Raw genomic sequence first — 72,089 nt, forward strand, 5'->3', positions numbered from 1 at the left:
ACTCCTACTTGTCTTCCTCGTGATGAAGAGTAGGCAAAATCTGATATGTAGTGGGGGAAAAAAGAAGAACGTGTTCATCAGACGCTGGATTCAAACTGGGTTCATGATCGATTGCATCAAAAGATATTGCCACGCGCTTTATGACCTACGTCACTAATGCTGCTGTCTGTTGCTCTCTTTAGTTCTGTTGTCTCTGTCAATCAAACGGTGATGGGCGGGAATCGTTTAACTAGCTTATTCCAACGAGGTGTGCTATTTGCACTTAGCCTAAATAGACACTCCAGGCATTTTTCCCCACTCGCAGGGGCCCCAAGTGCGCATGGGCCCCTGGGCCTGTGCCCATAATGCCCGTTGGTTAATCCGGCCCTGGTGCTGGTAGCTAATCAGATCAGATTGCTCAGCCAATTAGACACTCAGCCAATCATATTCATTGTTCAAGTATTTAGAAGTTTATTTTACATTATGTTCTTGGATATATATCTAAGAACTTTTTTTAAATAACTGTGTGAATATGTTCCATATATTGTATGAAACATAGATCACACATACATTTAGACACATGCAGTTCCGGTTCTCTAGTCACAAAGTCAATGTTTTTTTTTTTTTTTGGGGTTAAATCGCTTCAATTAGGTTTGTGGCTAACACAAACTCAAGATACTTTCATGTTTTAATCTATGGCATAAACCCATCAGTTACATCCCATTTTAAAATATGTTATGCTTTTTTAAAATGACACTATCAAGTTGCTAAATGGGACAACAGGCGATGTCAGAGACATCATTTGTCATTAAGTGACAATGACAAGATGACAATGATTTGTCTTAATGTCTTCATCTAGGGTGCGTTTCCCAAACAATGACGTAACTCGCGGCTGAACTATCATAGTACGATGCATCAGTTGGGAAAAGAACAATGTAGTGATGAGTGTTTCCCCAAAACCCGTAGTTTCTCTGTTGCAGATCCATCGTTTGAACCACCTTTGTTATTATGTAAAATGCCCATAATGATGCTCTAAACGGGGTGGAGTAACAACTTCTTTAGAGAAAAACCCCATAATTTCTTGGTGCAAATTATATTGTTTTACACAAACACGCATTTAAAAATAACATAAAACACATCAATTACATCCCATTTTAAATCTGTTACGCTTTTTTTAAAATGACCCTATCAAGTTGCTAAATGGGACTACAGGCGATGTCAGAGACATTATTTGTCATCGAGCGGAACTGGTCTGGAACGCAGCTCATTTGGATTTGTCTGTTATTTAAGTATTTTCATAAATAGTATTTTATAGTTTGTAGTATTTTTCTAAATGGGAAGTCATATTGTGTGTACTGTTTATTTTAATAAAACGATTTTACACTGCTTACAGTAATGCAAATGTGTGAATAAATTTGTAAAAATACATAAATATTAACTGGGCTGAACGGTTGTGCAGTGGGTAGAATGTTTGCACAGCAAGAAGGTCGCTGGTTCAAGCCTCAGCTGGGTCAGTTGGCATTTCTGTGTAGAGTTTGCATGTTCTCACTGTGTTTGCGTTGGTTTCCTCTGGGTGCTTCGGTTTCCCCCACAAATCCAAAGACATGCGGTACAGGTGAATTGGGTAAGCTAAATTGTCCGTAGTGTATGTGTGTGTATGGATGTTTCCCAGGGATGGGTTGCTGCTGAAAGGGTATCCACTGCGTAAGTTGGTGGTTTATTCTGCTGTGGCAACCCCAGATTAATAAAGGGACTAAGCTGAAAAGAAAATGAATTAATTAATAAATATTACCTGTCATTTCAACATGATCAATCGATTTTTCATCATTTTTTTCTTCATTTGAACTATATTTATTAATTTTTGTTTTGGCTTAGTCCCTTTATTAATAGGAGTCGCCACAGTGGAATGAACCGCCAAGTTATCCAGCATATGTTTTATGCAGCAGATGCCCTTCCAGCCACAACCCAACTCTGGGAAACACCCATTCACACTCACTTTCACATGCATACACTTCAGCCAATTTAGCTTACTCCATTCTCCTGTACCGCATATCTTTAGACTGTGGTAGAAATCAGAGCACCTAGAGGAAACCCCACTAAACACAGCATTTTGACACAAATTTGCACACAACAGCATGCAATCTCTTTTGCGCTTTTAAAAACTTGAATGATTTGAGTGTACATCAATGAATGATGCGCATGCCGTGCTGCAAAAGTTACATTACAGTACATGCTATTAGTAATTTTCACATTAAACTAAGCTTTGCAGAGCAACAAATGTGTATAAGGGATATGATATATGATGCAATAATTGTTTTATCTCGATGAATGTTTTTTTCATAATAATTTAAATCAAAACTGAATTTTGATTAATTGCACAGCCCTAGAATGCTGTGATATTTGTGACATTCTATTATCCAAAAATAATGCAAAAAGCAGACAGCACCACAGACAAACCCAGCTGAAGTGACATTGCCATCACATTTCCATGGGACTGCAAAATACAAAATTATTTTAAAAAAGCATCAATACAACTGTGTTTTGCATTAGACATACACGAATTAAATCAGTGGTCAGTAACACACATGTTCATTATAAGTCTATAATTTGCTCTTTGAAGTGAGACATGTTATGTGAATAACGACCGTAAGAAACATAACGCTACGGTTACTAAAGTAACCCTTCGTTCCCCGAGGGGGGGAACGGAAATGCTATGTGGAAACTTCCACTATGGGGATTTCGTCAGAATCCAATCATCTGAAAGAGTATAAAAACGGGCCAATGAAATGCCAATGAGTTGGCAGCGTCAGCGTGCACAGCTGGCGTCAATGACAATCAGTCATGCTATAAAGACGCAGCCAGTGCCATGCTCGACATCCTTTTCTAGCTGAAGAGACTTTCACGCTCAACAGCTAAGGGACAATCGTTGTGGCGAAGGAACATAGCATTTCCGTTCCCCCCCTCGGGGAACGAAGGGTTACTTTAGTAACCGTAGCGTTCCCCTTCGGATGGGGAACTCCAATGCTATGTGGAAACTTCCACTATGGGGAAATCTATGGAAAACGCCACAACGAAAGAACCTTACTGCGCCCCTGGCGAAGGGTGTGCCACGCAGTAGAGCAAGCGCACCTACAACGCCCCGAGACACAGTCTTCCAACGTGTCCCCTGGCCCTCACTTACCTGTTCAGAAACGGTTATATTTTTCGGGGAGTCGCAATAACCCAGTAAAAAGGTTTTGATACGACAGTACGTTGGGAAAGCGTTCAGTCCCGATAGGGAGGACGCTGCGGAGCTCACCTGCTACCCAGAGGGGAGACCTGGTGACAATCTATGGACCAGCCCAGAGATGGGGGGGGTCCTAGCATAAGGATGGTTAGCGGGGAGGGAAGACACGAGCCTGCCCTAGAAGGGGGGACTATACCGTGGCTGAGTGAACGTATGGGATCGCCAGCGGGGATCACACATAGCAGGCACCTATACCCAGAACGCGGGCTGACCAGCGGGCATGCCGACAACATAACGGGCCAACACCTGACTCCTCCGCTGAGTCAGGTGCTGGGGGCCTCGGAGGAACTCTGCAGGGTTCGCCAAAGAAATGGGGAACTAAACTGACAAAGCTGAAAAAGCGCACGTATCTCCGGGTTAGGGAGAGTGGCGCAGCAAGCGTGTTTCGACACCTCAACCGAATCGTTTCCTCAATCACCAAGGGTTGCCTAATACCCTTGAGGAAACCGGCTCCACTCGCAGATTGTAACCTTGCAAATGTATTGGGTGTCACCCAACCCGTAGCTCTACAAATGTCTGTCAGAGAGGCGCCGCGTGCTAACGCCCAGGAGGATGCGATGCTCCATAGTGGAGTGCGCTCTCACCCCCGGGGGACACGGCTCACCCTGGCCCAAAGGCGAGGGAGATGGCATCCACTATCCAGTGGGCCAACCTCTGTTTAGATACGGCACTTCCCATCTGCCGACCACTGTAATGGACAAAGAGCTGGTCAGAGGATCTAAGGCTCTGAGTGTGGTCCCCATATATTCGCAAAGCGCGAACAGGACACAACAATGAAAGGGCTGGGTCTGCCTCCTCCGTGGGCAGCGCTTGCAGGCTCACTACCTGATTGTTAAAACGACGTGGTAGGAACCTTGGGCACATAGCCGGGCCGGGGTCTCAGGACAACGTGAGAGTAGGCCGTCCCGAATTCTAGGCACGAGTCACTGACCGAAAATGCCTCCAGGTACCTAACCCTCTTAACCGATGCCAACACGACCAGCAGAGCTGTCTTCAAGGACAGAAATCTCAAGGATACTGAGTCGAGTGGTTCGAAGGGATCCCCACGTAGGCTCGTAGCACCACCGCGAGATCTCAAGAGGGTATGAGAGGGGGGCGGGGGAAAACATCCGCCTCGCACCTCTGAGGAGCTGGATGATGAGGTTATGCCTCCCCACGGTGCCGCCATCCCCGCATCATGATGAGCGGAGATGGTGGCCACGTAAACCCTCAGTGTGGAGCGCGACAGCCTTCGCTCCACCTGTCCTGAAGGAAAGAAAGCACAACACTGATCTGGCAAGATCGGGGGTCTTCTCGGCGAGAAGCGCACCACTCAGTGAATAGACTCCACTCCAGGGCGTAGGCATGCCTCGTAGAGGGTGCACTAGCCTGAGTGATGGTATTAACCACCGCCACCGGTAGGTTACCTAAGTCTTCCTCGTCGCGTCTTATCCACAGAACTAAGCGAGGGTGCCAGATGGTGCCCTGTCCCTGAGAGAGTAGGTCCTCTCTCAAAGGGACTCGCCAGGGGGGGCGTCGCGAGGAGGGAGAGTTCTGATATCCAGGTCCGGTTGGGCCAGGGGCGCAACTAGCAAGACCTGCCCCTCGTCCTCCCTGACCTTGCACAGAAACTGCGCGAGTAGGCTCACTGGGGGGAGTGCATACTTACGCATGACTCGGGGTGGAGTCGCCATTCTCCCGGGGAAGGAGCTGCCGTGAGAGCCCGTTGGCCGCACGGTAGAGCCCATCCGCGGTGTGAATAGCAAGCAGCGACTTCAGCCGCGTATGACTCCAGAGGAGCAGACGGCGAGCGAGCTGAGACATGCAGCGGGAGCGTATACCCCCCATCCGGATGGAATACGCTACCGCGGCCGTGCTGTCCGTCCTGACCAGCACGTGTTGCCCCCTCAGCACCGGTAAAAAGCGGCGCAGAGCGAGAAACACTGCCAACAGCTCTAGGCAGTTGATATGCCAATGCAGCTGGGTTCCCCTCCACAGGTCCGCAGCAGCATGCCCGCTACACACGGCCCCCTCACCCCATACTGGAGGCATCTGCCGAAATGACAGCCTGCCTGGACGCCTGACCTAGGGGCACACTGGCCCGTAGGAAGGAGGGGTCCTTTCCAGGGGGTGCGGGTGCGGTGACACAGCGCAGTGACAGTCACTCGGTGTGTGCCCGCGTGCCATGCGCGTCTGGGGACCCGATCGTGAAGCCAATGCTGTAGTGGTCTCATATGGAGCAATCAGAGCGGCGTGGCCGCGGCTACGGATGCCATATGCCCCAGGAGCCTCTGAAATAATTTCAGGGGGACCACTTTTTTTCCTGTCGAACTCTCTCAGACAGTTCAGCATTACCTCGGCGCACTCTCGTGAGAGGCGCGCCTCCATAGTGATCGAGTCCAGCTCCAACCCGAGAAAGGAGATGCTCTGCACGGGGGCGAGCTTGCTCTTTTCTCGGTTGACCTGAAACCCCAACGGGCGGAGGTGCCGGAGCACCTTGTCTCTGTGCATAATCAATTGCTCCCGAGAGTGGGCTAAAAATCAGCCAGTCATCGAAATAATTGAGCGTGCGGATGCCGGCGAGCCGAAGGGGCGCGAGGGCACCCTCCGCGAGCTTGGTGAAAACTCGCGGAGACAGAGAGAGCCCGAAGGGGAGGACCTTGTATTGCCACGCTCGACCTTCAAACGCAAACCGCAGAAACTGCCGGTGGCGTGGAAGTGTGGAGATATGAAAATACGCGTCCTTCAGATCTATTGCTGCAAACCAATCCTGAGGACGAACGCATCGCGTGATGCGCATCTGCGTAAGCATTTCGGAGCGCAGCCAGTGAAGGCAGCAGTTCAAAATGTGCAGATATAGGATTGACCATAGCCCATCGCTCTTTTTTGGACACGATGAAGTGCGGGCTGTAAAACCCGCGCTCCATCTCGGCTGGAGGGCCGGCTCGATTGCGTCCTTCGCCAGGAGGACAGCAATCTCCTCTCGCAAGACAGGGGCGGACGCAGGACTGACCCTGGTCGCCCGTGAACCTGGGACGCCGTTTCGCGAACTGAATCGCATAGCCGAGTCTGGTCGTATGGATGAGCCATTGCGATGGGCTGGCCCGCGCTAACCAGGCAGGCAGAGCCCCCGCAAATGGTCCCACCCGCACGAACGCTGACGTGCCAGCGGCGGGGCAGCGTGGAGTGAGTGGGCTCATCCGGGGAGCGCTGGGGTCCCACAGGAGAGCAGGAGAGGAGATGTTCTCGTCTCGCACTCAAACTCCAGGAGAGGGGCTGGGAGTGGAGAGAAAGGAGACCGTTCTCTCGCGCTCCATGAGCCATTGGCGAAATGCACCGATCCTGCGAGCTGGAAGGCATAGCGTCCCAGACTGGCAGTGTTCGGGCTGTCACATCCGGAGGAGGGGAAAAGTGCTCTTTCACTGAGGATTTTGATGGCGTTTTTTTTTTTTTTTTTTACGCCTTTAAATAACGTACCCCGCCCTCCAGCGGGGAAAGAGCAAATTCCCTCCTCCCCAGATGGCCCGCCTCAGGGACGCTTCGCGGTCCGTTTTACCGAACTTAGCGGCGCCCTGGGCGGGGGACGCTGGTTGCCTGCGCGATGCTCGGCGCAGCCGCGTGGCCGGAGGCGCAGGCGGGGGCGGCGAAGCAAAGCTGCGGGCGGGCGTCCTCGGCGAAAAAGCAGTGGATGTGGATGGCTCGGGGGGGGGGAGCGGTCATACAATCCCGCCGATAGAGACCTCGCCCATCGCCTCCGACTGTTTTATCACCGGCGTGAATTCCTGGGCGAATTCACCGCCAGTGTCGCCGAACAGACCAGCCTGGGATATGGGTGAGTTAAGAAAGCGAACTTTGTCAACGTCACGCACATCACCAGGTTTAGCCTGAGGTGGCATTCCTGGATCACGGATGTGATCATCGTCCTTCCCAGGGCACACACAGCCGACTTTTTTTTTTTTTTTTTTTTTTTTTGTAAGAGCATAGTCGGTTGCGGTGCGGAGCGCATGCTCAGTCCTGGGTCAGAACCATCCTCGCGCAGCCGGGCCAGCGCCTGCGCTTGGTAGCGCTGGTAGGTGGCCATAGCGTGCACGGTGAGGGGGAAGGCGCACGCAGCACACTGCGTGAGCCTACTGTGCCCATCCAGGAAGAAGGGGATGGGGAGGCTTAGAAGGTCTCGCCTTCATCCTCCACATCCACCCCTCTAATCGGTCCGGCCGCGGGGCTGGGGGATAAACCATCTCCAGAGCCACGGCCGAAGCAGCCTGGGGAAGCACAGCCGCAAAGTCTGCTTCTGGATTCGACGCCGCGCTCAAAGTCCCGGAGGGAGCGAGCGGGTTCGAATCCTCGTCAGACCTTGACAGCCCAACCTCCAAGGATGGTGAGGATGGAAGCGCACGCAGATCGGGCTGAAAAAAGTGCCCTCAGGACTGCGTGAGTTCACTGTGCACTTCCGGGAAGAAGGGGATGGGAGGCTTTGAAGGTCTTGCCTCCTTATATCCTCCACATCACACCCATCTAGTCGGTCCGGCCGCGGGGCTGGGGGATAAACCATCACCAGACCCACGGCCGAAGCAGCCCGAGAAAGCACGGCCATCACGTCTGCTTTTTAGATGCTAACGCCGCGCTCTCCACCCCGGAGGGAGGGAGCGAGCGGGCTCGCATCCTCATCAGACAATGACAGCCCATCCTCCGATGCAGCGATGGACATCTGACCCCCGGTGTCATCAGGTGAGAGCGACCATCCAAGGACGGAGCGCTTCTCTTCACCTGAAGCTTGGATGGAGCGCGTGGAGGAGCGAGAGGTCCACGGCCCGGGGGCGGCGGATTTACTCTCACTGAAACCCTCAGATCTGCCCGAGTGCCAACCGCAGTGCGGGGGACAACTGGGGTGGGTGGCTCTTTTGCAAGAGCGAGCCGCGATCTTAACTGCGCAACAGACATGACATCAGTGATGGCATGCACTGCCCGCGAGCACCGCATTAACATGCTGGACCCCCAGACATGAATTGCTGTGCTCGTGCCCATCATCCGGGGATAGGAAACCACCGCATCCAGAAACGCACGGTCGGAGTGACGTCTTGAAAAAGACGCGCTGCACGACCGTGTTGCTCTTTTAGGAAAGCTTTTTTCCTATATACAAACCGCTCTTGGAGGACCGGACCCAAAGGACGCCAGACAAGGGAGAAATACCCAGCTCGACCATCTGCCACTGCGTATACGCGCTCTGGACCGGGAGAAGCTGCTTCTCGATCTCTCTCTGTAGACACAGGTTGGAGATACCCTCAAAGACTCTCTCAGAAGCTTCGTGAAAGGCTCTGAAAGCGAAAGGATGTCGAGCATGGCACTGGCTGCGTCTTTATAGCATGACTGTTTGTCATTGACGCCAGCTGTGCACGCTGACGCTGCCAACTCATTGGCATTTCATTGGCCCGTTTTTATACTCTTTCAGATGATTGGATTCTGACGAAATCCCCATAGTGGAAGTTTCCACATAGCATTGGAGTTCCCCATCCGAAGGGGAACCACAATTCTTGAGGAACAATATGAATAATAAAAATTGAAGTGCTTTGCTCCTGACATGTAAACACTAAGGCCCAATTCCAATTCTATTTTTGTACCCCTACCCCTTCCCCTTGGCCCTTACAACCAAGTGTGAAGGGGAAGGGCTTCAAAATTTATTTTCTATGAAATAATTATGAAATAAATTATTTCATAATGTTTCATCACTAAGACTTTCCACGTTTCAATAATACGTTTGTTCTTTATCTAACTTGCCTTCTTAGTTTATTTAAAATTATTTGTTTGATGCAGGCCAATAATTTTATCCTCATGAAAAGCAGTCACACCATTTCCACAAGCACAAAATTTGATCTTCAACTTTTTGCCAGCTATAAACAAATCATACCAGAAACTGTTAAATCAAATCTTGTGTATATGCCCATTAACACGTGCCAATAATGTTTTCAAATTTGAAACAGAGGCTTAGGCTTCTGTTAAAGTTATCATGAACTCAAAACGTGTTATGCTATATGCAGTGTCATACTATCCATTTTAAATAGAATTCAAAAATATAATTAGTATGTCCCAAACTGTAGTATGCTGAAAAGGGTATGTCAAAGGTTTTTGGATGGTCTATTATTTCTAGAAGAAACGCAAAACTTAGAACCGTTCAAACTCTAACCACTAATATTGCCCACAATACATTGCGTGTTGGGTGTAAATTTGGGTGTGAACAACAAACTCAGGTAAACCGTGTAAACTAACTACCAACATGGCGGATGCTCAAGACCAGCTGTCAATAAGAGGCTTCGGTAAGTTGTTTGAATGACTTAATTAATATTAAGCCAACTGGAAGATATTTTAATCAGGTTTTCCACATAATATTTCATCTGCGACAACAATATAACTTGTATAAAAACATGTTTGGACATTAACTTTTGAATACATAATTTTACAAAGACCAAATTAACCTTCACGCAGAGATTTCAACGCATTGAAAGACTGGCAATTAGCAAATTAACCTGCTGCTTCATCTCCGATAAGGTAGGTAAATCCGCCTTTCCACTACACACGGCAAACGACAAGCGACAGACCAGAAGTCATTCTGATGGAGAGTAGTCCTGGAGCTGCGGTGAATTTCCGAACATCTCCGTATGCGGAAAATTCGGATCCGATTTGAGCTGTGGATACGTTGACATATTTGAACTCCTGCAACTAGACCATATGCGACCGACCGACTGGATGTGATGTATTCCAGTTTTGTCCAAGCAGGTCGGTGCACACGAGATGAGAAATACTCATTTTTTTCTGTTATTTTTTGAATCAGAATAAAGTCTACATAAAAAAAAATCTATTCATAAATGAGTTATAAAAATATATATGTTTTTAAATGTTGTCTCCACATTCCCTCCAAAATTTTTTAGCGGTCTATGCGTTTTAAGTATTCATTCATTCAACCATAGTGAACGCACGGTAGAGATGTGCAGATCAGCTGAAATGTCACCCGAATCCGCAGCTTCATACTAATCATCGACCCGCCACCCGCCCGCACATTGAATTTTATGTGATATATATATCCAGCACTTGATTCAATCTCGTTAACCTTTGCTAAAACTCTCCCATACGGCACTTTTCTTTCATTCCTTTTGTTTTGTTTTTAATTCTCCCTTTTTAAGTTTCTCTCTGCCTCGTTTGCCTCCATTTCTGCTTTAACATATGTGTTTAAAAAGTACAACGCAAAAATCATTAATAATTAAACTCATCCACCCACGACCCACTCGCAAATAATCTTAATGTATTTTTTTTATTTTCCTACTCACCTGATCCGCGGATTAACCACCATCCGCGCATCACTAACGCACGGAGAATAAAGGCTTTTGCACTCAGCTTCTCTCCCATGGTGCACGACAAAGCTGAAAATTCTGTGCGACTGCCACAAGGGGCCGTATTCCAACAGTCGTGTCCAAATGTCTTGTACAAAGGTGTCAACGGTGCTTACGTGTGTAAGGTAGGTGACTTATCAACATAACGGCCAGTTAATTAGAAAGTAGCATGTCCCAAAGCTTGCATACTTTTCTGTTACACACTCAAAAGTTTGCACACTTTCTTTGCCAAAAATATGGCGTATTTTGTGTAATTATGCTTGGCTTCTATTTTAGGTGTGACTTTTTAACTTTCTGTAATGCTGTGTTCACACCAGACACGGAACGCATGAATAAATCACGCTATTAGTGCATAAATAGATGCGTGAACATTTTAAGGTTACTTGCTTCATTCGCATGTCAAATTCGCTCTGTTTGCGCTTCAAATTCACTTCACAATAGACATGAATTCACATCATGGGCAGGGCTTCTGTCTGCCCGGTCACTCTAGCTTTGTTACTAAATGGCTAACATAGATTTTATTGAAAGAATAGCTGTGTTTATGTGCTTTAGGAAGGCTGAAAATCAGCACTGATTTGTTCGGCGCCGTGTCTGAATCCATTAGATTCATTCAAAGGTGCACCATGCTCTGTGAGTTCATCAACTCCTCCAGAAACTATACCTGGATGATGGAGGCTTTCAGCGGTTCTTCAGACTGAGCCAAGTCCAGTTTGATGAGCTGTTGACCAGTGTTGGCTAGAAGATTTCCCCTCAGGACGCCTGGCACTAGGTCATAATCGCTCCCCTACAAGAGCAAGCTCATGATTGGTTTAGGCGGCACGAAGTGTGAAGGCAGCATAAGGGGTCTACAGTTGAAAAACAGCCATTCTTGGACATTTTACAGGAATGTTTATCAATGTGCATTGACTCTGTAAACACTGAAAATACTTTTAGGACGTAGTGTAAGTATGTGAATTGGGATGCAGCATTAGTCTAGTTTTATATGTACAGTTGAATTCAGAAATTTTTCTTTTTTTAATGTTTCCCAAATTATGTTTAACAGAGCAAGGACATTTTTCACAGTATGTCTAATAATATTTTTTCTTCTGGAGAAAATCTTATTTGTTTTATTTTGGCTAGAATAAAAGCAGTTTAAAATTTTTTAAAATCTATTTTAAGGTCAAAATTATTAGCCCCTTCAAGCTATTTTTTTTCGATAGTCTACAGCAGTGTTTCCCAACCCTGTTCCTGAAGGCACACCAACAGTACACATTTTCAACCTCTCCCTTATCAAACACACCTGAATCAACTCAGCAGAACATTAGAAAAGACCCCAAAACCTGACACGAATGGGTCAGATAAGGGAGACATACAAAATATGTACTGTTGGTGTGCCTCCAGGAACAGGGTTGGGAAACACTGGTCTACAGAACAAACCATCGTTATACAATAACTTGCATCATGGCAAAGATAAAATAAATCAGTTATTAGAAATGAGTTATTAAAACTATTATGTTTAGAAATGTGTTGAAAAAAATCTTCTCTCCGTTAAACAGAAATTGGGGGAAAAAATAAACAGGGAGGCTAATAATTTAGGGGGACTAATAATTCTGACTTCAACTGTATATAGGAGTTCTTGTTATAAAAGGTGTATCTGTGCACTTCAATATTTTGTGAATAAATTATAAACCCTTAAAATCTTATCACATTCCATACCCAGCCCCCCTTTTTTCTCGAAATGACTTTTCTTCACTTCTGGACAAATGTAATGTCTTTAAGGGTTTGGCTATCAGGGCGTGTCTTGTTTCTGCCCTGCATTTGTTCAATCATCAATCTTCCTCCATTGTATTTGCAACACCATTTGCAATCCTCCAGTGATTTCCCACTCATTCCCAAAGGACAAAATCATGCTACTTTTTTTCTAAATTCAGGATCCTTTTAATGATATATAAGTAAGATATGGGAAAACATGACATTTAACTTCCAATTAATGCTCACTTTAAACTGTCAACTTGAGATGTGAAACTGTGAAGATAGCCCATTGTTGTTTCTAATTTACTTGGAATCTACTTGTTCTAATAATGTAAATATTGCTCTGTATAATAATAGTTGTGATTATCTATGACCGAATCCAATATGTGTTTGAGTATTATACACCTCAGCATGCACCCAGCGTTATACCTCTAACATTTTAGATAAAAACACAGCAAAAGAGAGAGATTAAACACTGAAAGTGCTGCTTAGCCTACTATGATTCTGATGTTAAAAATACATGCACCTCTGGGAAAATGCTACGTTTCTCAGAGTTAAGTCATTGCTCATATCACAAAAGAAAAATCTGCCTCAGGTGTGGGAATGCAATCATTTTCAAAGCAGGTGCCCACACATATAGCTTTAGCTGTAGTTCTTGCTGCTGACTGGACACTTTTTCAAAACTGGATAGTTTGGGATGAGGACATAAAGAATGCATCAGTTACACTTTATATCTCAAGAAATTAGTTTTTTTCTCCTTAAATTTCCTTACATATCACCCAGGCATACATGTACAGTAACAAAAATGTACACCTTTTATACTTTCTTACACCACATATATATTTTTTTTACTGTAGTTGCTATTTTTAATGTCTACAGGTATCCATTTTTGTTGAAAAATAACGTATTTGGATCTAGTAATGATGTCATCAGGCTATTAAAGCAATAACACTTTTTTTGTCTTTGTTTCAACTAAATTTTTTTTTAAATGTCTCTGAATACAAAACCACTATAATTTAAAGAAAAAACAGCGACTACAAATTGACACAAACAGACAAAAAAAAAAAAAAAATCGAAAACTAGTCATTTAAAATGATTGATTGCATCTATAAAAATCAATATGATATATAAAACAATTTACACTCACTGGCCACTTTATTAGGTACACCTTACTAGTACTGGGTTGGACCCCCTTTTGTCTCCAGAACTGCCTTAATACTTTATGGCATAGATTCAACAAGGCACTGGAAATATTCCATTTTGGTCCATGTTAACATGATCGCATCATGCAGTTGCTGTAGATTTGTCGGCTGCACATCCATGATGCGAATCTCCCCTTCTACCACATCCCAGAGGTGCTCTTTTAGATTGAGTTCTGGTGACTGTGGAGGCCATTTGAATACAGTTGACTTATTGTCATGTTCAAGAAACCAGTCTGAGATGATTCGGGCTTTATGACATGACACGTTACCCTGCTGGAAGTAGCCATCAGAAGATGGATACACTGTGGTCATAAAGGGATGGACATGGTCAACATCAATACTCAAGTAGGCTCTGGCATTGACACGATGCTCAAGTGATACTAATGGGCCCAAAGTGTGCCAATAAAATAAGCCCCGCACCATTACACCACCAGCAGCCTGTATCATTAATACAAGGAAGGATGGATCCATGCTTTCATGTTGACACCAAATTCTGACCCTACCATCCGAATGTCGCAGCGGAAATTGAGACTTATCAGACCAGGTAACGTTTTTCCAATCTTCTATTGTCCAATTTTGGTAAGCCTGTGCAAATTGAAGCTTCAGTTTCCTGTTCTTAGCTGACAGGAGTGGCACCCGGTGTGGTCTTCTGCTCCTGTAGCCCATCTGCCTCAAGGTTGGACGTGTTATGTATTCAGAGATGCTCTTCTGCAAACATCGGTTGTAATGAGTGGTTATTTGAGTTACTGTTGCCTTTCTATCAGCTTTAACTGATAGAACAGCTCGTCTGGCCATTCTCTTCTGACTTCTAGCACCAACAAGGCATTTGTTCCCACAGAACTGCCGCTCACTGGATATTTACTTTTTTCCAGACCATTCTCTGTGAACCCTAGAGATAGTTGTGCTTGAAAATCCCAGTAAATCAGTTTCTAAAATAGCCCGTCTGGCACCAACAAACATGCCACATTTAAACACAATTAAATCACCTTTCCTCCTCATTTTGATTCTCGAATTGAACAGCAGCAGGTTGTCTGCATGCCTAATAAAGTGGCCGGAGAGTGTATAATAAGTTAATTAAAATATATATATTTGCTTTGCAATGTGAGTGGACAGAGCTAAAGATTCCATTTGGTGCACTTTGCTTACTAAAATTCTCATTGATAGACTTGTCTCTGAAGCATCATGGGTAATGTAATTGTAATTCATAAAAAAAATGTATACCACTATTTAGACAGTAACACTGCATATGCTGACTTGTTCATTTTTTTTCTGCTAATATAGAAAAGTTTATCCCAGATTAAGTTGGGAATTGTTTAAATGTGCATATACTCGCATATTTTGAGAATTTACTGTAGGGTTTCTTCATTCAGATAAATGGTACTTAGTCTTGAGGCTCAATGGGCATTGCGAAAAGTTATTGCAAACATGCTCAACGAGTAACCAGGTTTTCCATTAATTCCAGTGTGGAGTGTGCAAACACTGACACGTAAATAGTAAGTCCCAGTGGTATTAACATATTATCACTCTTGGACAACCAACGTATTGTTTTATATAATGTAATGGATAATTCAAAGATTTGTATTTAACTTTTCATGGCACATTTTGGTGCCATTTATATATTGTGATGGCCGACTTTTGCTTTACAATATTTTGAAATAGACTGACTTTGTTGCTGAGGCATGTCACTTCCTCTCTGCACACTGTCAAATAGCTGTTTGAGCCCTACTGCTGTGATGTTGTCAGTGAATTCGATGATGTTACTGTGGAGCCTGGAGACTGAAGATGTTGTGGGCCAGAGGAGCACTGAGGACACGTCTCTCAGCGGTGCGCTGGAGCTCAGGGTGTCAGAGCGTGAAGCCTGGTCACGGATTTTAACTATATTCTGTCAGTCAGGAATCACAGCCCCAGCTGCACAGGGTCAGTGCTCAGTCTCAGTAAGGAGAGTTTGCAAATTAGGATCTCAATGATAGTCTCGAGTTTCCAGCGACAAGTAATTTGTTCCTCCAGACTGAGTGAAAATGCTGTGCAGTACAGCACAACCACACCAGTCGGAAAATGTGTCCCATCAGTACATCTACTTAAATGCATGTAATGTTATATTTAAATAATTAGGGCTGGATGATATGACCAAACTCATATAAATATATAAGCCATTTGATATCATGTTAATGATACTTATCATGGTATAATTCCGTTTTTGTAAATTAATACAATTAGTAGTTTATCAGTATTATATAATTTCTCATGATGCTGTTATTCATGTTTTTGACTGAATCCCCACAATTTCATGTAAAATTATGCTTATATAAATCATTTGAAAATGTATTACTTTAAATATTGTAGTTTTGTGATACCACAACAGACTTGGGGCCCTATCATACACCCGGCGCAATAAATGTTTCCACAATGTGTTGCTAGTTACAGATTAACGCAACCCTAATTTTTACAGTTTCCACCACTTGTTTAAAAAGCAAATCCGTTTGCGCCACTTTGTGGACTCATGGGTGTTCTGGTCTAGAAAAGAGGTGCGTTAAGGCGCATTGTTGGCACGTTGTTATTTTGAGGAACTAGAATAGACTGTTCAAAAGACTAGCTGAGAGCTCAGCGCAGAGTGTGTTAGTGCACCTCGCTTACACATTGCTTAAAGAGCCCATATTATACATGAAATAGGGTCATATTTAGGTTGTAAGGGTCTCCAACAACAGTCTAATATGCATGCAAGGTCAAAAAACACTTTGATGGTCTTATAATCTGCATTTATTTTTACCTAATTATCCCAGCGACTCCCATTTGAATCGTTCAGCGATTCATTTGTTCCCAAACCCCTCCTCAGCGCGAAACTAATCTGCGCTGATTGGACCGATGACAGCCTGCTGCGATTGGTCGACACGGACAAGGCTTCAGCGTGAGACAGAGTGAAATGCTCAGCTGCTAATCTACAATATAAAAGTAGTCACAGTGCATACACGCTTCATAGTGGATTTTGGCTGCCAGTGGGTGAATGTAAACACAGACGATGGACTAGAAAATATTGACGACTAACTATTTTATTGAGCTAAAAGTCCAAGAACTGGCGAGGAGATCTCCTAGCCTCCTAGTCACAGTCTTCTTGCTCTTTTCACACACACACAGGGCCGGCGCGTCCATAGAGGAGCGGCTGAATTGAGAGGGCGCGGCACGGTTATATCCGCGAATACCCGTGCGTTACACACACGAGGAGACACAGACACACACACAGGGCCGGCGCCTCCATAGAGGAGCGGCTGAATTGAGAGGGCGCGGCGCGGCGCTCAGTTGTATCCGCGAATACCCGTGCGTTACACACACGAGGAGACACAGACACACACACACACACAGACACATTACTCCTACCCGAGGACACAACACACACGCCTAGAGCGCTAGTTCAGCTTGCTGGGTGCAATTTAGACACCTCACCTCGAACCTGAGCTGAAATATTTTGAAACTTGACCGTTGCATGTGTGTAAACAGCTGACGATCCGTAATCAAAGCGGCACGCGTCGCGTTTTCAACGTGGCTTTACGCGCGATATGAGAATATAAAGAGTTAACCTGATACAGCACACGCGGTTACAAGTAACAAAACACAACTAAATACATAATTTGCAAGATAGAGTAAACGAGGTAATAATTTTAATCGCACGTACTTACACTTGTGAAATGGGGGTAGAAACTGATTCATGATCCACTGATCCATGTTCAGACAGTCTTCACTGATCCTTCCTTTAACAAACTGAAGAAGTCTTCTTTGAAAGCATATAGTTTTCAGAAGCACTCAGAACTGCTCAAGGCTAGGCTATATTGCTGATGTTTCATCTTCGATTAGACTGTCCATAATATCCATCTGCACAGCGTGACTTCATTCGACCGTTGTCTGTCTGTGTGTGTGTGTGTGAGACTTTTTTTTATGATAGTAGGCGGGGCCGCAGGTTTCAAATCTCCCGGGTTTGCACGCCCAACTACTTGTGTTTCGTAGCTGCGTCATCGCGAAACACCTAATGACTCGTTATCAAGACGACTCGTTTGAAGCACTATGAGTCGACTCTTTTATAGATGAATCAATAGTTTTAAACACTGTACACTTACAGATTTAAGCCTTAGCTGGATATTTCACTTCACTTAGAGCTGTGTGACACACTACATGGAAGGGCATTTTCAAAAACCCATAATATGGGCTCTTTAAAACATGCAGGATGTACAGCAATATGCAAATATCTTTACAAATGTAAAAGACTTATTATTATTATAATTATTATTTTCTACATAAATATAAAAAATATACCTCTATGCCTTCATCTCGGGGGGCTTTTTCCATTTATTCACGTCAATTTGCTTTTGTATAATGTTATTATTATTGTTAGTATTATTTATTATATGCATATTTATATTTGTTTTATTAAAAACAAGCTTAGATTTGTCCACCTGTCAGGTTTTGGACCGTACGGGGCATAGCATGTCTTTGGATATAACTCTGTTTTTGACCACACTTTGTTATTATTGTTCATTTATTTGTTTGCTGGAAATTAGAACTGAATTTAGAAATAGTTTTGAAACAAATTTTTGCACAACACACAAAATTAATTGTGTAGGCTAGTGCATGTCTTCAGTGAAGAGCGTACAACACTGTTTTCTTATCCACGAAAGAGAGAAAGTGAAAGCCCAATGGAGGATGCTCATTATCCTCTTGCTGTTCAACTGTTTTCTTTTTGAAGTGTTCAGTTTTTCCACTTACAAAGTCTTACCCTGTTGTTCTCTATTGGAAGGAATGCGTCAATAGCGTCAATGCGTCATTTTAGTACAGGGTAACACTCCTTTGAAATGAATGTGGGACCAAGGTGCAGTGGAGGACTGTGGCCATCCAGAGCCAGAGATATACACATATATACATATATCTATAATCGAGAGTTTTCCCAGTGGTCAGAATGCAATTTTTTTTTATTACGAAAATTATAATTTTACATCACTTTTGTACATTGATGGATAAGTGATCGCATGTTTATTCCTGACAAAGAGCGTGTGTTTATGTGCATGGAAATGTATTATCCTCCCTCCCTATTAGATTTGATCTAATCCGCGTCCTGAAACACACCCCCTCGCCTGCTTTCACTTCTCATTCTGAGGGAGGGAGCGATTCCTTTGTGAATGAATCTCCGTTATGAACGACTCGTTTACGTTACCACAATAATACAAGGTTCTAGCACCGCAGCGTCTTGTTGTCATATTTCATTTACATTGTTTGCTGATTTTATTCAACAAAACTAACATAAACCTGGTATTTAGTCCAAGTTGATTCTACTTTGCCTCATGGTCAGTGCAGTAAGTGACTGTATTATCATCAATAACGTTACTAGTTTAGCACAAAAGTTTGTAACATACAAAAGTGTAAAAAACAAAATGTTACCTATGAAATGTTCTGCCTTAATGCTTTTTCTTTGTTTGCTCGTTACTACACCCCTACACAGCGCAAAAGTCCAGCATCTTCACATGAAAGCTTATTATCCTGTCTTTAAAATAGCAAAAGTGGATTCGGACACTCTTAATGCTTTTGCGCCCTGCGTTTCAGACTTTGCACCTAGACCATTAAAATAGGTCCTTGTTGTCTATACCAGTGTTTCCCAGCCCCGTTCCTGAAGGCACACCAACAGTACACATTTTTTAATCTCTGTCTAATCCAACACACCTCAATTAACTAAATTAAATTCTTAATTAAAACATAAGAAGAGACTCCAAAACCTGAAGTTAATGGGTCAGATAAGGAAGACATCCAAAATAAACTAACGGCCACCTTTTAGGTACAATTGTTCAACTGTTGTTAACAAAAATTTCTAATCAGCCAATCACATGACTGCAACTCAATGCACTTAGACATGTAGACATGGTCAAGACAATTTGCTGCAGTTCAAACTGAACATCAGAATGGGGATGAAAGGTGATTTAAGTGACTTTGAACATGGCTTGGTTGTTGGTGCTAGATGGGCTGGTCTGAGTATTTCAGAAACGTCCTGGTTACGTACGTAACCCACGTTCCCCGAATAGGGAACGGAGACGTGTGTCTGTATTAAACAGACTTTTGGGAGTGCTTTAGACGACCAATCACTTCTGAAGATACTCTGCACTCTGAGGGCCTGAGGCGAAGGGTCCCGGTGCTGCGAGCTGGAAGGCCGAGCGTCCCAGACTGGCAGTACTCAGGCTCGTGCATCCAGAGAGAGAGGAAACTGCTCTTTTGGAAATTTGGTTGCCGCCAGCCCAGGGGCCGGCAGCGAGGAGTTTAAAGTCATTGTGGACTGATGTAATAATCCTCGGCCCCCCACCGAGGAAAGAGCAGGTCCCCTCTTTTCCGAATGGCCCGTCCCAGGAACGCTTCGCGGTCCGTTTACTGGACTTAGCGGTGCCCTGGGGCGGGGGCGTTGCAGTCCCGCGGGAGGCTCGGCATTGCCGCCTGGCCGGAGCGGGCAGCGAAAGCGGAGCAGATGAAGCCGTGGGTGGACGCCCTCGGCGAAGAGCAACCGCAGCGGAAGGGGCAGCGGGAGGAGCAGTTTTTCGAGCCCGCTGATAGATGACCTCACCCCTCGCCGTGGACTGCTTTTCACCGCAGAGAATTCCTGGGTGAACTCCCCGACAATGTCGCCGAAAAGGCCAGCCTGGGATACGGGAGCGTTAAGAAAGCAACTTTGTCAATGTCTCTCATTTCGCCAAGCTCAGCCAGGTGTGGCATTCCTGGACCATTAATGTGGCCATCGTCTTCCCCAGGGCACGAGCAGCCGATTTAATAGTAATGAGAGCATAATCAGTTGCCGCGCGGAGCTCAAGCAGCAAGCCTGGGGGAGAACCGCCCTCCTGCATCTTGGCCAGCTTCTCGGCTTGGTAGCGTTGATAGGTGGCCATAGCGTACAGAGCGGAGGTGGCCTGGCCCGCAGCAGTGTAGGCTCTGGCCGTGAGAGACTCAGATAACCTGCACGCTTTGGAAGGGAGTGAGGGCGAACCTCTCCGAGTGCAGCAGCTCTGCGGACAGAGCACGCTCCACCCGGGGAATTGCCTCATAACCCCTGGCCGCTCCGTCATCGAGGGAGGTGAGAGCGGGAGCGCATGAGGACCAGGCAGAAAAAGGTGCCCTCCATGCCTGCGTGAGCTCTCTGTGTACCTCCGGGAAGAAGGGGACGGGGGGTCTAGAAGGCTTCGCCTTTTTCACCCCCACGTAACACCCATCTAAGCGGTCCGGCCGCGGTTCTGGGGGACAAGCCATCTCCAGTCCCACGGCCGAAGCAGCCCGGAATAACACGGCTTACATGTCCGACTCCAGATCCGGAACCTCACTGACAACCCCGGAGGGTGGCAGGGGGTCCGGATCTTCATCAGAGCATGTCAGCCCGCCCTCTGATGCAGCGATGGACATCACGTCCCCGGTGTCATCTAATGAGAGTGCGGCCAACCCAGAGGATGGACCAACGCTAACACTCAAAGCAGAAACAGAGCGCACTGACGAGGAGCGAGGGGTCCGCGGGCCCGAAGGCGACGAATTAGCCCCCACTGTAACCCTCAGGCCTGCCCGAGTGCTAACCGCTTGGCGGGGAGCAGCAGGGGTGACTTGCCCTAATAAAGGAGCTCGCCGCGACCTCAGTTGCACAACAGTCAAGCCATCGCAATGCGGGCAAGAACTGTCCGCGAGCACCGCATCAACATGTTGGACCCCCAAGCATGTGACGCAGTACTCGTGCCTGTCATCCGGGGAGAGGAAACCACCGCATCCAGAAATGCACGGTCGAAACGACATCTTTAAAAAGACGCGCTGCACGACCGTGTGCTCTCTTAGGGAATTCTGCTCTTTTAACAAACTGCTCTTTTAGGTCACCAGCGAAACGCCAAGGGGACGGGAAACCCAGCTCGACCGCCGCTAGAACGTCTTCCCTCGCACTGGTGAGAATAATGCTTTCTTCAAGGTTGGAAGTCAGCTCAGCAGAAGGGTTCTTCAGTCTCAGATCGGGTCTGAAGCAACAATTCTGATGAGCTGACTCCAGCAGCCGACTGATATAGCCCTAATTGGCTCATCAGTTTCAGCTGTGGAGCTAAGCTCCGCCAATTCAATTGGCATTTCATAGTCCCGTTTTCTTATCTTCAGAAGTGATTGGTCGTCTAAAGCACTCCCAAAAGTCTGTTTAATACAGACACACGTAGAAGTTCCCATATGAAGGGGAACTGCTGATCTACTGGGATTTTTACGCACAATCATCACTAGGGTTTACAGAGAATGGTTCGAAAAAGAGAAAATATCCAGTGAGCGGCAGTTCTGTGGGCGCCAATGTCTTATTGATGCCAGAGGTCAGAAGAGAATGGCCTGACTGGTTCAAGCTGTTAGAAAGGCAACAGTAACTCAAATAACCACTCGTTACAACTGAGGTATGCAGAAGAGCACCACTGAACGCACAATACGTCGAACCTTGAGGCAGATGGGCTACAGCAGCAGAAGGCCACACTGGTGCCACTCCTGTCAGCTAAGAACAGGAAACTGAGACTACAATTCTCACAGGCTTCCCAAAAATTGGACAATAGAAGATTGGAAACACATTGCCTGGTCTGATGAGTCTTGAGTTTCAGCTGTGATTCTACATTCGGATGGTCGGGTCAGAATTTGGCATCAACAACATAAAAGCATGGATCCATCCTGCCTTGTATTAACGGTTCTTGCTGGTGGTGTAATGGTGTGGGGGATATTTTCTTCGCACACTTTGGGCCTGTTAGTACCAATTGAGCATTGTGTCAATGCCACAGCCTACCTGAGTATTGTTGCAGACCATGTCCATCCCTTTATGACCACAGTGTACCCATCTTCTGATGGCTACTTCCAGCAGGATAACGCACCATGTCATAAAGTGCGAATAATCTCAGACTGGTTTCTTGAACATGACAATGAGTTCACTGTACTTAAATGGCCTCCACAGTCACCAGAGGTGGAACGGGAGATTGGCATCATAGATGTGCAGCTGACAAATCTGCAGCAACTGCGATGCCATCATGTCAATATGGACCAAAATATCTGAGGAATATTTTTAATACCTTGTTCAATCTAAGGATTAAGACAGTTCTGAAGGTAAAAGGGGTCTAACCTGGTACTAGTAAGGTGTGGCCGGTGAGTGTATGTACTGTTGGTGTGCTGTCAGGAACAGGGTTGGGCTGGTCTATACAATAGCCTATCATCATATTATACAATATATAGTCATATTGCACAGCCCTATCAATAGTAGTAACTATAATACTAATGATGATGATGAAAGTAGATGTCATATAGTGACCCCAGCTCTTATGTTTCCACAATGCTCATTCAATGATAGAGAAATGTTTCCAACTATAGGAAATGTATTCATCCTGGCTAAGTCAGGATCCTGTAAATTGCAACACAACCGCATCAGTCAGATCATCCATCCATCCACTTTAATGAATACAGTAGTAATAATGATGATGAAAATAGATATTTTGTAAGGTAATGGTTCCTGCACTTTATTGCTAAAAAACAAATCCACTGCCTCCAAGAATTTGCATTCATACACTTACGTTTACATAGAACATAAGAAAAAGCAGCCTGTTCTTACATTTATGTAGATGGTACTGGTGCATTTTGGGTGACAAAACAGAAGGGCTTCAGTTAACACACTGGAAATCAAGTGGAATAATGGAATCTGCTTGTTTTTAGGTGATTTACATCCACCGTAGGCTGTAATGAAAGTCCTTTAAGATCAGCCAACTGAGCTTTTGTAATGTTGAATGTGCCATTTTGCATATGCTTAATGGCTTTATGTAAATGTTTCATGGTAGATTTAGAACATTTGCAATTTAATGAGTCAAAGTATATGTGAATAAAAGAATAACGATATTGTCAATTAAAAATGACACACACCATGACAAGAATAAATAAATAAATAAAAAGCTTAGAATAATGCTTTATTGCTGCAATGATTGCTCATAAAATCGATCACAATTATAGAAAAACACAAGGTGACTAAAATGCAAACAATATTTTCTCTTTTTGTTTTATGTCTAGTCCAGTATCTAAACATTCTTAAATCTAGAAGCATTTTCTAGAGAAGTAAAAATATTGTGTTTTCTAAACTATTAAGTAACAATTGACAGAGTTAGCACAAAAAAAACTGCCTATCGGGTAGGTAATATAGGTTTGAAATATGATTATTTTAAGGAAAGACTCACTTAATTTGGTTCCTCAATTTCAATTAACTTAATTTATGAAGTAATTTTTTTTTTGTATGAACTGTATGAACTACTTTGTTTGTTACTAACATCTGGTGAAATTTTCAAATGAAAGGCACCTTTATACATTTGTTTTTGAGAAAAATAGTGACATGCTCTACACTCTATACCAGTGATCCCAAACCTTTTTATCAATGCAGACCAGTCAACACTTGACAATTTTACCACGGCCGGCAGGGTGGGGTTAACGTAGATTGCTTGGCGACCATCAACCGTTTTCTCGGAGGATGGCAAGCTTACAAAACATTTCTACAACCCTGATACAAGTTTTATTTATGGTGAAATTAAAATGCACTGCAGTGTTTGGGTGTTTTGTGTTTGTCCGATAATTAGTCTACTGAAATGTATATGTTCCATACAAAGTCTGAAGCTGATTGGTCAGTTGTTGTCACGTGAACTGCGGTGTGCTCATGGCATTTTGAAAAGTTACTGTTTTCAAGACGTGACATGTGAATGGCCCATAAGGCCGCCGTCATTTGCGATCTCCACTAGTTATTCTTTTTCTTGCATAGATATGGTGGATTCACCTGATTTGTTGACCAATGGGTTGTTATCGCGTCCTTTTCCAGTTCGTGGGTCCTTCACAGGGTCTTTAGCCCTCCACAAAGAATCTTTTTACAGATGTCTGTTTCTTACTCATTTTGCTACCTTGTGGGTTAAATTTTGCCACTCAAGTGATCAGGATCAAACCGAGAGAATATGGTCATTTTTTAAAATAAAATATTTTTAAAAATAAAAGGTCGTTCAGATTCGGATAATAAATAAAATGGAAATAATTATTGATTTCTTCTGCAGGCCGGTACCAATTGGTTGGGGACCACTGTTCTATACTATATATATTATGGTTGGACGATGTCGACTAATTTGGCATCGCATGATGTGTAATGTGAAACACGTGATGGATGATGGCATCATTGTCATAGGCGGCAGTGAATTAATTATTTATGAATAATTCACAGTAATTCATAATGGAATAATATTTGTAGTCTACCGTTTCAACTACCGGACCCTCATGGTCTTTATTTTACCCATAACCAAATCATAAATAAATAAAGAAAAGTTAAACACAAATTACCACCTGTCAACCACTTTTTCCGCAGGACTCTGGCATGAATAGGCAGAGTGATCTGTGTTGTTATAATGGCGCTGACAAACTTGGTTGATAAAAAAGGTGCACAACCAACAGGAACCAACCAACAGTATCTGAGGTTTACACTAAAATTACTAAGTACATTCATGAAAGCAAAAGAATTAAGCAGTGTACTGATGCTGTGACACATTACCTGATGGATTTAAAAGACCAAAGAGTTGTTAGATAGAGACAAGATTAATTAAATGTTGCTTACTATCTATAGTGAGACGCGATCCAGTGGTACATTCATGATAAACTGTCTGACATGCACTGCTCTCTAGGGTTTTGTGCCCAGAACACCCGCTGCTGACTGCCTGAAGCTCAGATTTGCGCGTATGTTGCAGCGCATGCCTGTGTGTGTGTGTGTGTGTGTGTGTGTGTGTGTGTGTGTGTGTTTTTGTGTGTGTTGGCCACGTGATGTTCGTTTTCAGCGGTATAGTGTGGAAGGAGGGCTTTTCAGAAATGCTAGGTAAAACGCCAGTGTGGATGTGGATCGTTTTTGTTCTAAAATGCCATTTTAAAACTAAGCTGTATTAGTGTAAACGGGGCCTAAGTGTGTGTTTTTCGTGAGCGGGTTTGCGAAAGGGGGTGGGGCGGAGGATCACCATGCCGGCTCAGCATCGTGATGTCTATTGGCGATGGACAATGGCATCGTCCATCAGCTCAACCCTAATATATATATATATATATTTTTTTTTTATTATTTTTATTTTTTCTTTTTATCTGTTGTATATATTAGAAGCTGGTGTCAAAACTTATCAAACAATTAATGAGTTAAATATTAAAGTGTTAACCTTTTCAGATGAATTGCATAAGTTAACGCTGACATCCCATATATATGCCAGAAATATGCTACATCATTTTGTTTTCCTCCCTTGTTTACTTGCTTTCTACTTCACCCTTTAAACATAGCTTAGATTGGCACTTCAAACCTTAGGCACAGCTTTCACAAGCCAACATAAAAGTCTGTCCCTATGCACTTTACTATCAAGCTAAGACGAGGCTGAAAGTGTGGGCAGCAAAGGTGCCCAGTCATTACAATAAAATCACTCAAAGCCTGGTTACTCAAAAATGTGACTGAAAGCTTTTTCTAAAGGATATTCATCAATGTAAAAATCATTCTAAAATGACAATAGACAACATAGAAAGGGGATATAAAAACCCAGGATAACTCAAAAGACCATCAGAAGACTCTACAAACTGTGAAAGACATTGTCGATGGGAAAACTAAACAAGAAAGGGGTTCAAATGAGGACAACACAAAGGAAACCACTACAGCTGAAATAAAAATACTGAAGCATGTCTTTTTTTTGGTCATGTTTGTCCATGACCCCCTGATGGTCCACAGCGGTTCTGAGAAAATGGTCTTTCTGGCAAAAAATACAAATAAATAAATACTCAGTGTTTTGTCTGGATAAAAAGGATATCCACCATAATGGGAGTAAAGGTTTCAGAAGAAGAAAAAAATACTAGGGGCTGGGACACACCAAGCTGATGCTAAATGACTAGCGCTGCTGAAAACCAACTGTGTTGTTTGCTTGTGACTGGGCCAAAAAGCTGGACGCACCAAATGGACAGCAGCTGACTGAAACAAAAATGCACATTCTATGCCTGCGTGAAAGAGTGTCCTTCCATACCTGCAGTAGTCTGTTTTCTCATTCAGCAAAAGATTAAATGCGGACAGACAAACCATAAATTAAGCAGTGTTTAGTACCATTATCACAGTAATTGTTTACTTGGTTACTTCACTTTGCACACTGATTCGTTGCTGAACAACCAATCAGAGTGCTTTCTTCAACCAAAGCTGATTCTACATGCTTAATTGGGCCAACTTGATCCAACATTAACTTGACAAGAGGTGACATGTGGAACACCAAACCAACTAGCTAGACTGACACTGACCAACGAACCAACAAAGCTCAACGACTGATTGTTGGCTTGGTGTGTCCTGTCCTTCAGAATATTTCTCACCAATTGCTCTTAAAAAAAAAGAAATGCTGAGTAAAGTAATAATAAACAATTGTACTTAAAGGTATAGAACATTTGAGAAAACATTGCAAGGCAGTAAAAGAGTTAAGTGCTATGGCCGAAGGGTGACACGGTGGCTAGCTCTATTTTGGTTTCAAGTGGTTAGCACGATTGCCTCACAGCAATAAGGTTGCTGGTTCATGTCCAGGCTGGACCAGAGGCTTTTATGAGTGGAGTTTGCATGCTCTCCCTGTGTGGGTTTCATCCTGCGTGTTCTGGTTTAGCCCATAGTCCAAAGACGTGGTATAGGATAGTTAGTAGGATAAAAGATACGTGGCTATAGTGTATAAATGGAATTGGGTAGGTGTTTCCCAGCACTGAGGGGGTCGAACTGTCTTTCAGAGTGTTGTTTGTGCTTTAAAGTATCTTGCCATATCTACCATGACAAAGCATGCTGGAAACATATACATAAAAAATGTGTAGCAACAGGTTAGATACTGAGGCATAACTCATGTTTGCCCAAGACCACCTGATGCCCTACAGTTATTCTGAAAGTCTTTTTGGTTAAAAAAATAAAATAAAAAATACACAACTTTGTCTGGTAAAAAAAAGCACGACACAGTTGCACTAATCTCTTTCCAACTATGAAGAGTTGTGGATGGAGAATAATGGTTTAGCATAGCTTCCCTGCTGAAAAATCCAACTCAAACCAGCCTAGACTGGTTGGCTGGTTTTAGCAGGTCGACCAGCCTGGTTTTTGTAGGGGTTTTGGGCATTTCCAGGCTGCTTTCCACTATTTCCAGCCTGGTCTTAGCTGGTCAGGCTGGGTGATGACCAGCCAAAACCAGCTATGTCCAGCTTAAACCAGGCTGGTTTTACCTGGATTTAGCTGGTCATTTTCCAGCCTGACCAGCTAAGACCAGGCTGGAAATGGCTGGAAACCAGCCTGGAAATGGCCAAAACCCCTCTAAAACCAGGCTGGTCAACCAGCTAAAACCAGCCAACCAGTCTACGCTGGTTTAAGCTGGATTTTTCAGCAGGGTTTGCTGCCTCAGGGTCTGCAAATATTTCTATAATTGAAATTGAAACAGCAAATTTTTAACTTGATGAAGACATTTTACTGGAAAATGCCACAATAACAGTTCATTACTTCAAGCTGTAGAAATATTGGTTAAGATAATGCAGTAAAACAAACAAGTATTGATCAACTCAAATGGAATGGTAGAGAAGGATAGTCACAATACATTGCTAATTGTAGGGCTAGGTGATTAATTGAAAATAAATCACAAACATGTTTGTGCAAAGCTGAGATTGACATGCACATCTTGTCAGGTGAAGCACAGTTTGATCTGTAGTGAATCTCTGAAGGCCAGAGAGTGTATAAATACCTACAATGAAATCCAGGGAATAACCATGACTTTTGGTGAACATGTGATTTAAATGCTTTCATTGCTACAGTGGGACTAATCAACTAATGAATATAAAGTAATCTCAGAAAAGTTCTTTTTTATTTTATTTATTTTTATTTCAAACACTCTTATGTGCAGAATTTACTACACAGAGCCGTAGATCACTGAGAAGACAACTGTTGTGATTTATGCCATCATGAAAATAGTATTTGCATTTTAAAGAGCCCCAATTATACATTATAAAGAGTCATATTTTGGTTTTAAGGGTCTCCAACAACAGGTTGATATGCATGCAAGGTCAAAAAACACTTTCATGGTCTTATAGTTTGCATTTATTTTTCCCTAATTATCCCAGTGACCCCATTTGTTCCCAAACCAGTCCTTAGCGCGAAACTAATCTGCACTGATTGGACTGGTGACAGTCTGTTGTGATTGGTCGACAGCGTTCAGCGCGAGGCAGAGTGAAATGCCCAGCACGGCTTATCAACAATATTGAAGTAGTCAGAGTGCATAGTGTATGTGTGAGAATACCTGCCAACACTCCTGTTTTTCCCAGGAGTCTCCCGTATTTCAGACCCATCTCCAGCCACCCACCCATTTTGTTATTTATCCTGGAAAACCCCCATAATTTCAACCCCATCACAGTTTTAAACACTGTGTATTTTCAGATTTAAGCATTAGCTAGATATTTCACTTCACTTAGAGCTGTTACACACTACATGGAAGGTCATTTTTTTAAAACCCATAATAGGGGCTTTTTAAAACCATTTTTTTCTCATTTAACTATGGCTCAGGTTAGTAGATGCTGCTCCATATGAAAGCATAGGCTGAAGGGTTACTAGAACTGGCTTTACTGACAAAAAGTGCATGGAAATTGTCTTCAATTAATCTGCAAGTCCTATCTAATTGTAATATGCTATGGCAACTACTCAGTAAACCAGTCAGTGGTGTGACCACTATTTGACGAATGCAGAGCAATGCATCTTCTTTGCATAGAGTTGATCAAGTTGTTCATTGTGACCTGTTGAATGTTGGTTCACTCTTCAATAGCTGTGCAAAGTTGTTGGATATTGGCAGGAACTGGAACATGCTGTCGTGTAAGCCAATTCAGAGCATTCCAAACATGCTCAATGGCTGACATGTCCAGTGAGATTTCTGGCCATGCAATTTGTTTTCAGACTCCAGGAATTGTTTACAGATCTTTTAACATGGGGCCATGCATTATCACACTGCAACATGAGGTGATCTTTAGGCAATTCATTGATGAATGGCACAACAATGGGCCTCAGGATCTCTTCGTGGTATCTCTGCATTAAAATGCTCTCAGTAACGTGCAGCTTTGTTCACTGCCCATAAAATATTCCTGCCCATAACGTAACGTCTCCTCTACAATGGGCCACTTAATTCACAAAGTTGATATCAGCAACCTGCTCAACCCACACAACACCATACATGCTGTCTGCCATCTGCCTTGTGCTGTGAAAACCTGGATTCATCTGTGAAGAGAACACCTCTGTAAAGTGGCAGACACCATCGCATGTGAGCATTTGCCTAGTCAAGTCAGTTACAATGACGAATTGCTGTCAGGTTGAGACCCTGATGAGGATGACGAGTGTGCTGATGAGCTTCACTGAGACTTTTGCTCAGGGAATTATTTTGTTATCCAAACCTACAGCAGCGATCAGGGTGGCAGGTCCCAGGCAATCTTGGAAGTGATAATGTTGGATGTGGAGGTCCTGGTCTGGTGTGGTAACATGTGGTCTACCTTTGTGAGGCTGGTTAGTAATACTGCCAAATAGTCTGAAATGTTTTTGGATAAGGGTTATGGTAGAGAAAGGAACATTCAGTGTATTGGCAACAGCTCTGGTGGACATCAAAATGTACAACATCTGTGGCTGTCACGGAATGACACGGATAACATATGTGTGTGAGATAGCAGTTTGAGTGTATGGCAAAATGGTAAACCATGCAAACTGGAGATGGTTATTTCAGGAAGATGTAGATTACCAGATGTATCGGAATGGACCGGAGGAGAAATAGGAACCAGAAAGTACACAGTACACAGATGTACGAACTCAGGGATATCATTGAACACCAGGGGATAGACCAGGAGGAACCACACTAGGAGGGAGAAATGCAGACATTGGAGATCATAGGAAATGAGAGAGGAAAGTAAACTTAGTACTAATCGACAATGACCGTGTGGACAGTGTTGTCCTTCAAGTCGCAATGAGGACGGACCTTGAGTGGAGTGAGGTGCTGGGTTTTATGGGGCTGAGGTGATGACTGGGAATGACATGCAGGTGTGCGGCTAATCAGAATACAGGTGACTGTGATCGAAGTGATTGCGATGACTGTGAATGGGGAGAACCTGTCCTGTCTGTTACAGTGGCAAAATTGCACTTTTTAGAGTGGTGTATTAAGCTGCGGTCACACTGGGCTTTGTGTGTGCGAAATTCTGTCGTACGGCGCTGCGAAAAGGGGCGGGATTAAACAAGATGATTAGACATTAAAAAAAGCAAGCAATTGCTCCATGTTTTAAATTTCTGTACTGTAAGGTCATGTTTTGATCCTCGATTGGTCTCACACAGTCAAGTGATGCGATTTCGCAGGTTAGAGTTCACCAAGCTTGAATTTTGCACTGCAGCAAAATGTGAAACTTGACGCATGACCTTGCGTTTCCGGTCTGACGCATTCGCGTGCGTGTGAATGGAAGTCTATGGGAGGAAAAGCCCAGTGTGACCTCAGCTTTATTGTGGCCAGCCTAAGGCACACCTGTGCAATAATCATGCCATCTAATCAGCATCTAAAATATGCCACACCTGTAAGGTTGATGGATTATCTTGACAAAGGAGAAGTGCTCACTAACACAGATTTAGAAAAATAGAATGGTTGAGAGAAAAGGCCTTTTGTGTACATAGAAAATGTTTTATATCTTTAAATTCAGCTCATGAAAATTGAAAGCAAAAACAAGTTTTTTTAATTTATTTTTTTAGTATACGCAATGCATACAAAACATGGGGAACGAGACAAATTTAATATTTACAGCGACAACTCTGAACTCATGCTGGTACTTTTCTTGTCTTTTAAGTTTTATTGTTTTTCTTGTCTGTCTTTTAAGTCTGACGGGCTGTCAGTGAAGTAAAGCGACTTCCCACCCACTGCTGTCAGCTGTCTTTAAAGAAACCCAAAGACTTTACCCCAGTGTCAAAGATAAACATTAGCTTTATACACAGATTTCCCCTGCACACTGCATTCTTTCTGCACACGAGGAGGACATTTCAGTTTCAGAGAACAGCAGTGTCCAAGTTAAGCTGACATGTCACTGGGGCTTTGGACTCATGCTGTTGATGGCCCCTGCTTTTTTTTTTTTTTGATGGGTGGTAAAACATTTTTTGTGTGTTATCGTGAGGTCTTACTAGACAAGCGCTGCTTTTACCTGCACCTGCTGTGTATTGATTTTCATGGTCTCTAAACCATTGTTCTATATCTGCTCTGCTGTGATAAATATAAAATGCTGTATTGTTCAGATATACAGAACATTTATTTTCCAGACAATGAAATCGATATTATAATATTCATTCATTTTCTTTCAGCTTAATCCTTTTATTAATCAGGGGTCATCACAGCAGAATGAACCACCAACTTATCCAGTAAATGTTTTATACAGCGGATGCCCTTCCAGCTACAACCTAGTACTGGGACACATCCATACTCATTCACACACATACACTACAGCCAAATTAGTTTATCCAATTCACCTATACCGCATGTCTTTGGACTGTGGGGGAAACCGGAACACCCAGAGTAAAATATGTAAATATTTTAAATATGTAATCCTAATGTAATGTAAAATCTATGTTAAGTACTACTATACAATACAACACAATACAATTACTATATGGTTAGCATTAGGGGGATGGTTAAATTTAGTTGCATGTACGGCAATTATGCATAATTTTAAGTACATGGAAAGTACTACGAATAGATATTTCATTTGTATCTTAATAGTGTTAAATACTAACTTTTAACATTTAGACTTGGTAGGCAGAGAGAATATGTGATAAAAGTATGGACATCTCCCCTGACTCTGTTTACAGAGAATGTGTGGATGCCACAGAGACAAGTGTGATTTCCCATATTTAAGTGACAACCATCAGTCATGCTAATCTGTGGGATTCAAATAAATGATGAAAAAACACATAAATGCACATAAATATGCGTGTATATATATATATATATATATATATATATATATATATATATATATATATATATATATATATATATATATATATATATATATATATATATTTATTTATTTATTTATTTATTTATTTATTTATTTCCTATGGCAGTGAATGTATCCATCCCCTGGCAAGATCTCCCAGTACTGGCCTCAAGTGACCACTGTGGCAGACTCAATTCCTTCATCGTTGCCACTGGAAATCTCCCCAATATGTGAGGGTACTCAGTGACAATAGTCCCCTCATAGATGACCGCCCTCTTGTGACAGTGTTTTATTATACATAGAAGACCCAGTCTATGAAGTGTGAATATTAGAGAGAGTTGCTGTCTTTTTTTAAAGATTGTTTGAATGACAGAAGGATGTACAAACCGATGATTGGATGAATGTGTATAGATTTGTCTGGGCAAATAAATAAGCAAAATGGAAGAATGAATGATATGTTTTGGGCAGAAAAACACATGGATGGCTGGATGCCCAGACAGATAGGCAGATGATGGATGTGCATATAGATGGATGTATGAATGAATGTATAGAGTTATGGGGAGAAAAAGAGATGTACGGACAGACAGATGAATGGATGGATGGGCAGACAGACATATGGATTGATGGAGTGATAAATGGTTGGATAGATAGATGGATGGATGTGGTTAAATCAATACTTGTGTTGATATGATTTAATTGATCATCAGCTGTGTTGAAATGGCAATACCTACATCTATTGATTATCTATTGATTAACATTTATTGATTATCAGCAGATATCATGTGTCATTGTCCACAGCGTAAAAACATTCTGTTGTTCTTCAACTTGCTTTAACCTTAAAGCCAAAGTCATCTCTTTTTTATCTATCTTTCCAATAAAGGAGTTGGATTGTCTGTCATCAGATTCCATGAAGTGCTTCATCACAGTTAACACTGTCCTTGATCTCTGACCCTGCAGCTATACAGCAACACTTTCTCTCTAACCTTCACAATGCTTTCTGAATAAAAGCCTGGACATGCAGGTCATGTACTGTGTATGTAATGGAGAAAAGCCAATAAGAAATATTTCTAGTTATATTTCAGCATTTTGTCTGAAATAAGTAATAAGGATCTTACTTGAGAATACTGTGTATAGTCAAATATAGTATTCAAGTACTTTTTTTTTGGAAAGGAATATATAGTGCGAGTTATGGATGTATGTATATGTGTGTGTGTGTGTGTGTATGTGTGTATATATATATATATATATATATATATATATATATATATATATATATATATATATATATATATATATATATATATGTGTGTGTGTGTGTGTTTGTATGTGTGTGTTTGTATGTGTGTGTGTATATATATATATATATATATATATATATATATATGTATATGTGTGTGTGTGTGTGTGTGTATATATGTGTGTGTATACATAATTAATTTTCCCTCTGGTTTTTCCCTGGTTTACCACAGCGGAATGAACCACCACTTACTTGACAGAGGTATTTTTAATTTTAGGTTGTTTTGTGTAATGTTTTATGTTTGGTAAAATAATTTGTAATTGCATCTTTAGTAATTTTTTAACTAAATACACTGTCTTGTTCCGATTTAGAGGTTTTTGCAAAAAAAAAATAAATAAAAATTAAAGGTGGATTTAGCTTGGTTTGACGCAAAACAAATCTAATTTGTTAAAAAGCAAAGAAAAGTCTAAAGAGACATTTATGGAAAAAGTTAATTTATTTACTAGATAATAACCTTTTCATTACATACAAAATGAAACTTCTGAGCCTAATTATCTGAGGCTGATAGAAAATGCTCATTTACAAGAAAAGAGGTCTGGTGGATTTAGAGGGTTTTACATCTGAACATATATATTTATTTATTTATTTATATTAATTTCAAAAGTTATTCATTTGTAAAAAAAAAAATTAAGGTCAAAATTATTAGCCCCTTTAAGCTAGATATTTTTTGATAGTCTACAGAACGAACTATCGTTATACAATAACTTGCCTAATTACCCTAACCTGCCTAGTTAACCTAATTAACCTAGTTAAGCTGTATAGAAGTGTCTTGAAAAATATTTAGTCAAATATTATTTACTGTCATCATGGCAAATATAAAATAAATCAGTTAAACAGAAGTTGGGGAACAAAATAAACAGGGAGGCTAATAATTCAAGGGGGGTAATAATTCTGACTTCAACTGTATATACACAGAAGCTGTGTCAAAATGCTGATATATTATATAATATGCATTTGGCTAACCTTTGTATGAATTTTCCTTATTCCACAAGGTTGTTACAATTTTCATTAGCTTTTAAAAACAGGCAAGATAAACAGACCTTCAACCAAAGTCCCTTATCTCATTTCAAGTCCAAATCAAGCACGGTCCAGATCCTGCACTCAGTCACCTGTCAGAGGAAATTACGGGCCTGTCAGGATCCCACCGGGTGGCAGCATGGATCTCACGCTGAGGGCAGCCAACCTTCCCTCGCTGCCACCTCATGCAGGAATGATCTCATGGAGGCCCGCGCTGCAGGATGGCCCACACCGGCTCAGATCAGCTCCATCAAGCTCCAGTGACATTTAAAGTGCTGCGGTGGTGAGCACATGAATGAGAGATTATGATGCTTCTAGACCTATTGCTGAATACCAGATGCACTTTAAAACTAATCTGTTTGGTCCTGTTTATATTTTAAAATTAATATGTTTTAAAGCTTACAAAATGTCTGAAATTACTGAAAACTATATTCTGTCTGATTGTTTTTTTTTTTACATCGATAAAATATGGCTTATGCTAAATGAAATAGTTAAATTCAATCACCTTCATTCATTCATTTTCTTGTCGGCTTAGTCCCTTTATTAATCTGGGGTTGCCACAGCGGAGTGAACCACCAACTTATCCAGCATGTTTTTATGCAGCGGATGCCCTTCCAGCCACAACCCATCTCTGGGAAACATCCACACACACACTCATTCATATTCATACACTACAGAGAATTTAGTCTACCCAATTCACCTGTACCGCATGTCTTTGGACTGTGGGGGAAACAGGAGCACCTGGAGGAAACCCACGCAAACGCAGGGAGAACAAGCAAACTCTACACAGAAACGCCAACTGACCCAGCCGAGGCTCAAACCAGTGACCTTCTTGCTGTGAGGCGACAGCACTACCTACTGCGCCACTGCGTCACCTTAATCACCTTCATGTTACTTCAAACTCTTCCAATATATCAGCAACCCTTTCTGTATAATAGCATCACTTTATAAAGTTATGTTGGCTTGGCAAAGCTAAATATGCTGGGAATATGCTATCAACACTCCAAAAAACATGTTACTCTTAAGCACTGTTTTACATAATGATATTTCATATTCACACAGTTGCCTCTGCTAAAACAGCTAAAATGCCAGTTTATACTAGCAATGCTCACCATGCTAGCCATGTGATAGAAGAGTGGAGCATGTTAATTCATGGTAGCAGGGGTTTAATATGATTGTTTTTTATGTTAAATATTTTTTTTTCTTTAGTTACATAATAATATAAACACTAGTCAACATTTAAAGTGGATCAAAATCTTTAATGAAAGTTGTCCTAATGCTATTGAACAACACCCATTGTTGTTTTAGTTTTAATTAATTTTGAAAAAAAAAAAAAAAAACTAAATACATTTTCTTGATCCACTTCAAATATTGACTACTGTGTATTTTTGTAGGTTTTCTTAAGGCTTTTGTTTGTGCTTTAAATATACTTTAAATAATTGCTTTAAATATACAACACTATTTTGTTATACACTAGCTCGTCACCTTGGAATTAAAAGGCTCTATCTGCGTTCTGAATGATTTTGAGATATTGAGCTTCAAAGTTTTTGCATTCCATATAGCAAAGAGTATGTGTGTAACTGTCACAGTCACCAGCAATCATAACTCCCTAGATCGCTGGTTTGCACATAAGGACTACAAATCTGCTTGTAAATGGACTACATATTCAGTCATGCCACACACACTCACACCTGCTCCAAGTCTCTACTGATTACACTTGCGCCATCTGAGGATTGTCAGACTGATTACACAGACTTCTTAAGCAGCACACACACTCATTTCCCTTGCCGAGTCTTGTTATCTGTAAAGTGACACTACAACGCGGTTCCCTTAGTCTTGTTCCTCCGTGTTTTTGATCTTTGCCTGGTTTCCCTTTCTCCTTGTCTGCCGCCTGTCTACAGACCTCTCGCCTGTTACATTTGACCATGATTCTGGACCGCCTTTATACATCTGTTTGCACCTGTGTTGACCTTTGCTTGCCTGACTTTGATTAAACCTGCATGTGGATCCTAAACCTCAGTTGTCTCTGTTATTCCCAGTGTTACAGTAACATTTAGGGTTTTTTTTTAAATAAAAAGTTCTAAAATATAAACAACTTATAAAAAAACATCCCATAATGTAAATAAGTTGTCATTTAATAAGAATATGTCAACTCACTTTTGACAAAAATGTCAGATAGAACCTTATAATTCTAAGGTGGCGAACTGTATTCCTTGTTATTAATATGGGACAGTATGGAAAACGCAAATAAAAAAATGAAAGTAGTGAGTTACTTTAAATATTGAGTCTGCTACTATATATATACTACATACAGTATATACCATATGTAATGTTGCCATTCCTTTTCACAACACTTAAAAGTCGTTTAGGGACTGAAGACACCAAGTGAAGTGTTTAGGTGTAATTTTGTCCCTTTCTTCCTACAAACAAGTCTTAAGGTTGGCAACAGTACGGGGTCTTCGTTTTCACATTTTGCACTTTAAAATGCGCCACACATTCTCTATTGGAGACAGGTCAGGACTGTAGGCAGGCCATTCAAGTACTTGTATCCTTTTCCTCCGCAGCCGAGGCTTTGTATGCAGAATGTGGTTTTGCATGGTCTTGATGAAATAAATTTAGAAATGTAACACTCTTTTGTGCATGTGTGTTATACATTACCTTTATTCCTTGTTATAAAAGACAAAAAGACAAAAAAAAAAAAAAACTCCACGAATATACATGGATAAAAAATAACTGCTGGTTTTAGACCCAATAAACCAAGTTCATCTATTTCAAGCAAATCTGAGCACTTCTTTACCAATCACTCACAGAACATTTCACTTTGAAGTGTTACAAAATGTCCAGGAACTGACATAAAATCATTTTTCTCTGAAATGGCGCCACAGGCACGCTTTTCCAATCAGCCAGAGTTGCATTGTGATGTTACTTGAACTTTGTGGAGTTCATGGTGAGAGTTCATCCAAGTTTTCATGGCATGTTCTATAGTAATACCTTTGGGTCATACAGTGTTGTCCTCAGCTTCACATAAATTTGTCATTGATTCCTCAGGCCCAGTTGTCTGCTAGGTCTCTTTCTTCGAGTGATGAAGGGCCTCCTGCAGAGTACACTCGAAATAAACTCAAGTGAAGCCAAGCTATAAAATAAGTCTGTTAGAAAATGTGAACCAGTGATCCAAAGTTTCAGTTTGGTTTGCATTAGGCACATTTTAAACTGAATGTAATCTCATTACACATCTTTCATTGGGGATGCATTACACACTTACAGTAAATGAGTTCATTTAATCTCACTATCTTTGGGCTAAAGTCAGACTCTAAAGTCAATAAAGATATTAAACACATTGTGTACAGTGTATCAGAGGCTCTGTTTACATCAGGTAGTAAAATGCATTTTGTCTAATAGATACCTAGTGCATGCTAAGTGTTGGTGTTAAACAGGTCTGAAACTATTTTTGCTTGTCCAATTTTGGCCAGGTAGATATCAAAGTAAACATATTGTATGGGTCAAAATAATCATGTTTTTATATAAAAAAAACTATGACGTAAAGATGAAGGCTTTTTTTTTTTTTTTCACGAAGGCATTTTGTAGATTTACTTCCATAAATATGACAAAACTTTAGTTTTGATTAGCATTACGCCTTACTAAGAACTTATTTTAGACAACTTTAAAAGCAACATCAGAATTATAAAAATGTTGGCTTGGCAAAGCTAAATATGCTGGGAATATGCTATCAACATTCTAAAAACATGTTACTCTTAAGCACTGTTTTACATAATGATATTTCATATTCACACAGTTGCCTCTGCTAAAACAGCTAAAATGCCAGTTTATGCTAGCAATGCTCACCATGCTAGCCATGTGATAGAAGAGTGGAGCATGTTAATTCATGGTAGCAGGGGTTTAATATGATGTTTTTTTATGTTAAATATTTTTTTTCTTTAGTTACATAATAATATAAACACTAGTCAACATTTAAAGTGGATCAAAATCTTTAATGAAAGTTGTCCTAATGCTATTACACATTTATATATATATATATATATATATATATATATATATATATATATATATATATATATATAAATAAATAAAATAAAATAATTAGGTCAAATTTATTAGCCCCTTTGAGGTATTTTTTTTTTTTTGATAGTCTACAGAACAAACCATCATAATACAATAACTTGCCTAATTACCCTAACCTGCCTAGTTAACCTAATTATCCTAGTTAAGTCTTTAAATGTCTTTTATGCAATAATCCAGTTCTGTGCATAAAGTTAATTTGCGTTTTTGGATGGATAATAAGAACATAGCTAATAAGTGCAGTGTGTGGGTGAGAGGGGGCAGTTTTTCAATGTGATCCGGTTATGTTGTGGTTCTGTGACTGCTGGTGTTGTTTGTTGTATGGTTAAAAGATTATGACAGTTAAAGTAACTAGGTTAAAATTAACTTAACTTAAAATTAAATAAAATATCAATCTTTTGGCCGTATTTTTTTTTTTTTGTGTGTTTAGGTGGGTTTTGGACACCATTTGGGCTGGAAAATATCAGCTACATCTGGCAAAACTGAATATCATCCTGATTAGTTTTGTAGTCCAGGGTGTCATTTGTTCATTCTTTTGTCCTCAATTTTGGGTAGTTTTTTTGTTTGGGTATTTGACTAGTTTTTGAGTCAAATACATTTGTGTTTCATGATGATACAAATGTCAGGTCACTTGCATTACATAACTATCCAGTAAGATGATGAATATAACAGTGATTACTTTGGACATTAAAACAAAGACTTTAATTACTTTTAATTGCTTAATTTTTACTTTTCAATGTACTCAACTGTGTACATGTCAAACAAAAGTATAAAGTATGGTATAATTATCAAAAATGTAAAGTATAATGAGCCATATTTACCAAAAATAAAGGAGAATTATTATAGATATGTTGTATATTTTACATGTGTTTCAAATAATCTATTAGTCCTAATTTATGTACGCCGCTAAAAGCATGCTGAGTTACACAACACAACCTGTTGTGTCAGATTAACCCAGCAAGTGTCCTGTCCTATATTTTCCCAGCAGCTGGGCTAAAAACAGCACAGTTGGAGTTGTATGTAGCCCAGTGTATTTATTTTTATGTTATTTATTTATTTAGTTATTTTTTAATGCAGGCTGCTTTCAAAGTACAGACACTTGTGTGGTCAAGTGCATTCAAACAGCCACAAAAGACCTCCTCTCTGACTACTGACCTAATTACAAAACTTTGCAGGACGTTTTGTTAAAGTGCTATGGCCATATGGGATTTAAACTTTTGCATGTACAGTTGAAACCAGTTTACATACACTCTAAAAAAAAAGGAACATAACCATTTAAAAAAAAAAATGTCTGATAGTAAATCATACTAAACGTTTACTATTTTAGGTCCGTTAGGATTACCTAAATGATTTACATTTGCTAAATGCCAGAATTATGAGAGAATTTTTTTTGATAATTTCTAGACAGTCAAAAGTTTACAAACATTTTCTTGGTATTTTTTTAGCCTTGCGTTTAAACTGTATAACTTTAATCAAATGTTTTGGGTATCCTTCTACAAGCTTCTTACAATAGTTTGCAGAAATTTTGGCCCATTCCTCCTGACAGAATTGGTGTACTGTAACTGAGTCAGGCTGTCTTGTTCGCACGAGCTTTTTCAACTCTTCCCACAAATTTTCTATAGGATTGAGGTCAGGGCTTTGTGATGCCCACTCCAAAACATTCACTTTGTTGTCCTTAAAGCACATTTTAACTAATTTGGTAGTATGCTTAGAGCCATGGTCTCTTTGGAAGACCCATTTGTGACCAAGTTTTAATTTCCTGGCTGCTGTCTTGAGATATTGCTTCAGTATTTCTTCATAATGTTCTTTCTTCATGATGCCATTTATGCTGTGAAGTGGACCAGTCCCTCTTGCAGCAAAACAGCCCCACAACATGATGCTGCCGCCTCCATACTTCACGGTTGGGATGGTGTTCCTAGGCTTGTAATTTTGCAAATTGTAATCTGGCTTTTTTGTTGATTCTGGCTTGTTGATTTTCCAACCTGATCTTACAAGAAAGCGAAAGTATTTCACGTTTTGTCAGTTTAGTGGCTAATTTGTACGAATTCGTATGAGTTTAGTTGTACGAAATTGTACGATTTTAAAGAGGAGGTGTGGCACCTAACCCCACCCCTAAACCTAACCGTCATTAGGGGATAAGCAAATCGTACTAAATTGTACGAATTAGATCATACGAATTAGCCACTAAATCAAAAAGTTAAGAATTGCCGTGAGATTGTGTTTTGATTTTCCCATGTTGTCACACAAGGAAGCAGTGTGTTTGAGGTTTTCCTTAAATACTATTCTACAGTTGTGCCTCCATTTATCTCAAATGTTGTCAATTAGCCAATCAGAAACTTCCAAAACCTTGACACCATCATCTGAGCTTTTTCAGAGGCATAATAATCTTATTGTATGTAAACTTGACTTTCAAGAAAAGTTCTAACAGTTTCTCAAAATCTCTCTCTCTCTTTCTCTCTCTCTCTCTCTCTCTCTCTCTCTCTCTCTCTCTCTCTCTCATTAATCTGCTATTATGCATAACAGAAACAAATTGATAATCATAATTTACCTAAAAGAGAAAATGTTTAGTCACATTAACATCTAACATCTTTTTAAAATGGTTAAATGTTTTTTTATATAGTGTATGTAAACTTCTGGTTTCAATTGTACATGTTTTGTTTTTGCTTGAAGGCAAAAACAGGGATGCAATAAGAATAATGAACATGTAAATAATAAAAATAAAATGTTAATAATCCAACAGATGAGTCCAGAACATACAGTATTTACTTTACATGCCTTGCAAAATTAAATCAATCTTGTTTTTTTTCCCCATCTCTCTCTTTCTCTCTCTCTCTCTCTCTCTCTCTCCAAGTGGCCCACCATGTTCATTTCTATTTTCGGGTCTCCATATTGTTTTAACATTCTTACAACATTTTACCAAAATCAATATTGAATACATTCAGCCAAAATCTTATCAAAGATTAAAGCCAATGCTGGCTGATTAGACGGCAAAGCTAAACTTTAAGCTGTTTGTCCTCTCTCTTTTTACCTTTCTCACATATCAGACCTAAAGCACACAACACTCTAAACATTTATGCAATGAAGTAGACAGAACCAGAAGTATAAATGCTCACAGCAGCATATGCTACCTTCAAGATATGTGCCATGTGGTATGGTGATCATTCAAAGAAGTATACAAACCAGCTTAAAGCTGTGTTTGCATGACTGTGAAGTCAGTCTTGCATTTTTTAAAATGAAGTAAATATTACAGGCCAGCCAATGGCGCTTGTTACCTTGTCAGTGAACAATACCTGTAGGGAAATGGTGATTTAGCTTTTTGTGGCCATGTTGTATAAAGAACATGTGCTGTTTCTCAATATGCGTTCTTGGGCATCCTTGGTAGCATTACAACAGAGGATGTGTGGAGGAAATCATAAGTGTTCTTTATCATCAATGATGAATCAAATGCAGATTTGTTGAGTGCAGCAGTCTTTGTCATTGCAGCTAAATAAAGGAAGAGAGAAGTCATAATTTTATATCGGCTGTCCTTTATGGTTCAGAGATATGTTTATCTCAGGAGAAAGTAAACCTTCACTTACAATTTTTAAGAAAGGCATAAACACATGGAAAGGTCTTTACAGTTACATTTAGTTATTTAGCAGATGCTTTTGTCTAAAGCAGCATACAATTGAGGAGGCATTCAGTGATTCAACAAGAAGAGGCAATCCACTTGTTAGTGCTCAGAGAATTAAGTGCTAGAGTAAAGCTGCGGTGGACTTTTCTCCCTATAGACTTCCATTCATACGCACGTGAATGTGTCAGACCGGAAACGCAGGATCATGTTTCGCAGGTCGCTTCGGTGCAAAGTTCAACCTTGGTAAACTCTGACCTGTGAAATCGCATCACTTGACTGCATGAGACCAATTAAGGATCAAAACATGGAGCAATCGCTAGCTTTTTAAATGTCTAATCATCTTGTTTAATCCTGCCCCTTTTGGCAGCGCCGCACAACAGAATTTCGCATTATTAAACTCTAGTGTGACCGTAGGGTAGGAGAAGAGGAGGGATTATTATTAATGAGATAAGGCTGTTTCCACAGGTGGATTGTCAAGCTCACCTGTGTGAAGCACACATCATAAATGCAAGTGTGTTTTTTATATACAGATATGGATTGATTGTAAGAAAGTGTATTGTGCAAATGTGCAAAAACTGGTGCAAGTGTCATTAAAGTGTCAGAGATGAAAAAGTGTGTTTTCTACAGGTGTTTTTGTATTGTGCAAAGTATCTTTGTAAGGCTTTTGGAAATCGTATATATTGAAAATAAAACAAACAAGCAATAAATCAGTGTATACATGTTGTAATGTTTAAATTATTTTCAATTTAAAACACATGAAGGTCACGTAACCATCAGAAAGATTGCAGCATCTTATTTCTCACAGGGTATGTTCTGTGTTCTTGCAGTCTTCCAAGTTCGCTCTTATGATTTACCTTGGCAAGAATGATCTCCACAAGAGCACAAGTCTGTTCCCTGCATTCTTGGTATTGAGAAACAACCATGTTGTCAGCGCTATATATGTGTATTTTAAAAGTTCGCGTTTATGTAGAAAATGGTCATGCATATTTGACGCGCTGTCCGGGTGAAGAGCTCTGAGCTCGGAACTGACACGATCCCACAGAACACCCCTGCAGCAAATGGAGATAGAACTATTGTAATAGTGAGGAAATTGGGTGGCGCAGGGATACTGGATAATTGTCAATAAACTGAGATAAGTCTGTTGGTACACCTGTCCAACTGCTCGTTAACGCAAATGTCTAATCAGCCAATCACATGGCAGCAATTCAGTGCATTTAGGCACATAGACATGGATCTGCTGCAGTTCAAACAGAGCATCAGAATGGGGAAGAAAGATGATTTAAGTGACTTTGAATGTGGCATTGTTGTTGCTGACAGATGGGCTGGTCTAAGTATTTCAGAAACGGCTGATCTAATGGGATTTTCACGCATAACCATCTCTAGGGTTTACAGAGAATGGTCCGAAAAAGAAAAAATATCCAGTGAGCGGCAGTTCTGTGGGCGCAAATGCCTTGTTGATGTCAGAGGTCAGAGGAGAATGGCCAGACTGGTTCAAGCTAACAGAAAGGCAACAGTAACTCAGATAACCTCTCATTACAACACATCACGTCGAACCTTGAGGCTGATGAGCTACAGCTGAAGAAGACCACACCGGATGCCCTTCCTGTCAGCTATGAACAGGAAACTGAGGCTACAAATCATACAGACTCATCAAAAATTGGACAATAGAAGATTGGAAAAACTTTTCTGTTGCAACATTCGGATGGTAGGGTCAGAATTTGGTGTTAACGACATGAAAGCATGGATTCATCCTGCCTTGAATCAACCGTTCATGCTGGTGGTGATGTAATAATGGTGTGGGGGATATTTTCTTGGCATACTTTGGGCCCAGAGTAGCAATTGAGCATCGTGTCAATGCTACAGCCTACCTGAGAATTGTTGCTGACCACCTTTATGACAACAGTGTTCCCATCCTCCGATGACTACTTCCAGCAGGATAACACACCATTTCATAAAGCGAGAATCATCTCAGACTGGTTTCTTGAACATGACAATGAGTTCACTGAACTCAAACAGTCACCAGAACTCAACCCAATAGAGCATCTTTGGGATGTGGTAGAATTGGAGATTCACATCATGGATGTGTGCAATCGACAAATCTGCAGCAACTACAGGATGCTATCATGTCACTATAGAAAAAAATCTCTGAGGAATATTTCCAGTACTTTGTTAAATCTGTGCCATGAAGGATTAAGGCAGTTCGGAAGGCAAAATGGTGTCCTACCCGGTACTAGTGAGGTATACCGAATAAAGTGGCCATTGCGTGTATATACATACAGTAAAACACACACTTAACATGCTGGGTGTTTACACAGAAACTATAACTATTATAGCCCTTTGAAACCAATTTTGAAAATGATGTTCTTAAAGTCCCAAAAAACGCTGTTGTCATGTAAACGAACGAACAGGCAAAATGCATAAAGTTGCCTATTTTTGGATGAAAACATTGTCGTGTAAATGGCCCCTCAGATTGATTCTCATCCTGGAATACTAAGCTGTGCGTTAAACAACAAGAAGAAAGGTGACGACAGGAAAAAAACGAATGAAGCAAGCCCAGACTTTATCTCTCAGCAGGCGCTTTTTCCCCAAGCCGTTGACACCACTCCAAAAGCCCATTATTTCCCTACTGGAACTGTTTGAAACAATGATGAAGAACCATTGCCAGGTTTAGCCAAGAGCAACAGCCACAGCTTCAGGGAAGAGGAACTAAGTTATTTTCTCATGGGCTTCACCCCATCGCCAAGCTTCATCTGGGGGAAAAAAAAAGGGCAATACTTTGTTTTCTCTCCGCTTTCTAAATTGGTTTGGCAGCCATGAGATCGCTATGTGATATCAGAGCCAAAAAAAGACTGGCTGATTCACTTTTTTCCCTTATAACGGTTGGCTATGGGGTCAGTGAAAGGTGTGCCATCAACGTTCCCGAACAGTTTGCATGAACAGACTGTGAAAAGAGTGGATATTTTATCCAGCCTGTGGTACAAAAATATCTCCAAACAGCTCCCGACTCACTTTTGGCCAATGAAAATAGTAATTCCAGTGAATTTACATTTTGAAAATGCATTTTAATTCACTGGCTCGGTGAGTGGAAAGCATCTTTGGAGAATGAAAAGACCGAGGTCACAATCTGGAAACAAAGAGTTGTATTCTAATGCATTTTATATGTGTATTGCAAACTTATGCAACAATGCAATGAAGAGAATATAAGCACCAGACAGCTGTGGAGCTTGATGGTGAAAAGCACTTACTAATGAGTGACCGGTGATGTGAGAGATAGATCTCAAATATGTTATAAAGTCTCAGTTGGATGGAGAAGAGGTTGACACCTGCTGCTGACGGCCACGTTCCAACACACTTAAAGGAATATAATTAAAACTATTCACAAAAGGATCCATGCAATTGCATGCATTAACATTCAACATGCTGTGTTCATTACATGAGCAGCATGGATCCATAATGAAGACACTTTCACAGTTTATTTTAGTAAGGTTTTTTGTTGTTGTTGTTGTTGTTGTTGAAATTAAGCCTCAGAATACTCAAACAAAATACAACTCTCAAGTACACTCAATTGTCACTGCAACAGTAACTCTCAAAAAGTATATATATATATATATATATATATATATATATATATATATATATATATATATATATATATATATATATTTTTTTTTTTTTTTTTTTTTTTTTTTTTTTTTTTTGCACTGTTTTTATGTACTAATATTTATTTACTTCTGATTATTTTGTCTGATGGGGAAATTGCTAGGAATAGTAAACATTAGTAAAATGGACTACTGACCTACAAACTGCTAATTATATAATTTCTATTAATTTTTTATTATTATGTTGCAACATCACACAGCATGATGAACTATTTCTACAGATAAAAATCAATGGACGTTTTGTGAATGAGGCTGTAAGTCTTGGGCCAACTAGGTTCTAATGGCTGTACTGATTTGGGAGGGAACAAAATTATATTTATATTTTATTTTATTAAATATTAAGACTATAGGTGGGCATAGATTAATTTTTAAAATCTAGATTACTCTCACTGTAATCTTGGAATTAATCTAGATTAAAATGGCTCATTTGAATTCTGCCAAAGGCATTCAGAATATGTGTGTTACCCTAATAATAAGTCTTTGAGAATGGGTTTCTCAAACCAAGTGGCGCATTAGACCAGGGGCTCATCTCCTGTTTCCAAAATGCATCACAAACTGCTTGAGAAACTGTTCTACTATGATAATTAGTGATGAAAATAAATTATGGTCAATAAGATGTGCTTGTGTTTACTAACTGTTTATTCAGTTAAACATCAATGTTGAACTGTAGGCCTACATAAGCTCGAAACAGTGTTTTTTGATTACCTTAATTCGACTAAAGTCATAACTAAACTAAACAGAAATGGAATTAATTAAACGGAGTATGCATATATTAGTGGCATTATTGAAGTAAACACAACAATCAAACTATTACCGTCATGTAGGACTTTTCACCTTATTTTCTGACAAGATCCACACACGCGGCTGTCAGTAAAGGACCACCCACACATAGCGAAATGTGGAAGTTTTTTCTTTCCATTCGCTGTGCGTTATAAAATTCCATAACACTCTCACCAGTCCTTACTCCTTATTTGCGTCCAATAACCCAGTTTGTCACAGGGGCATGAATGAAATGTTCATGAGTAAAAGTGAAACTGGCGAACTGCAGTTAAAGTCACCCAAAATTACAGAAAACTCTTACATGAAAGATGTCCATGTAAGTGTAGTCAGTAGAGTCTTCGAAGTAAGTGAAAGATCCAGAAGGGCATCCTGCTGATTTGATTCAGAAGGGCACTTTTTTGTCAAATGGCTCACTGGTCAAGTATACATCCACGCTAAAATATCAAGGTGAAAGTCATCATAGCTTGCGTAGAATAGATCCAGCTCCCAACCCAACTTTGAGAATAGATTAACAGCAATATATATATATATTTATTTTTCGCACGATAAGAGTCCCACATTAATGAAGCATGTTAACGCCAATAACGGCCCACCACTAGTTAAGACAAATTGATGATGGACTATTGAGAGAGTGTGTGTGTAAATATATACTTCCATGCATGCAAAAAGCATGAAAAAATATAAAACTTATAAAAAAACATAGTTTTATATGACAATTAAACAATACTAGCTTGTAAATTACAGTGACAAGCGAGTAGCCCACCATTTATAAATGGTCTAAGGGAACATAGACTATTTAAACAAATATCATAACTGGGATAATATTTACAGCAGTAAAATGTTGCTAAATGTATTGTTACAAATGTATTTATTATTAGTTGTATTACTGTAATGTAATGTAAGCATTTAGCAAATTGATTTGATTGAGATCTCTTAATCGATGAAATATCAATTCTTGATTTTTTTTAACACATTGTATCAATACATTATATTACTATAATATGAGCATTCATAAGGTGACATGGTGGTGCAGTGGGTAGCGCTGTCACCTCACAGCAAGAAGGTCGCTGGTTTGAGCCTCAGTTGGGTCAGTTGGCATTCCTGTTTGAAGCTTGCATGTTCTCCCCATGTTCACGTGGGTTTCCTCTGGGTGCTCCAGTTTCCCCCACAGTCCAAAGACATGTGCTGTAGGTGAATTGGGTAAGCTAAATTGTCCTTAGTATATGTGTGTATGTCTTGGTCCTCCAGGTTGGGGGTTGAGAGTTGGGCTTACAACCCACCTCATAAAAATTAGATGTTACGAAAGATGTTACGGCTCTTTTGATTACAAAAAAAGGCATTTTTCAAAATAAATGGACGCATTTTGAGAATAAGGAAGGTCCTTACCCCAGGTGGAGGAGATAAAGTATCTTGGGGTTTTGTTAACTAGTGAGGGAACGATGGAACGTGAGATTGACAGGTGGGTTGGTGCAGCGGCAGTAATAGGTCGAGGAGCTCTGTCACCTGGGAGGAGCTCGGAGTAGAGCCGCTGCTCTTCCACATCGAGAGAAGTCAGTTGAGGTGGATTGGGCATCTGTTTCGGATGCCTCCTGGACGCCCACCTAGGGAGTAGTTCCAGACATGTCCCACCGGGAGGAGGCCTCAGGGAAGACCCAGGACATGCTGGAGGGACTATGTCTCTCAGCTGGCCTGGGAACGCCTCGGGATCCCCCGGAGGATCTGGAGGAACTGTCTTGGGAGAGGGAAGTCTGGGGTTCTCTCCTAAGACTGCTGCCCCCACGACCCGGCCCTGAAAAGCGATTGAAAATGAATGAATGAATGGTTTTGAGAATAAATGAAGATTAATCAATTTTGAGTAAAAAATTTTGATAATTGCATCTTTAATTGACATATTTCTAACAATAAGCACTAATCTATGTGCATATCAGCAAATTGTTAGTAGACAGCAGATTAGAGCTTTTATTGTTTGCTTCTTATTGTGCTGTAAACTTGTTTTTCCACAGTTTTTTCATGCATGCTTTTTTCCAAAAAGGTCTTAAGTATCACTGGAGAATCCAAAAAAATCAAAACACCCAGGGGCGTGCTGCAGAACACAGATCTTGTGCATAGATCTTGTATTCAAAAACAGGCAATTCTGTGAAGATGAATGCAGAGTGAGAGTGCAAGAGAAACCGAGAACTCCTGAGATGAAATAAACAAATCCGAGCATGTCAAGCAAGGATTCTTGGGGCAACATGACACTGAACAACTCTCCCCATAGTAATAACTTCATTTAGAGAGACTGCTGGGTGAAGATTAATCAATGACAGGGGTTTGTTCAGGAACGGTGGGCTGTAATAAGAGCGTCTGATAAGCACTGGAGGAACTGTGCAGGATCACTTCTGGCTGTGTAGGAGGGACAGCCACGACAGAGATAGATGGGGTGAGAGAGTACATGCTACATTTAGTGAAATATATTAGTCTTCATGGTCTCTGGGTCTTCGTTCTGAACAGCTTTAATGCATGTCACATGTATCTGCCTCTACACATTTGTTACTGCTCTGTGTCGCAGCGACATAGAACGTATTGAGAAAAAGAAAAGTCTTTAATACAGTACATGGAAAAGGCAATTTTTTAGTATTCCTGTTTGTTTCAATGGCTGTTGATGTAAATCAAGAAGTATCCCAGCAAGCATTGTGTGTGTGTGTGTGTGTGTGTGTGTGGTTTAAATGAATCTAATTGACATCCAAACATAGACGCCCTGTCTAAAACAAGGTTAAATTTGGTCTGTCAGTGAAAATCCAATTGACGTCTAACAATAGTAGTCAACAAATAGACAGGAATGAATGAATATATTGTTGTCATTGACAGTCTAAATTCAGCCTTGTTTTAGCCAAGATCGCTATGTTTGAATGTTGATTAGATGTCTTTTAATTTCAAGATTTATTGATGGGATTTAATTGGAAACCATCAAGATTTGTCTAAAATGTCTAAAATAATCCTTTTGGCATTATCAAGCATTTTAATAATTTAATCACAACTGGTCAGTCGAGAAGCATCACTGTTTTTATCAGGTATAAACAATTGTGACCACCTGTCTGTGAGTCTTATTTACACCCTTTCCTCTTACTGTATCACACTACAGTGTACATCTACTTGGTGAAATCAGGTTAGGAAGTTTAACATTGTGCTGTAAAATTGATCTGCTATAACAGACACTATTGCTATGTCATAAATCTAACATCCTCCAGTGGTTGCAATCTAATGGAAAAAAGAAAAAATTAATTAAAATCGGCTGATGTAGCTATATGTTTATGATGGAGTTTCTGGATTATGTAACTTAACTACTAATTTTATATTTTTTATTGAAAAAAATATGGTAATTGTAATAGTTTAACCTTTTCACGTGTGAGTATTACATACCCCAGCTTACCCTCCTGCATGATTTTTTTTGTGACGTTAGTTTATCGTGTGACCCCCAATTATCTACGTATTTATTGTATTTTCTTTCTTTTTTGCACTTTTCTATAAATATTGACAAATGTTCTAATTGTGAAATTTCTGATACTCCCATTCACAATTATGTGATAGACCTTATATTTCGTCTTTTAAACAGCTTAATCATATGATGAGTAATGGGCGCCGTAATTGTTACTAGAATACAACTGATACAACTGCGATCAGAAGTTTACGAGATGTATTTATATTACTAATTAAATTGCGCGTTATTTGTATTTTATTAGTGTCTACCTCAACCTTAAACCCAACCCTCCTGGTACTGTAAAACTATTATTTGATGGACAGTGTCACAAAATTATGCTGTATTGGCATCAGTATCCTCAGCTGTATCCCATATAGACTTCACCCTTTCCTGCAGCGTGATGAAGTCTAGATGGGATACAGCTGAGGATACTTCTCTTTAACTTCCGATTGCAGCTGTATCCCTTCTAGCAACAACCACCCGAGAGATCCGAGCTGCTGGATTTACGTCATGTTTATTCATAATTTTCTTCTGAATACATGAAAGTAAGCAACTGTTTATCTGGGAGAGGAATAGAGAAATTATTCTAGTAACATAAACAATGTGTATCTTATGTGAACAAAGCACATCGTTCAGTTATATTGAAAAATAATTATTATTGCTGTCTCCATATACTATCTACTATATCAACATGTCTGAAATCTAAAATAAATGTTATTACCTTGAAAGCATGGATAAATTGTGTTTTATGACAAGCTCTGCGCACCTCTTCCTGTGCCTCAGTCAGATATGAATTTTAGGAGTTGAATCTTCTAATCACACCAGTGTGATCGTGTGCTTCAGGGACCAGCCTATGCGGATCACACTGGTGTGATTGTATGTGTAACAAGGTTAATAAAGATTTATTTATTTATTATTGATATTACCAAGCAATCACTGACCTAGACCTTTAGAATATTAGGAATATTAAGTTGAGTTTAATTAAATAACAATGAAACATTAGAAAATTGATAATTTAAAAAATATGCTTGGCATTGGTATCATTAATAAATATATTTAACTTAAATATTGATTTAATTTAAAATTTAAACTCACTTTCAATCATAATATGAGGCATAATCTCTAATAAATAAATGCATAAAATATTCTAGCGTAAGTTCACTTTTGGAAAGTTTTCTATGCAAAGTTGCAAAAATGAGACCCCAGAACTGATATGTGAGTTGGTAGAGTGTGATTCAAGGCCGAGACCACAAGAGAGTGATTCAGAACAGTAACCTCAATGAAGCCTGGTTTCACATTAGTGTCCAAGAGAAGACTGATTAGATTGAGTCTGATTCAAGACATAGCACCTAAGATAATAGCCTTTGGGGAGACATTAAGTCTGGTTTCACATTAGTGTCTTATGAATCCACTTATGAGACCTCCAAAATTGCTGGAGCTTCCTAACCAGACAAACCTGTGATTTATTATTTGAAGAGAATAAAACCGATTAAACGAGTAGATTAAAAGATTGAATGGATGAATGAGAAACTACTGAGAAGAATTGTAGGGGGGTGAGAAGTCAAGAAAAGAAACGAGATGGTCAGGGAGATTAAAGAATTAGCAAATAAAATACATTTTCTCCCTGACCTTGAAACGGAATCATTTTGATCAGGTTTTGTTTTGCTCTGCTTGCATTTCTAATAAATAATGCATGGCCACATATAAACACACAGGGTCTGTTCTAAAAACTCTCAATTTTCGAAGGGCTCGAAGCACAAAGACTGTTCCACAAGAATCTTTTTGAGCCAGATTTTAAGGCATAGCATTGAATTTATCTATCACAGCAAAGGCTATCATGAAATGCACAGCAGCAAGCTCAGTGAAAAACATACTAGTCGGCAAACAATGAGAATCAAATATTGCTATAAATAAATGACTAATTAAAAACTTTGTAACAGAGCCACGATGTTGCTTGATCTACCCACATACAGTACATGCAACAGATACAAAGGCAGCATTCTTTATTGTTGCTTTTAGTTATGTTAATACAAAACAAACTAGACAAATAGAAGTGTCAGGCAGCTATAGTGCGTGTTGCTGAAATTGAAAAAGCTCTATTAGAGTTGCATGCAAAAAGAGCACATTTAAGCTTCGCCACTGGCTGGTAAATAGCCATTAGCACCAGGTAACTTAAAGGTAGACAGGGAAGCTTTATAGAGAACAATGACTTTGAAATGCAAAGCAGTCTCAGCCAATCAAACATTTACTCAGTCTGCCTCGGCACAATGGGTGCAGGGTTTCTTGATTTTACTCTCATGTCAGACTTCTGCAAATGTGGCAAACGCAAGAGCTTTCATTTTAACAGCGAATACAAAAAAGAAAGCAGATGAAAGCACAGATCTTTCATCTTTGGCCATAAAAAGGCATCAAAGAGTTTCTGGAGAGCCTGCCGACATGTTTTGTGTTGCAGGCATGAGACATTGTTCCTCTAAGCATCTTTACACTTGATGAAAACTGGCTATTTCATGAAAGCGAACATATAGCTGGAAAATTAGATAACAGCGAGAAGTTGCAGCAGAGACGTGGCCACCGTTTGGTCTCTGCTTTTGCGACATCTTGTCTGACCTTCACATGTTTTCATGTGCACCACAATACACACTAATTTTGTCTTTTTTGATATATATGCAAAACACACACATCGACATTGATTTCACACTTGTGTACAGCTATATGTATGGGGACTTCCCATAGACATAGTATATACCCCTACCTCAACTATACCATATTTCCAAGATACTTAATTCTATGCGATTTATGAGCTGTTTTCCTCATGGGGACCAAAATATGTTCACACAAGGTCATTTTATTGACATTGCTATAATTTTTGGGATATTTGGACCCCACAACGTAACAAATAAAAGGCTTTCTCACACTCATACACGCATGCACAAAGAAAGAAATATATAGCTGGAAAATTTGATAACAGCGAGAAGTTTGCAGCAGAGATGTGTTCACTGTTTGGTGTCTGCTTTTGCGACATCTTGTCTGACTTTCACATATTTTCATGTGTACCACAATACACACCAATTTTGTGTATTTTAATGCACAAATAATATTATAATGCAGATGAATTGCTATACTTTTGATGACATTTGGACCCCACAACGTAATAAATATAAGGCACTCTCACAATCACACACCCGTATGCACAAAAAAAGAAAACGGAGAATTAGTAACTAAACCAGACACAGGTGTGGAACACAATTAGTATCCATAGTAACAATTAACAACACAATCAATATCCATAGTAACAATTAACAATCAAAAACCAGAGAAACAAGAATTAAACAGAAGACTATTAACTCAGAAACAATGAATTTGGTAAATACAAGCCAACTAACATAAACAGACCATGGCTGCATCAGAAATCGCCGCCTACTCAGTAGGGTTGGGAATCAAAATTAGGCATGGGACAATAACTGTTTTCAAGGTATACTGCGGTTTGGAAGAGTCAAGGTTTTAAAACCGCCAACATTTTCTGTTATACCATTCCTAAGGAATGTGTAAGTATTTTTATTTATTTATTATTATTATTTTTTTAGGACAACAGTATCTTCAGCAGAAACAAATCCAAAGATGCCGTTTTAAATTGTGAAGAAATATCTGTTTTTGAAACTTATGGAGACAGAAGAAGTCAAGGATTCATTTGAACTATTTGGCCTGACATGTTTATTGCTTCAAAATATTTTTAATCTTTCACAAAATAAAATATATTGTCTTCAGAGGGGAAAAATTTGTTGTTTTTTACCCAGACATTTAAAAATAACTTATTTTAGAGTAGTAATCGCAATACCAAGATACTGTGAAACCTTGATATTTTTATTCAAGGTTATCATACCATCAGAATCTTATACCGGCCCATGCCTAATCAAATAACGATTCAGATTCTGAAATAATACTTAAATTAACCTTCCTGACGTGTTCAGGTCAAATCTGACCGATTTACAACTTAAATCACTCATAAATATTGTGTTTTACATCTGATTGCCTCAAGGCCTTATGATATTCTCCACACTATGCATTTGAACATGTAAAAGTGATGATCACCCATTCATTGAATTTTTAGTGTTTTAATCAACCTTGTTACACTTGTGGTGTTCCTGGTCAAAAGTGACCTCCATAGGAAATGAATGGGTATCCAGGCCATATTCATTCATTAAATAAAAAACATCCCCACACATACTACCCCAACTCACTAACTCACTCACTCACACACACTGATCCTCCAGCCTGATCTCAAAGGAAACATAACTATTTTATGTTTTGTCAGATTAGTAGCTAATTCATATGAGTTCAGACATACAAAATTGTACGATTTTTGAAAGGAGGCATGGCACCCAACCCCACCCCTAAACCCAATCGCCATTGGGGATAAGCAAAACTGTATGAATGAGATTGTACAAATACATACAGATTAGCCACTAAATCAATAAGCTATGAATTGCAGTGAGATAGTATTAGATCCTCCAACGTGAATCAATGTCCTGATAAAACAGTGTCTCACATCTTCACACAGACTAGGTGTCTGTTAAGTAAATCCATCTTTCTTTCTTTCTTTCTTTCTTTCTTTCTTTCTTTCTTTCTTTCTTCTTTCTTTCTTTCTTTCTTCCAATCACCGTTCAGCCAATCTCTGAGTCTTGCAGGAGCAATTTTAGCTTAGCAACAATTATTTTACAGTCTATACCCTCAGTCACTATTCCCCATATTAGTACACTTGAAGGACTGAAAATTCGATCACTCAATACACAGGAATGGATAGCATTTTGTTAGTGCTTTGCTGGTTGATAAATCATTCAGATGGATTAAAAGGTCAATTTCTTTGGTCAGACCCTGTGATCGTTATTTTAGTTAGCTGTCTATTAGTAATTAAACAAAGTGTTTTGATTTCTGTCATCTATTGTTCATTTTGTAATACATTTTCAGCGCCTTATTTATTTTCATTGCAGTTATTTTATGTCTAATTCTGTAAATTCATGTTAAATAGTACTTTGAGACATAGTTCACAGCTAAAGAAAGTTGAATAAAGATTTGGTGGAGAAAAAATTATTTTTGTGCTTATATAAGAGCAGTTAAAAAAGACCAGTCATTTTTGACCGGGAGTAAGGGGCAGGATGTGAACACGACAGGAGGGTTAAGAATCGGATACATATAAAATTAAAATTTTGATTCCTCTTATCGATTCCTGTACATGCACACATTTAACGAGCACCTATAATTAGTTATAATCTAAACATTAGTTTAGAAATGGACCGCAACATGTGCTTAAAAGGCTACATGTGGTGAAAATGATGGCAAAGCATTGCAGTAAACTAATATGTTGCTAGCAGGGTGTTGCCCCATGGGACGTGCTGTTGAAGTGCTTGAGCAACTGCTTTACACTCCATCATTGATAATCTTAGCTTTTGTATTGGAGTCGAAAAAAAATGTATGAAGTAGAATGTTCTTTTTTTAATGGTCCAGATAGGTTTAATCATTTTCTTAGGTTTAAAAATTGTTCTGCCATTTTCCAGATTTTTTAAACTCTTTTTAAACATTCTTTTCAAACTGAAAGCCATGAAGCGCCCATAAATTGGTGTTATATTTATTGTCTTTAAGGTGCTTTTAATAAATTTCTTTTAAACAAAGCAGCATTTACGGACGCGAATTTAGCCTCAAACGTGGCATGATGGTGTTGCATGTATTTTTTTTTTTTTTTGCATGCAACCAATACCTGATCCTTTGCATTATGTTTTTAATCAAATATATGTATTACTTTTGATGTGCTAAAATATATTTTTAACGAATTTTATAAAAATTAAAGCATATACATATTACAACTGTAAAACATAATAAAGTAAGTTTAATGGATAGGAAATAAAGGAAATCAGTTATCTATAGTTTCATTATTTAACGCATAATGAAGGCTAGCTGATTCATAAAGTATATTTAATTGATCTGGTCTAATTCATCGAGTCATCGGATGCGCACTTTAGAATATTGCCGGAAGTAGGTCATCTGGGTGTTTCTCGCACACTGTCGCACATACTCAGCTGGCATACTGTTTTTAGCGTACTATATAGTATGCAAATATTCAATTTCAGGCGCAGCCCATGACAGTATATTATTGGACAAAAAATTTAAATACAGCACAGATACATTTATCTGCAATTACAATAACTGCACATATAAAAAAGACATATAGTTGAAGTCAGAATTATTATTATTATTATTTTATTTATTCATTTATTTTTAAATTTCCCAAATGATGTTTAACAGAGCAAGGAAATTTTTCACAGTATGTCCGATAATATTTTTTCTTCTGGAGAAAATCTTGATCTTATTTGTTTTATTTTTAGCAAGAATAAAAGCAGTTTTTAATTTAAAAAAAAAACATTTTAAGATCAAAATTATTAGCCCCTTTAAGCTATATTTTTTAGATTGTCTACGGAACAAACCATCATTATACAATAACTTGCCTAATTACCCTAACCTGCCTAGTTAACCTAATTAACCTAGTTAAGCCTTTAAATGTCACTTTAAGCTGTATAGAAGTTTCTTAAAAAATATCTAGTCAAATATTGTTTACTATCATCATGGCAAAGATAAAATAATTCAGTTATTAGAAATGAGTTATTAAAACTATTATGTTTAGAAATGTGTTGAAAAATTAAACGGGACTAATAATTCGGGGGGTTGTAATAATTCTGACTTCAAATGTAAATAAGTCAATAATGAGTAAATGAATGTAAAAGCCCTTCATTATTGAATCAAGTCATTCATATGAGATCTGAAGTCTGTATTTGCTACATACTATAAAGACACAAAGTACTAGAGTATAAAAAAAAAAAACCTAAATTATTTATATAAATCATAAAACTGAGAGTTGAGTTAGTTTGGTTGTCATTTTATGTATGTCTTTTTTATTTGTTTTGCTTTCCTCTTAAGCTTTTGTTAGCCGCTGTGCCAAACAAACCAACAACCCGTGCCAAAAATCTCTGTGCTGGAGATTTGCTGGCACAATTGCAAAAAAAAAAAAAAAAAAAAAAGACTTTTAAATCACCATGATTTAGAAAATGTTTTGTGACAATTAACATATTTTTTTTTTATTATTATTATTACCCAAGTACTTCAGCTTGCATTTGCACAGATGGGTTATCTTAATGTTTGCACCACTAGAACTTTTCAACAATACACAACAATAAAACTGTGCAAGCAATTATTCCAGTTAATTTAACAGTTCCACCATTGCATTCCATAAAAAAAAAAACCTAGTTTTACATAAATATTGTGTGGGAATAATGCAAATGATGTGCATTCTGGTGTAGGACAAGTAATGGTTTGGGAATTAATGAATGAAGATTTATACCAACCAAGAAAAGAAAGGAAGAAATGCTGAAAAATAAATTAAATATGTATCTGTGATTGATTTGTTTTACAGAAGCAGCACATGTGCTGCCTTCTCAAAACTGATATTTACAATATTTACAAGCTACAGAGCTTATCTGTGACAATATTTCATTAATTCTGTATTATGAACTGTCAAATGGTGTCCAGTCTTCAACAGACTGTAAACGAATGAATAGGTGTTTTTACCGCTAACTCACCACTAGTGACAAAAAACACTTGACAAGCATTAAAATTAAATGTAAATGCCTGATCTCTACATATGACATCACAACTACAAGTAGTTTAAATACTGAAACAGAGCATAATATATGCATCACTATAATAATTCTAATAACATTGCAAAGCAGATTTGCATTTAAATGAATTTAAAATAAACATTGCGCAAGACAAATATGTGTTGACTGGTGCAGCTTGCTTTAAATAATTTCTTATTTTTTTCATGTGCTGCTTCAATTGTAAGCCTTTAACACTTTGCCAACCAAAGCGTCAACCTGTGCCAGCTGCCCTTGTTGAGGCTGGTTGGCACCACTGCAAAAGAATTAACATTCATAATTATGAATTAACATAATTTAGGAAATCATTTTAAATAAAGACTGCTTGCATTTACACATAACTGCCTGTTCAATATTCAGCAGCTTGGCTCATCCTGATAAATGACAGCATGAACATTGTAACAACAGCAGTAGGCAACTGCTGTTTTTTTTAGCTTGTCAAGAAACCAAGAACATCAATAAAATACATTGTCACTTAATGAAATAAAATATAATATTAAGTTAATATAATTTTTAAAAAGTTGGCATTTCTGTGTGGAGTTTGCATGTTCTCACCGTCCTCTGGGTGCTCCAGTTTCCCCCACAACTCCAAAAACATATGGTATAGGTGAATTTGGATAGGCTAAATAGTTAGTAGTGTATGTGTGTGAATGCGTGTATGGATGTTTCCCAGTGATGGATTGCAGCTGGAAGGGCATCTGCTGCGTAAAACATATGCTGGATAAGTTGGCGGTTCAGTCCACAGTGGCGACCCCAGATTAATAAAGGGACTAAGCCGAAAAGAAAATGAATGAATCAATAATTTGAGAAATAAATAAATACAAAACTCTAGTTTTTTTATAAAGGACTATGTAGTTTCGCATTTCGTTTTCCCTTAATAATAAAAACTGTGTGATTTGTACTCTCTTTGACTAATATTTAAATGAGTTAGAATAAAGAAAGAAGTTCAGTGTGCTTTATATATTTGAACAAAGCCAAGCAGTCGCTGTTTTTATCTTGTCAAGAAACCAGGAACAACATTAGGAAAATACTTGATCCCTTATACAATACAATGTCAGATATTTCATATGTTGTTCATTGTTGCACCGGTACTACCAAGAAAAAAGGTTAATTCCGAGCCCTGTGAGACCTTAATCGGTAGTGGAAATATCGGGTTTTAAGAAAATGTTAAATGTAATAAAGCCCCGTTACATTATTCCTTCATAAACCCATTTCAGTCAGATAATTCCTGCTTTCAGATCTACTAAAATGGCAGGTGACAGTCAAATCAAGCAGATCTGTGCTGTCTGAAGAAAAGGTGGACACTCATATTTCTAAAAATAAAAAAAATACTTAAAAATAGATTGAAACTGAGTTCCATATAAAAACTAAATTGTTCTTTTCTTTTTTTACTACAATACTATATTAATTTTTTTTTATAAGCAGCTTTTTGGTTTTGAGTATTAAGAAGGATTTGTTTTATTTGCTGCTAAGCAGAAACCCCAGAAGTATAGCTCTATCACTGTTTAAAGTAAAAGAAAAAAACAAGATCATACTTTTATGATGTTAGTTTTAATACATAAAAAAATAAAATCAGAGAAATCCTCTGGCTTTTTTATTTTTTGCTGTATCAAAAACATACAGAACCGTGACACCACTGTGTCGTATCGAACCGAAAAGTGATTTTTGTGAACTGTTACACCCCTAATATATATATATATATATATATATATATATATATATATATATATATATATATATATATATATATATATATATATATGCGCATTATACACAACTGAGGTATATGATGTACAGTGGGTACGGAAAGTATTCAGACGCGGGTTTTAAAAAGTATTAAAAGTTGATAAATCAATAATGAGAAAATTAAGGCCTTTAAAGGGTATCAAAAAGTCTTAATCACATTTTATGAGTTCTTACATTTTGTTCAAGCGATGACCAAATCGTTTGACTCCAAAAAAGTAAATATATTTATTTTCCTCCTAATATTAACAACGGCATGCTCTCGATTTGTTCGGGCCGTGGCGCTTCAGGCTAAGCTCCTCCATCCGGGTGGTGTCAAGTCATTTGCGACAAACGCAGGAAGGGGATGTGATGCTCTCCACATGTAGCAAAACCATAGAGCAAAACTGACGGCAACATGGGAAAATGTAAGTTTGCATACTACTATTTGGAGAAAGACGAGTTAACAGTGGCTGAAGCCTGTTGCTGAAAACAACCGCATAATTTATTCTTTCAAGCTTTGTTTCGTCTGAGCTTATCTGAATTCTGTTGCACGGTTTTGCTCCATTGATTTATGTATCTACAACTGTTTATTAACAACTGTTTATTAAGTTAAAGGTTTGATACTGATTAGAACTTGAAGTGGTGATGAGATCTAAAAATATCCAGATAAGGTCTTTAAAAGTCTTAAACAGGTATTGAAATTATCTTTAGGATTACTGCATATACCGTGTGTAATATTGTAGTCATTTGCTAAAATCATCTGTTATTTTTTTTTCCTCATTAATGTACACACAGCATCCCATATTAACAGAAAAACACAGAATTGCTGACATTTTTGCAGATAAAAAAAAAAGAAAAACTGAAATATCACATGGTCCTAAGTATTCAGACCCTTTGCTGTGACACTGTTCATTTCTTCTGATCATCCTTGAGATGGTTCTACACATTCATTTGAGTCTAGCTGTGTTTGATTATACTGGTTGGACTTGATGAGGAAAGCCACACACCTGTCTATATAAGACCTTACAGCTCACAATGCATGTCAGAGTAAATGACAATCATGAGGTCAAAGGAACTGCCTGAAGAGCTCAAAGACTTTTGGCAGGGCACAGATCTGCCAAAGGTTACAAAAAATTTTTATCTGCACTAAAGATACCTAAAACACAGAGGCCTCCATAATCACTAAATGGAAGACGTTTGGGATGACCTGAACCCTTCCTAGAGCTGGCGGTCCAGCCAAACTGAGCTATCGGGGGAGAAGAGTCTTGGTGAGAGAGGTAAAGAAGAACCCACAGATCACTGTGGCTGAGCTCCAGAGATGCAGTTGGCAGATGGGAGAAAGTTGTTGAAAGTCAACCATCACTGCAGCCCTCCACTAGTTGGAGCTTTATGGCAGTGGCCCGACACATGGAAACCCACATGGAGTTTGCTAAAAAACAGCAGAAGGACTCCAAGATGGTGAGAAATGAGATTCTCTGGTCTGATGAGACCAAGATAGAACAAGATAGCCTTAATACTAAGCATTATGTGTGAAGAAAACCAGCCACGGCTCATCTCCTGTCCAATACAGTCCCAACAGTAAAGCTTGGTGGTGGCAGCATCATGCTCTGGGGGTGTTTTTCAGCTGCAGGAACAGGACGACTGGTTGCAACTGAAGGAAAGATGAATGTGGTCAAGTATAGGGATATCCTGGAAGTAAACCTTCTCCAGAGTGTTCAGGACCTCAAACTAGGCCGAAGGTTTACGTTCCAACAAGGCAATGACCCCAAGCACACAGCTAAAATAATGAAGTGGCTTGTTCTTGAATGGCCCAGCCAGAGCCCTGTTTTAAACCCAATTGAGCATCTATGGAGAAATATATAAATGGTTGTACACCAATGTTTATCATCCAACCTGACAGAACTGGAGAGGATCCCCAAATTCAAGTGTGAAAAACTTGGTGCATCTTTCCCAAAAAGACTCATGGCTGTATTAGACCAAAAGAGTACTAAATACTGAGCAAATGGTCTTAATACTTAGTACCATATGATATTTGAGTTTTCTTTTTTAATAAATCTGCAAAATTGTCAACAATTACTTTAATGATTTAAGCAAATGGCAGCAATATAACAAGAGTGAAAACTTTAAGGGGGTATGACTACTTTCCATACCCACTGTATAGAGAATGTTATGAGGACACAGACTGGGACATTTTCTTTGCTAATTATGCAAATGTGAATGAGTTAACAGAAACAATAACATCTTACATTATTTTCTGTGAGAATAATGTTGTGCAAACAAAAACTGTTAAAATATACCCTAACAAAAAGGTTTGGGTTCCGCATGAATGTCTAATGGAGAAAAGGGCGGCTTTTGCACAAGGTGATATGGTACTTGTAATATGGTACTTTTTAATGATAAAGATGTGAACTTAGATCAATTATTAAAAAATCTAGACAACAATATAGAGATAAAATGGAGAAACGGTTTGTCACTGGTGATGCTCGTAAAGCAGTCTAAATAATAATATCTGCAGGGAGAATATGAAGCAACACTGCTTACAAATTATCTTTCATTTGCAAATGAATTGAATAATTTTTATTGTAGGTTTAATGAAACTACACATGGAGCCAAGTTTGACCAAGTGGTGAGCCATATAGGAAATAAGAGGACAAGAGCAAGGTGCATTTACCAACTGAAAGGTGTTTTCACTAGATTATTTCAGATCTTGCCAGATCTTTCCCTTACCAGCATTCTATGTAAATGCATTAAAAGGGTTGTATTAGGGCATTTGCCTAGCTTCAATGGGTCAGACCAATTGCAGTTTGCCTATAAAGCACAGAGAGGTACTGACGATGCAATTTTAACCTTTTTTCCATATGATCAGCAAGCACATTCAGCACCCTGGTGCTTTTGCCAAAACTTTATTTATTGATTTTAGTTAAGCTTTTAATACTGTATGTTGACATTTTATTGGATCGATTATTAAAGCTTAATATTAATGAGCACCTAGTGTTATGGATAAAGAATTTTTTTACTGATCGCCCAACACAATCTCACGGCAATTCGTAACTTTTTTTTAGTGGCTAATTCGTAAGAATTCGTACGATCTAATTCGTACAATTTAGTACGATTTGCTCATCCTCCAATGACAGTTGGGTTTAGGGGCGGGGTTAGGTGCCACGCCACCTTTTTAAAATCTTACCATTTCGTACGACTGAACTCGTACGAATTAGCCACTAAACTGTCAAAACGTAAAATACTTACATTTTCTCGTGAGATCAGGCTGGATCGCCCTCAAAGAGTGTCTGTACAGGGTTCAATATCTGAAGAGGTTGTTTTGAACACTGGAGTACCCCAAGGCTGTGCGAAATCACCTGCATTATTTTTGATGTATATAAGTGAAATGCAGATTTTTGAAAGCAATTTTACCCTACTCAAATATGCTGATGACATGGCCATGGTTGGACTTATGGTCAAAGGAAAGGAGGAGCTACAGAGGGCCTACTTTGAGCACATAGAACATCTGGTGACAAGGAGAGTGCTTTGTCACTAAATGCTTTGAAAACCAAGGACCTTTTTATTTGTAGGAGAGGGCAGCCTATATGTCATCCAGTTACTATTGGGGGTCAACATGTTGAGATTTTAAACAGTTTTGTACAGACTGTATCTATAAGAAGGCAACACAAAGACTCTTTTAAGGAAATTAAATACTTTTAATGTTAGTTCATGCTGTCAGGCGTGCAAGCGGCAGCTATATGTAAGATATAACACAGCTATGGAAAGACCGTTATTGCTAATAAGATGACATGCAAATAATAAGTTATATATCAATATAAATGTGGGACGGGGCGATGGATGGCGATGCCGGCTCAGCATCGTGAAGTTTATCGGTCATCAGTGATGGCAGCCCAACCCTAGTTGAAAGTATTATCTCCTATAATATTTCTTGCTGGTACGGAAATCTTGGAGCAAGAAGCAAGTATAAACTAGCAGCAAAGATCATTAACACAGCTAGTAAGATCATAATGGACCCCCAGAAGCAGCTTGTGGAACTGTATATAAACCAGACCAGACGGAAAGCCTCATAGATAGTTCAGGACTCAACTCATCCTCTTTATTATGAATTTGAAAAGCTTCCTTCTGGTAGACGATACAGAGTACCCACAGCAAAATCAAATATTTTTAAGAAATCTTTTATACCGTCTGCTATTGTAGCAGAGGCCAGCTAGTGAAGTGTGCTGTGCTGGTAAACCTCACTCCTCTGACCTCTAAAAGTGCTCTAGCAACAGACGCTAGAGGCTATGGTCTTTGGCCTCCTTGTTAGAGCAACCAACTCCCATGCGGAAGGTCGCTGGTTCGATCCCAGCTCAGTCCAGGTTGGGTGATGTAGGACCAGCGGGGTTACATTGGTGGTGTGACCCGGATGGGAGAGCGATTTAGGGGGGTGAGTGAAGCAGAGGCCAGCTAGTAAAGTGCTGTGCAGGTAAACCTCACTCCTCTGACCTCTAAAGGTTCTCTAGTGACAGACGCTAGAGAGCAACCAACTCCCATGCGGAAGGTCGCCGGTTCGATCCGTGCTCAGTCAGGATAGGTGATGTAGCACCAGCGGGTTACACTATTACCATGTTAAATAAATGACCATGAAGTAGTCTGTATGTCTAGGGTTGTGTGTTGGTAATCTGTGGTGTAGGAAGCTTTGTGTTTGTGCTCTATGTTTTTGTTATATATTTGTGATGTTTGGGAGGCCAAAAACGAATTTCCACATGTGTGGACAATAGTGTGGACACATGTGTGGACAATTTCTCACAGGAACCAACGTACCACACAGTTTGTTAGTTTGTTTCCCACAGTAAACTATGGCAAACAATAAATCTAGTTGACTTTCCGTTATTGCATAACATTATACAGTAATACTCTTACAATACATCTTACATCGCATGTGATACATCATGTATTTCTGTTACATCACTGTGAAAGTAAGTCAGGGGGTTAAATAAGTAGCTCCATATAGAGGAAATATAATCAGACATGTATTTGTTCGTATTAAAAATACACGTTGACTTATGCTGAAGTTTGACTGGCATGCCTGCATGACACAAATGGTGCAGTGCATACCAACTTACACAGGCAGGCTAGATAAAACCTGAAATGCCATATTGACAGATATTCAAACCCAACACAATGATCAATGTTGAGAGTGTGAATGAGGAGGTCAAATACACATTGATTTGCCATGAGGTGTTCAACGCATTTCTCTCACCCCAGTACAGCTGCCGTCTGTCTCTAAAAGACCATCATTCTTGTGGAGGAAACGCCGTAAATAGCTTTGCCTGCGATGACAGACAATGTGTCAAATCTGCTGGATTATTCAGAGCCACAGATGGGGAAAGCAAATGAGAGACTTCAGTTGTTCATCGCGGAACATTCATTCTGCATTTCCGCATTATAAAGAGTGCGCCCAATCAAACGTAAATCTTCACCAAATGTCATCTCCATATATCAGATCCGAGTCTGGTATACCTCCCTGCACATTATGAATGTTAGCAAGGTGAGATCTCTCATTGTCATTCGCGGAGAATCGTCGCATCCCTCAAGCAGGAGGGTGACATTTACTATTCTGGGATGGAGAGATGGGTAAAGGTCTTGCAAGGGTGACACTGAGCAGATGGTTTTGCTCACTGGAGGATTTCTGAACTCATTCATACGCATTCAAACACCTCGTGTTAGTTTCAAAGAGAACATACCCAGAATAACAGCTCCAGCGGAGACGCATGAATTCCCTGTGAAGTGCTTCACGTAGTGGAACACTGCTGTTGTTGTTGTTTTAGTTTTTGGCTCAGTTTTAGTGTTTCTTTTTTTCTGTTTCTTCCTTATATTTTTAGAGGTTATATTTTCAGAATGAATTAGTTGGTGAGATTTCACAATGATTAGTTAACAAGGCACTTAAGACTGGTTAGGGTCATGTTGCTTGTTTCTTATGGCCCGTTTCCACTGACTGGTACAGTACGGGTCGGTAAGCGTCACCTTTATCAGGCTTGCGTTTCCACTACCAAGGGTACCCTTTTGATAGGCGTGGTTTACGACAGAGAGTTTTAGTCGACATCATTCTCGCTCGAATAAATGTCTACAGTAAAGCCGTACAGGGCATTCACATATCATATGAGAAGAACTTGCTTTAAACATAAATTCTTGTGTATACATGTTTATTACTAACTTTTCTATGAACATGATGTGATTATAACTGCAGATCAATGACTGCATTTATATACAATAAATAAATAAATAAATGCAACATATATGAACACATACAGACCCTTACAGTCTCCGATATGTTACCAATTACAGATAAAATACACAAAGCATACATTTTGTCCTTATTTGAGTTCAAAAACAACATGCAACATAGCCCACAGTCAGTGTAAGCCTCTCATTTGTGTCTGTAATCTTCAGCAGCACATGTAACCTCTGTTAGAGAGTAATTCTGTCATTCCAAGTTCATAATAGTCCAAAAGGCGATGATAAACATGGCAGTTTGTTCGTGATTCAGGTTGCTGAAACAATTTGCTCCTATGTTTTGTTCAGCTTCTCCTTTTTTTTCTGAAAGGATCAGACGTTGAAGACACTTCAATAATCACACACATGTTATTATCATCAGCTCAAGAAGTTCGTTATATCAAATATAGATGCGATACCGAGTTCCTTGGAGAACGTGAAACCGCTCACACTTTTAGACGGCCTCGTAAAACAACAAAAGGGCACGGCAGATTTAGTTCTTCTTGGCTTTGTGGCTGTATATCAAGACAACGACAAGGTTTGTTTGAGCTCGTCCATGGCTCGTTATTATATGCATATAGTATTACGATGTAATGTCTCAGCTGTGTATTTAAAACATGGCGGTTCCATCTATTAAACAATCCAGTAGTTTCACATACTCTCAAGATTTGGTCCCAGATCAGAAATTGTTTTGGTTGGCAAGCTGGCTCCCTCCAAAGTCCCATCCCCAAAAATCATTCATTTGCTCCCTCATTTAAAAATACATTATTCGATGACTGGTTTGAAAAAGGAATTCATAATTTTATAGACATATTTATTGATAAAATATTTCCTTCATTTGGGCATCTACAAAGTAAACACAATTTACATTTGCTCCAATTTTTTGTAAATATTTGCAGGTGCAAAACTTTGTTAAACAAAACAACCCACTTTACCCTAAATCCCCAAATCTGTCATTAATGGAAATGATAATTTTGCGTGACCCTAATAAAAAGGAAGGTATTTCATATATATATATCACATTGGTCCAAACAAAAACTTAATAAGATATTTCCAGAAGTGGACCCTGCATGTAATAGGTGTGGGCTAGAACCGGCATCACTGGCTCATATGTTTTGGAGCTGCTCTAAATTATCATCGTACTGGGAAAATATTTTTCTAACATTCTCAACAATAGGTCAAATCCAATAGATCCAGATCCCCATATAGCAGTTCTAGGCATTACTGATCTCGAGATAGCTAAAAACAGTACTAAACAAAATATAGTTCCATTTTTCTGTCTACTAGCACAAAGGTTATTATTATTAAACTGGAAACAGAAAGCCACTCCTACATATATACATCTAAAAAAGAAAGAAGACAAATTCTATAAAATCTGGCAACCTTTCATGGCTTACTTTAAAGACATAAATTATGCAAGAAATAGTTCAATTGAAGCGGATTAGACCAATTTAGATTAAAACAGAAGATTATTATTTTATTTATTATTATTTTATTTATTTATTATTGTATTTATTTTATTATTTGTTTCCTTTTTATAATTTTATTATTATTATTGTTATTTTTATTATTTTTAATAATAAGCAATGACGTCACATTCACCGCACGCACTGAGTTCAGTAACAGAAAGCTGATTGGCTATTGCATGTTGGTCTCATTTGTAGTTGTAATACCGCAAATTACATTAGGACTAGTGAAATAAAGAACTACAACACCACGAAAACCGAGCAACAACAACAAAAAATAATTTAAATGAGCATTAGATGTACCGTTACATAGACATCAGAAAAATAAGACCTGTGCAAAAATATTTAAGACCTAGAACAGCGAATGTAACACTTTTAAGGCCTAAAATTTCGATTTTTAAATTTTAGACTTTTTAAGACCCAGCAGAAACCCTCATCTTAAAACAAAAGGTGACTGTGCCTTTTGTCTTGTGGCTCCAAGACTCAGAAACTCTCTGCCTTTAGCACTGAGAACTCTCGGTTTACTTGAAAATTAATAAACAAATCTATTGTTATAATTGCCACCTGTTTGGAACTTTTTGCCTGTTATACAGATTGCGCTTTGGATTTGCCGCTATTGCTCTCTATGCTGGTTTTCGACTCCTGCCTAGCGGACTATTCTCTCAATAAATCCTGCGTTTGGATGCCACCCCTGTTCTTCAAATCTCCTCTCCATTCGCAACAGTATGGAGATGTATTTTATTTTATTATTTATTTATTTATTTATTTAGAAATACCAAATGAATAAATAATTTTGGACCCTGGCTGTACATTGCATTTGACTGTAACTCAACTAAAGTTCAAATGTTCAACACAATTTGCATATTTTCTGAGGAACGCAGATACAACTAGACAAGCCAGAGCCGCAATTTCCCCTCTGCATTTCCATAATTGGCTCAACGTTGATAAATGCAGGGTGCCATCATATTCTCAAAGCTCCGAAATGAATATATAATCACCCTGGCAACCATCTTTGCTTTTTGCAGATGTTTGGAATGGCTTTCCGTTTGACCTTTTCTGTACTTTATTACTCCAATCAGTCACAGAGATCTCCCAGAAACATTCAGAATCCATCAAGCAGCGAACATGAATACTTTATTAAGACATTAAAAGAAGTCAGTCAGACTCCCAGCAGTCAGAATCACAGCAGACTCACTCAGCCCTGAACATCTTGCTCTTGTAATTACAACCGCTTTGTGCTTTATAATAAATGCAACTGAATCAATTATCGGGGTTTACTTTTTCTTTCTTTTTAAATGTTCCATAGTTGTAAAGCTTGAAATAATTAACAGAACTACTAACGCAAGCAATGTTAAAGCATTTTACCATTATGTCCTGCTGAGATCAATTAACAGTAAGCTGCATTGTTGTACTGCAACTCCTTGGGATCAATTCTGAACTGCAAGCAAGATTTCTAGAATTGCATATGGCCAAACTGACACAATGACGGTTTAGTTTTAGTTGCTAATGCTCATTTATGAGGTCAGGGGAATGACCCCTTCTAAAACTCATTCCTGTTTGGTTCACAGCTCAAATGCAGCCTGGTTTCTCTCAATGTTTTACTTTTTTTCCTTCAATTACATCAATTGGTGAAGTTTGTTCCTCGCCACTGCCACCACTGGCTTGCTTGGTTTGGGACTTGTGGAGCTGTGCATCGATGGATTTTCTCTTCAGTGTTTTGACTTTCAGCAGTGTAAATTAAACCACACTGAACTGAACTTAACTGAACTCTAAAAACAGGACTGACACTGTTTAAATTTACTAGAACTTCTATGTTGAGCTGCTTTGACACAATCTACATTGTGAAAGCACTAAATTAAGATGATTTGAACTGAATGCAACCAAAGTTGGCGAGAGTCAGTCATGGTGCTCTGAATAATAGTTAAAGCAGCAGTTCCAGCATGGGATGTGCATCAGTAATGGGAGAAATGCATTACAAAAGTAATGTGACTATTAGCAATATCACAATACTCAATATAATACTGAGCCATTTAGTACACTCTTTAGGGTTTGATATGCATGTCAAAATAAAAATTTTTGGTTTCGCATTTAATTTAAAATGAGCATTTTTAATTACTTTACTTCCAATCTGAAGTGGCTCTGTGCATGTTAGAATGTATGCACATGTGCAATGTCCAATCAGAGAGCTAAAGTTAGGGACGATTTAATCCATGATCACTTTAGATTTTGAGGATGTGAAATTTCGTACATTTCATACATTGCTGAGAAGAGAGATGGGGTAAATCAAGGTGATTAGACATTGATAAAGCAACAGCTCCATATTTGAAATTATCTGTAAGCAGAGGTCTATTGGTCTCACACAATCATGTGATGCGATTTCACAGGTCAGAGTTGACCAAGCTTGAAGTTTGGAATGCAGCTACACTTGTCATACGAGCTTGTGTTTCTGGTTAGCATGTATATGGATGGAAGTCAATGGGGTGAAAAGTGCAGTGTGACTAAAACAGTCTATTTACTATTGCTGGAGTTGGATGTATCACCTGATTTTAGAATGCATTACATGAAATTTCTGTCAAAACCAGCATTGACAAGATAAGCTATATGGTTGATATACACAGTTCTATCTAAGGATTAAGCAAATACCTGTGCTCTTATAGGAGCAATTTGCCACTTTGTGTCACTGAATTTGCCACTTTGTGTCGCACATAGAAATTAAATAAATAATAAGACAATTTGAATGTTTAGAATGCTAAGTATAAAAGCACCTCCAATCCATTGTGATAAATTTAATTTATTCATTCATTAATTTATTTTCCTTCGGCTTAGTCCCTTATTTATCAGAGGTCGCCACATCGGAATAAACCGGCAACTATTCTAGCATATGTTTTACATAGTGGATGTCCTTCTGGCCGCAACCCAGTACTGGGAAAAACCCATGCACTCATTCACATGCACTCATACTCTACGGCTATTTTTGTTTATTTTAATTCACCTATAGTGCATGTCTTTGGATTGTGGGGGAAACCACAGCACCCGAAGGAAACTTACGCCATCACGAGGAGAACATGCCAACTCCACACAGAAATTTTAAATGGCTCAGGCAGGACTTGATCCAGCAACCTTCTTGCTGTGAGGCGACAGTGCTAACCACTGAGCCACCGTGTCACCTGAATTAATCTATTAATGTAACAAATTATATTTGTGCTTGTAAGACTATAAATCTTGTCACACACATTGGGACCCAGTCTCATTGCAGATTGTTATATTGTCACAAAATTGAATCTATTGATTCATGTTCACTGACACAAATTCGACTTTTCTCTTGTGTTCCCCAACACAACCATTGACTGATGTATTTCAGTAGTCATGTTTGGTTACACTTTAATTTAAGATGACATAGTTACAAGTTTCGAGCAATTATTATAGTAATTACAATAAAGTACATGTAACTAAACCTACAGCACATTTTAACCTCAACTATATAGTAAGTACATGTAGTTCATTAATATTACTCAGTATTTAAATGAATAGATACACTGTAAATAGATACATTGTAAACCTGACAAAAGTCTTGCCGTCTATCTAAGTTTTAGGAACAAAAAATAATAACTTCTAGTTGATCATTTGGTACTAGAAGTGGGTTATATGATTACGCTTATTTTACCAAAATTAAATATGATCATGCCTTGATTTTGAATTATTTAATTAGGACAGTAAGGTCTGATGTGGAGAGGTAAGCATGATCGAACACCCAATGAGGGGGGAGAGCAGGCTTGGAGCCCGGCGGCTAATCAGCAGGCCAATCAGAAATAATAAATAACACCTGTTTATTCTAGTGATTGGGCCGGAGAGACAACCTTCTTAAGGAGAACAGAAGGAGCAGCCGGGAGAAGAGGGAGAGAGCACACACACACGCACACTACGGGTGTTGTGCACTCATTTAAAAAAATAATAAAACTATACTGCTTACCTGAATCGCCGACCCTGTCTTCTTCTTCCCCTAATATCGAACTTTGCTACAGTGGTGCCGAAACCCGGGAAGAAGAAGAAACCCTGCTGCCAGAATGGTTACTCCGTCTACCAGTCCATGTGCGGAAGTCATCCAGGCGCTCGCGGCCCTCCACCAACAACAACACCATGCGCTGGGGGAGCTGAGAAAAAATCTGGAAAGACGCTTCCAAGTCCTCGTAGAGGCCCAGCGGGAGGACCGCGAGCTAATCCGGAGTCTGCTGGTCCAGGAGATCCGGCCCGCTCCGACATCTGCCGCCCACCCTCCCATCTCGCTACAGAAGATGGCACCGGAGGACGACCCGGAAGTGTTCCTGGACCTCTTCGAGAGGTTGGCGGAGGCGTGTGGCTGGCCGCGGGCCGAGTGGCCGGTAAGAGTCATCCCCCTGCTGTCAGGCGAAGCCCAAATTGCCGTGCAGCAGCTACCGGCCCAGAATCTCCTGGAGTACGCTCACC

Source organism: Danio aesculapii, chromosome 20 (assembly GCF_903798145.1).
Source record: "Danio aesculapii chromosome 20, fDanAes4.1, whole genome shotgun sequence".
Classification (NCBI taxonomy): domain Eukaryota; kingdom Metazoa; phylum Chordata; class Actinopteri; order Cypriniformes; family Danionidae; genus Danio; species Danio aesculapii.